The sequence below is a fragment of the Lynx canadensis genome, chromosome C2 (genome assembly GCF_007474595.2).
Source record: "Lynx canadensis isolate LIC74 chromosome C2, mLynCan4.pri.v2, whole genome shotgun sequence".
Lineage (NCBI taxonomy): Eukaryota > Metazoa > Chordata > Mammalia > Carnivora > Felidae > Lynx > Lynx canadensis.
This window is the reverse complement of record NC_044311.2, coordinates 77524245-77585192: the sequence shown is the minus strand read 5'-3', so window position 1 is coordinate 77585192 and position 60948 is coordinate 77524245. Positions and strand designations below refer to the sequence as shown.

The following is a 60948-nucleotide window of genomic DNA, read 5'->3' as shown; positions in this document are numbered from 1 at the left end:
AACTCTAACCTTGCAATTCCACTTGGCTTTAAAAAACGTGACCAACACAAGCAACTTCTTTGAAACAGTGATTGTCAAGTGCCATTTATAATAATGAAAAGTCAAACACAAATTACATGTCCAAAAACAAAGGAATGGTAAAATAAATTTTGATACATTTACTCTAAGAATATTGTGCAACTATTACAATTAATGTTTTTGAAGAAGTGTAACAAAACAGAAAAATGCATACTTTTAGTGAAAAAGCCAGATACAGAATGGTACATATAGTGTTATTTTAATTTCATTACATAAATACCCTAAAAACAACATTAGAAGAAAATGTGCCAAATCTTAACAGTTACTATCTCTGAAAAATTGCATTACGTGATCGTTATTTTCTTTCTTATAATTTTCTGAGTTGTCTGCAGTAAAGCATTTGTTATTTTTGAAATTAGAAAAAAATTAAATTTTTAGTGAGTTTGGAAATAGAACACTTCAAGAGAGGCATGAAAGATGACTTCTGTCTCCTCGGGTCATCCTCCCATCCTGCAATTTTGATTAACATCCTTCAGTCACATAAAAGATTATTTTCTGTAGATTTTTGAAGGAAAGAGATTTGTTCTATTGTGTCTCACTTTCTGAGAGAACAATGTTTCTTTTGGGATTAGACCATTTCAGCCAGACCAGAGTTGCTGACGGGAGTTTACTTTGGAGCGCGCATTCACTGAAATGATGAAGCAAACAGCCTCCTTCCGACCCGACTGGGGGAAAGGCAGACTTCCAGGGCTGGAGCTCCACCTTGTGGCCACACTCATCCTTTCCCAGAGTAGCGTGGTGCAGAAGGGCTTCCCCACTCTAGCCAGACAGTGGAGAGCATCTTCAAGTCCGACGAATAACTAAGAACGGCATTAACCATGCTGTAGAACTCCCAGCCTCTAATACCCTCAAACTTTTGGTACCAGGGAAGTTTCTGCTGCATTCTAAAACAACCTGATGTGCTAAGAATAGTCAGAGACCAGGTATACGATTGAAAGATGCTTGGAAGGTCCTGAGCCATCCAAAATAATGTCTAGCCAGTCCTCTGAGAATGAACACACACACACACACACACACACACACACACACACACATGCTTACACTCCTTCACTTTTCTCCCCTTCTCCCTTGAGGAATCCAAACCCCACAAGACAAAATGAGTATAATACCCAAATGCAAATACCCTGGGAATGGGGTCAGTCACTGAGAAGCAAATTTGTACCCAGGTACAAATAAGTGACTTGGCAGATCTTCTCAGAAGTCTTTTTTTTTTTTTTTTTTTTTTTGCATGGGTCAGGGAGTAACATATTTTCTCCACGAAACTGTGTGTGGTTTTTAGTGAGATTCCCAGACGCAGTTTTGTAGCTGGATGACAGCTGTAATAGCTCCCCACCTCAAAAAAAAAAAAAAAATGTCTTGGTCTCCTTATATTTCCAGTACCTGAGGCAGAATTGGGAATACTGATACCCCCTCAAGACTCACTTGGACCAAGAGTTACAGATAAAAACAAAACCAACCTTCTATCCCCAACTCTAGGCAACATTCTACCACAGGGATCAGCAAGCTTTTTCTTAAAGGGCTAGATATAAATATTTTAGTCTTTGTGGGCCATATGGTCTCTAAATATTCAGCTCTGGCATTGTATCATGAACACAGCCACAGGCAATACATAAACAATGGTGTGTCTGTGTTCCAATAAATCAGTATTTACAAAAGCAGCCCTGAACTCTGTAAAGAAGAAGGGACCCCCTACTCTGGAGAGACCTTGGTGCTGGATAGGACCTTAGAAATCATGAGAAAACACTCTTTTCACAGCTGGGAGAACTGCAGCCAAGAGAGGCAAAGAGCGCATTAGTTAACGCCTGCCAGCTTGAGAGAAGTCATGGGCCCTCCTTTCAGCTCTGACAGACTCTGTGTGAGGCACACACAAACACACACTTCCTTCTGAGAAACTCTGTTCTCTTTCCCTTTCCTTGGAGAAATGGCTGGTGGTGCTTAATGTTATCAGCTCCCTCTTTCCCTTTCCTTGGAGAAATGGCTGGTGGTGCTTAATGTTATCAGCTCCTCTTGCTGGTCTGTAAAAGCTCTGTGCTAGCCACACCCTCGTCCAGGCCATTCCAGCCTGATCAGCTACTGAGGGCTCACTAAATGCCAGACCCAGTGCCAGGCACCTCCCATGCATAACTCATTTCATCCGTGCAACAGTCTCAGGAGAGGGATGTGACAACCTTTTTAAACATATGAATAAACTGAGGCTGGAGAGGTTACATAACTTGCCAAAATTCCACGGATAGATGAGGGGAGAACCAGGATTTCCTTACTTCCCCCAAAGAGCCTCTGGTTCATTCATGTTGATTCTAGATTTTAGCCAGACCAGCATGTCACTCCCTCCACCCGTACACAGTCTTGCCCACCTTCAAGGACCACCTCAAGGCCACTTCTCCATGAAGCCTTCTCCTACCCTTCTTTGGTCACCTGTAGCACAGATAGTGTGGCCAACACAACCGAGCACCCATGGCATCCTGTTTTGTATTGATCATGGTGACTTCATCTGCATTAGGATTTTTACCCCACTTCTGCTGTAAATTGCTCAAAGATAGCCCCAGGACATAATAGGGACATGATACATATTTATTGCATGCCAGACACTTTTCACCTTCTTCATTGCTACCACACTGGTCCAAGCCACCATTCTCTCTGACTTGAATTATTACAGAGTTGGTCTCCTTGTTTTCACTCTTGCCTTCCATAGTCTCTTTCCCACACAAAAGTCAGAATGATTCTGTAAAAACCGAAGTCAGCTCATGTCATATCTGTCCATACTGGCAATGGTTCTCTGTGTCTCTCAGAAGAAAAACCAGTGGCTTACAGGACCAGACCAGACCCTCTGTTAGCTCTGTCCTCACCTCCTACTTCCCCCCACACTTGCTCTGTTCCAACGACACTGACTGTTCTCCTTGCCCTGAATATTCACAGAGCTCATTATTTACCTCCATCAGAAGGTGCTTAGATGCCACCTTCTTTTTTTTTAATGTTTTTTAATGTTTATTTATTTTTGAGAGAGAGAGAGACACAGAGACAGAGACAGAGTGTGAATGGGGGAGGGGCAGAGAGAGAGAGGGAGACACAGAATCTGAAGCAGGCTCCAGGCTCTGAGCTGTCAGCACAGAGCCCATTGCAGGGCTCGAACCCACAAACTGTGAGATCATGACCTGAGCTGAAGTCGGACGCTTAACCAACTGAGCCACCCAGGCACCCCTTAGATGTCACCTTCTTGAGGAGGCTTGCCAGTCGTCTTTAAACCTCACATCCCATCCTTACTGCTCTCTCTCCACAGATACTTTCCCCGCCCTGGTTTTTCTATAGCACTATCACCTTCTAATGTACAATATATTTTACTTACCTGTTTTATGTTTATTATCTGTCTCCTGCACCAGAATATGAGCTTCATGAGGGCAGCACTTTGTCTGTCTTGAACTCTTTATTGCTGATTCCCCAATGAGTGATTAGCGAATAGACCCTCAAATATTTATTGAATGAGTGAATGAATGAACGAACAGACAAACATATTGGCTGTTTTAATCCTCAAGACAACCTTGAAACACAGGAATATTAGGTACTTACCTGAGGTTACTCAGCCAGCAAGCAGCAGAAGGAGATTCACACCCTCATCTGTCACTCCAAAGCCTGTGCCCTGCTTCTGGGGTGATATGGTTTCTCATAGATTCCCAGAATCCCAGGCCAGAACCCAGCATAGACATGACCTAACGCCAGCATGCTTATTTTTTAAATGAAGAAACTAAATCTATTAACTTGCCCAATGCCTCACAGCCGGAAGGCAGCCGGCTCAGGCAAGAATCAAGGCCTCCGAATGTCATTCCAGCGTAAAAGTGACTTCAGGCTTAGCGGCCAGGGACTAAATACCGTATTTTGTCTTTTGTAACAAAATTAGCTTCCTGACTGAATATCTTACAGGCAAAACATCTGCTTATTCCTTAGATTAAATTAAATTTTCTATTTGTAAAGCCTCTCTACTTGAGGCACTCAGAGTCAAGTCTGTTCTGACTTTGAGGTTTGTTTTTACTTCAGAGTTGATGTTCTTGGGCTGAGTTTAAAAGCAGCTGTGGGACAGTGGTAAAGAATATGGCTCTGGCCTGGATGGCTCAGTTCATTAAGCATCTGGCTCTTGATTTCCACTTAGGTCATGATCTCATGGTTTCTGAGTTCAAGCCCCAGGTGGGGCTCTGCAATGACAGCACAGAGCCTGCTTGGGATTCTCTCTCTCCCTCTTTCTCTGCCTCTCTCTCTCTGCCCTTCCCCCACTTTCTCTCTCTCACTTGCTCTCTCTCTCTCAAAAATAAACAAACTTTAATAAAAATAAAAGCAGCTATATTTACAGTGGTAAAGAATATGGCTCTGGAGCCAAAGTGCCTGGGTTCAAGTCCTGGTTCTGCCTTAGTCCTGGCTCTTGGGGAAGTTACTTAGTGTATCTGTCCCTCAGTTTCCTCATCTGTAAAATGGAGGCAATTAGCACAGCGTCAGGTACCTAGTAAGTGTCATTACATTTACATTAGTAAATGTCAGTATTCCTATAGTGGAAGATGAGATTTGGGGATACCTGAGGCTGTGTTTTACAGACTTTGGGGCCCCCAATGGGACTGGGTACCATCAGAAGTTAAAGGCATCATCTTTTCACCGAGGCTCGATCTGGGAAGTGTTGCGTAAGCTGGGTTCTGAAAGCTGGTAGAGGAGGCATGGGAAGAAATGGAGGTGAAGGGATGGGCCACATTTACACATTTATCTAGTCATTTGTTGAACTATCACCTGAGTTGTCTATGGTTCAGGGAGGTGCTCCTGGCTCTAGCTCCAGTCTACTTTGCCTGCTGCTAGTTATGCCTCTGAAGTGTCCCCAGTATGTGACAAGAAAGAAAGACTGCGTTGCTGCACTGATACTACAGTGTGGTATTCTCTCTGTGCCAGAGCCACTTAGGACTGTGGACAAAGAAAATGTCTCCCAAAGGGTAGGGGGATGCTGGTCAGTGACTGGCAGCACTGGAATTACCAGGAGTCCGCATTAAACTACAGTCTTTGGGGCCCCAGCCCAGATGGATTGAATCAGGCTCTGGAGGCAGGACTGGGAACCTGTCCCTGAGGAGTCAGCATCCCTTGAGGGATTCTGACCATGGGATCCAGGTCAAGAGGAGAATGCGTTCCCTGCTGCCACAGAAGGTCAGGTGGATGAGCTAGGAGAAGAAGTCATCTTGTCCAACTTTCCCATTAGACATGAAAAACCTAAGGCTTGAGGTCACAAAGTTGACTACTTATATAAGAAGCATCAGTAAGAAGTGTAACCCCTTGTGTTTCCAGTCCAAGATCCCGTTCTCTGTGAAGTCCAGGACAACCTGGTGTCCCTCTGAAATTCACATAGAGCTAAGCACATGGAAGGCATTCAAATGACATGTGTCCACTGAAGAGAGGAAGCCGGGGAAAGAGGGAGGAGAGAAGGGGTAACTTACACTACAACCTTCCATTTGCCCAAGGTGTAGTAATCATGGGCTTCCACGTGGTGAGAAAGTTTTCAAAGAGGCTGCATGCAGATGCTGGTCGTGGGGACCAGTGTCATGGGGACACCAATGGACCAGAAATACTCCTCTACCTTTCCCTTCCCATCAATGTGTGGTATCTCCAACCTGCCACATACTCAGGCAGTTGACAATCTCCAGGCCACCGTATCACATGCTTCAGACCCAGGCATTTGGCAGCCTCTGCCATCAGCTTTCCCTAAGGGACAAAGGTAAATTTTTTATATAGAGTTGCATAGAGACAAGAGGATGGGTGCTGGGTCCTCTCCACCCCCTCTTTTTCTTACTGTTCTCCTTGGACAGGGTGCTCTCCCAGAATCAAAATATATTTAAGGTGTCATATGAGAGGCCACCAATATTAGCAAGCAGAAGCTCCACCATGTCAAAATACCGAAGCCCTCAGCCTGCTTTCACTAGGGCCATAGACTTTGGGACACTGGGAAGTGGCAGGGAGTAGAAGAGGAAAAAAGAGGGGAAGGGGCAGAGAAGAAAGCATTCCAGGGACCCATGAGAAGCTGAGAGGCAACCTGGTGGGAATAGTCAGGAAAAACTGGCCCCTCCCCCTGGGCTTTCAGTGTCTTTGTGGTACTGCCACATTTGCATATACACTGGGGTGCCTGGGTGGCTCAGCTGGTTGAGTGGTTGAGCGTCCAACTTCGGCTCAGGTCATGATCTCACAGTTCGTGGGTTTGAGCCCCACCTCGGGCTCTGTGCGGACAGCTCGGGGCCTGGAGCCTGCTTCGGAGCCCTCTCTCTCTCTGCCCTTTCCCCACTCATGCTCTGTCTCTCAGAAATAAACATTTAAAAAGAGAGAGAGAAAAGGAATGCCTAGCATATGATTCAGTTTATATAAAATGCAAAAGAAAAAACTAATCTATGGTGATAGGCATCAGAATAGTGGTTGCTTTTGGGGATAGTGATTGAAAGAAGGTTAAAAGGGGCTTCTGCAGGGCTGATAATGTTCATTGTGTGAAAATTTATCAAGCTATACACTTAAGATTTGTGTACCATGTACCTTTCTGTATATATCTTCTACTTCATTAGAAAGTTTACTTTAAAAATACGTTTTAAGGAAAAATAAGTTTAGAGTGACTGAACAGGAAAAGCTAAAATGGGCAGATACCAGCCTATAAACATTTATGCTGGCTGGAAACAAAAACCTGTGGCTTTGTAACTAAGCTAATCCCCGCCAGGGCAAGTAGTGACCCATTAAGAAGACTATGTGTGGGGTACCCGGGTGGCTCAGTTGGTTAAGCATTCGACTCTTGGTTTTGGCTCAGGTCATGACCTCACATCTTCCAAGGTTTGGGTCCTGCATTAGGCTCTGCAATGGCAGCTTGGAGCCTGCTTGGGATTTTCTCTCTCTCTCTCTCTCTCTCTCTCTCTCTCTCTCTCTCTCTCTGCCCCGCCCCTGCTCGCTCGCTCTCTCTCAAAATAAAACTTAAAAAAGAAAAGACTATGTTCTCATGGAGAGTAGTCAATGATGCCTTTTTCTTGTGGTTTGAAGGCATCCTGAGCTGATGTCAAAGCATTTATTTAGGGTTCCCTTGATGAAAGGAGCCTAGGTTTGGTTTTTGTTTTTGGTCCACCCAGTGAAGAGAATGGGCAGAGTTCTCTGTTCCTAATGTTCAACTCTACACTCTCTTGCCTATGTTTGTCTCTTACTTGCAAGTGTAATTAACTGAACCCAGTCAACTGTCAGCTAGAAGGTTCCATAACGTGATTAAAGCTGTGGACTATGACTAGGTTTAACACCCAATTCTACCCCTTCTTAACTGTGTGAGCTTAGACAAGTTTCAAAATTCCTCTATGCATTGGGGCGCCTACGTGGCTCAGTCGGTTAAGATCCAACTTTAACTCAGGTCATGATCTCACAGGTTCGTGGGTTTGAGCCCCACATCAGGCTCTGTGCTGACAGCTCAGAGCCTGGAGCCTGCTTTGGATTCTTTTTTTTTTTTTTTTGAAGTATTTTGATCCTTTATTTGTAAACTGTATGACTTTAGGCAAGTTGTTTAATTTTTCTGAGCTTTGAAGTCCTCATTTGTAAAGTGGGATTCTGTGTCTCCTTCTCTCTCTGCTCCTCCCCTGCTTGCTCTCTCTCTCTCTCTGTCTCTCTCTTTCTCTCTAAAAATAAAAAAAAATGATAAATATCTTCATCCTGGAGTTTTGGCAATCCCTTAAATTTTGTACCGAGGTGAGTACCTCACTTGCCTCACCCTGGTCAAGACACCCTCTCCAGAACCCCAAGCTTCTGTTTCCTTGGATGGTGTTATTAAGACTTGAGGAAAAGGGTAGAGTCCACTCTGCCACTCAGACTTCCAGAGAAACTGTGGTGGGGAGTGGGGAAATGGAGCCCCCAGACTGGGCTAACCGCTCAATCTTTTCCATTGGGATTGGAATGTGCTTCATACCTTTCCACCCCCAGGCAGACATATTTCCATACTTTCCTTTATGATAAGCCAATTGCTGCTCTTGGAGTGAGTATCCGTTTAGTGCAGTGGGGAAGGTGAACTGCAGTAGGGAGCAGGTTGTGGGGAAGCAACTATCCTGATGGTGAGACACCAGTTGAGAGATAAACACAGTTAATTTCTTCCGACTGTACTGCATAGATTAAGCAGCTTGATTTCATTTAATCCTCACGACACCTATATATGGCAGACACTATTATAACCCCCATTTGATAAAGGAGGACATTGAAACTTAGGGGAATTAAAAAATTTTTTTCTAATTAAAAAACTTTTTTTGGGGGGCGCCTGGGTGGCGCAGTCGGTTAAGCGTCCGACTTCAGCCAGGTCATGATCTCGCGGTCCGGGAGTTCGAGCCCCGCGTCAGGCTCTGAGCTGACGGCTCAGAGCCTGGAGCCTGTTTCCGATTCTGTGTCTCCCTCTCTCTCTGCCCCTCCCCCGTTCATGCTCTGTCTCTCTCTGTCCCAAAAATAAATAAACGCTGAAAAAAAAATTAAAAAACTTTTTTTTTAATGTTTAAAATGCACAAGTGGGGAAAGGGGCAGACAGAGAGGGAAAGAGAGAATCTTAGGCAGGCTCCGTGCTCAGTGTGGAGCCCAACATGGGGCTCGATCCCATGAACCATGAGATTACAACCTGAGCTGAAATCAAGAGTTGGACACTCAATAGACTGAGCCATCTACATGCCCCAAAGATAGATACTTTTAAAAAAAAATCCCCCAAATCCATGATGAAAATATATCAAAACGTTCAATAAAGACAGGATCCAATAAGGCCAGGATTAGGGTGAGGCAGGTGAGGCCAAATCTCCTTAGCAAGTATAGGACACCAGAGCATCTTAAATTCTCACATTTTACACAAGGCAGCCCCTGCTCTCTAGTAAAAAACACGTTTGTGTCATTTTCTTTTAAACTAGTTGATTCCCTTTGTGTAGGAGCCTGGCCTAGGATCCTTCATTCTGCAGGTTCCCTTTGGAGCAGACTAGCCTCGGTGTCCTGCATTTCCCAGACCGGCCTCGAGTGTGTGTGTGTGCGTGTGTGTGTGTGTGTGTGTGTGTGTCCTCACCCCTGACAATGGGGACAAATTCTCAGGGGAGAGAATCTGATTGGCCTAACTTGGGTAAGTATCTACTTACAGTCTACACAGCTGAGACTGTAGACATCTTTATCCAGTGCTGTCACAGATTGTATACCTACTCCATCTCAGTCACTATGTTAGGTATTAACAAAATATCTGCCCCTTACACTAGCCCTGTCATTTAGGTATTACTGCCTTCACTTTTCAGATGAGGAAAGTGAGTTTACAAAGACATTCCAGGGATTCGTCTAAATCCACAGAACTAGTAATTGGCAGAGCCAAGATTAGAATTCAGTTCTTCTTTCTGTCTAGCTGCAAAGCCCGCACTCTTTTCAATAAATACACTGCCTCCCTTTCTATATATGAAGGACATGATAGGGGCACCTGGGTGGCTCAGTCGGTTAAGCGGCCGACTTCGGCTCAGGTCATGATCTCGCGGTCCGTGAGTTCGAGCCCCGCGTCGGGCTCTGTGCTGATGGCTCAGAGCCTGGAGCCTGCTTCAGATTCTGTATCTCCCTCTCTCTCTGCCCCTCCCCTGCTCTTACTCTCTCTCTCTCTCTCTCTCTCTCTCTCAAAAGTAAATAAAATATATGTTTTTTAAAAGCAGGACATGATAGCTGTTCAAGAATTTCTCAATATTACAGTAAATTTAAGCTAAATTGCTGGACTTTTCAAAAGGGAAAAAATTACTTATCACTTGGAGAGAAGCTGGTTAAAGGGAAAAAACAAGGGAAATACTTATGAAAGGCATGGTATGCTAGTTTAGATAGGAATTAGGACTGCAGAACTGGCTACGAAAGATACTCCTGCTAAAAGAAAAAGCTTTACAAGCCCATGACTACTTTAAGCATGAAAAAGTTTAGATGAAGCTCTTTGCTTTTGTTTTTGTTTGTCAGATTTTAATGTTTTTTTCCTGTTTATCAAATAATGCATTCCCCTGAAGAGGATTTGGATAATTCTAGTAAGTATAAATTAGGAACACTTTCCCCCAACTATCACTACCTTCCTTGAGGGAGCCACATTTGACATATTTGGTTCCATATCTTTTATTCATTTTCTTCTCTATATAGTTGAGATAATTCTTTACATACAGTTTGACAGCTATTAAGGAGTAAAATAAAGATGAACAAAAATAAAAATGAATAAAATCTAATAAAAACATGTTAGTATATTCAGGATTTTATTCGTCAGGACTCTCATTTGCAAACCATAGACACTGATCATGGAAATTATTCAAAAGATATCAGTCATGGGCATTGAGGGGGGCACCTGTTGGGATGAGCACTGGGTGTTGTATGGAAACCAATTTGACAATAAATTATATTTAATAAAAAATAAAAATAAAAGATATCAGTGAATTTTAGACTCTTCAGAAACTCTGAGAACAAACTCAGAAGCTGAATGGTCAGAACATGCCTCAAAATGATGCTATAGAACTGGCAAAGATACAAGGGCTACTGTCCCTGAGCACAGCCACCATAGCTTAGAGCCACCCATACTGCTGACCCTGGATGGGGGACAATGGCAGCTCCAAGATAAAACTGTATACAAATGGGAACTTAATTTACAATGGAAGCACCACATAGGAAAGGACACATTATTTAATGTGCTTCCCCCAGTATTGGGGAAGCAGGAGGTACCTATATGGGCAAAAGTAAAATGATCTATGTCTCACACCATACACAAAAGTAGACTCTACATGGAATTTAACCTAAATGTGATAAATGAAAACAGTAAATAGAACAAAGTATAGAATATCTTTATAATTTATGATCAAGGAAAGGCTTCATAAATAAAATTTCTCAGTACACTGGTAGCCAGTTTAAGACCATAACAGGGATCATATCAAATGAAAGAGCTATAGCACCAGAATCTCCATCAGATGCTGAGGGACAAGCCATGCAGCCTAAATCAGAGCCCTGAATACCCATGGTCCTGGATAGGAGTGGTAGAGAAATGCCACAAGGAGGAAGCAAGTGACAGACACCCTCTTAGGGCCTTCTTGGACTAAATCAGGAGTGACTGGGGATGGAAGGGAAGGTTCCAGAGATTTAGCTGGAGATTTATAGTGTGTTGTAACTAATCACTCGACCTCTCACCATGCCATGCTGATGTGGTCTGGGAAGATTTGTGTTAAATTTTTTAAAAAAACTCTATCTGCTCAATTTTAATGGTATTGGCCCTATAAATATTCTGATGAGGGCGTTATTAACATTAAGACACTCATCTTCTCCACAGCAAATCAGCAAAAGAGAATCTCTCATATCAGATTTGTCTAATAGACAAACATCAGAAGACAAAGAGAGTTTTAACCCTCTCTCTCACTTCTGTCATGTTCAGAAAATTTTTCCTGCGTGCCACGCCCTGTTTTCTATATTTCATCATATGTTTTCATTTTTTTAAGGTTTATTTATTTATTTTTAGAGGGGCGGGAAGGGGCAGAGAAAGAGAATCCCAAGCAGGCTCTGTGCTGTCAGCACAAAGGATAAGATTATGACCTGAGCCAAAATCAAGATCAAACGTTTAATGGACTGAGCCACCCAGGTGCCCCTCCTCCTGTGTTTTCATAAGAAAACTACAACTGCTGTCAAATGTTTAACAGAAACCATGAGAAGAAAAACCTAGAGGGACATGTAAGGGTACATTTATCTTAGGGTGAGAAAGAATTTTCTCAGCTTAAATATAATTTAAAAAAATTCCTAACAAAGAAAATGTGTAGCTCTGATTACATGAAAATTTAGAATTTCTTGTGGTCCACACACATGGAGATAGCTGCTGAGCTAACAGTGATTTCCTATTGACCATGTTTGTTCCATTATTTCTTTTTCCAGTAACAGAGCTGTATCCCGGGAAAGGGACAAGCACATGACCCAAGCTAGCCAATCATAGCACCTCTCTCCTCTCACTTCCTATTCATTTTTTTCTCCATTCATTCCATAACTATTAATTGAGTGGGGATTCAGTAATGAGCAAAATATTCCTGTCTTCTTGAAGCTTAGCATTTTAGTCAACGCATTGATAAACTGCCTCCACTAATATATAATTACAAACAGAAATAAGTTCTCTGAAGGAGAGGAACTTGAGTCTGAGAACATATTTCAAAGAAAATAGACATATATTAGCAGCAAGAAGGAGGAGGAGGTCAGTCACTGGGAGGCGTGGTAGGGTGGAGGGAAGAACTGGGTAGGAATTAACCAGGTGAAAGGGACGGTGGGGCGGAGAAAGCGCTGTAGGCCAGGAGAACTACAGCCATCAGTCAGTGGTAAAAGCAACAGATTAGGGGCACCTGGGTCGCCCAGTGGGTTGAGCGTCCTACTTTGGTAATGATCTCACAGTTCATTAATTCAAGCCCCACATGGGGCTCTCTGCTGTCAGTGCAGAGCCTGCTTTAGATCCTCTGTCCCCCCACTCTCTGCCCCTCCCCGACTTGCACTCGCTCAAAAATAAAACGTGGAAAAAAAAAAAGCAACAGATTAGCAGAGATAATTTCTATCACTGGTTGTTAAAGAAATGCAAATTAAATTAAATGGCTTCCAGATGTCCTGTTTCACTTATTAGATTAACAGAGTTCTTCATTGGGGTTGCAATGGTATGGTGAACATTTGTAGATTGAAACTAGGAATGTAAAGTAATTCAACTCTGGAAAGCAAGTTGACGTTATGTTTCAAAAGTCCTGGAAAAGGGATCTAATGTAGAGTAAATGAATATAGACAATGATACTGTACTATTCAAAAAAAAAAAAGTCATAAAAAAGATCATACTTGTTGACAAAGTATTTCTCCTCCTAGGACTCTATCTTAAGCAAGCAAAAGAAAAAAATTTTAAATTCAGATGTAGATTTATTAACAAAACTATTCACTGAAGAATTATTTGAAATGTTGAAAAATTAGGGAAAAAACATAGAAAGTTGTTCAAAAAATTATATACAGTACAGCCATATGGTAGAATATTATACAGCCAGTAGGTATATGTGCAAGCTGTAACATCACTTTTATAATCAGAGAAAAGAATCCAATTAAAATGTTCCAACTGCCAACAAGATATTTTAGTATTCAGTGCATAATTTGTTGTTTACTTACAACTTGCTGAATAAAAATTCCTGATTGAAAACAAATATGATTTATAAATACCAGATGTATTATAAGATTTTAATGTGTGTCCAATTTGTACTATATGCAACTGCCTACTTGACAGGCTTCCACTCTGTTTCATAGCATCTCTAACATACTCAGTTCAAAATTCAACCCTTATCCCTTCTCTTCACCCCCTTTAAACTCCTTGTCTCCCAGGTTTCCTCCTCTGTCTGGAGGACCACCACCCTTCTTGAGTCCTTCTTGACATCCCTATCCCCATACCCTCCAAGGCAACTCAATTCTGTCTCCAAAATAGATCTAAAATCTGTCCATTTCTCCCATCTCCTTTGTTACCACCCTATTACAATGGTCTCTCTCCTGGACCAGCATGACAGCTCCCTAACTGGTCTAGTTTCCCCCCCCCCCCTTCTATCCCATTCTCCACCCAACAGGGAATGGGATCTTATAAAAATAAAAATTGAGTCAAGCCATTCCCCTGCAGGGTTCCACACTGCATATAAATAACATCTGACATCCTTTCTATGACCTACATAATACTTGCTAACTTACGGACTAGACAGTTGTTCTAAATGTTTTATATTTACTAACTCATGGAATCCTAACAACAAGTCTGTGAGGTAGGTATCCTTATAATTCCTAATTTATAGATGAAGCAAATGAAGTACAGAGGTTAAACTTGTCCAGGGTCTCTCAGTCAGTCATGAAGGAGACAGGATTCTACTTCATGTGGTAGATCTGCTCTGGGCACCAAGCCCTCTTCGTACTCTGACGTACTCACTGACATCCCATGGTCTGGTCTCTAGGCTCCTAGAACCTGCCAAACATTCTCACCTCAATGCCTCTGTGCCCTGGCTGATTCCTTCCTAGGAACACTGCTTTCTTGCCTCCCCCCCCCCTTTTTCTTAACGTTTATTTATTTTTTTATTTATTCATTCATTTTGAGAGAAAGACAGAGACAGAGGGAGAGAGAGAATCCCAAGTATGATCTGTGCTGCCAGCGCAGAGCCTGATGTGGATGTGGGGCTCAGTCTCACCGATGTGAGATCACAACCTGAGCTGAAATAAAAAATTGGATGCATAACCAAGTTTCTTGCTCTTTAAAGCAGCTGGCTTCTTGGGATCCCATGGTGGCTCAGTTGGTTAAGCATCCATCCAGCCCTTGATTTCTCCCCAGGTCATGATCTCGTGGCTATGGAACTGAGCCCTGCATCTGGCTCCATGCTGAGTGTGAAGTCTACTTAAGATTCTCTCTCTCTCCCTCTGTCTCTCTTCCCTATGTGCTCTCTTTCTCTCTCTCTAAAATAAAAAAAAAATAAAAACTAAAAATAAATAAACAGCTGGCTTCTCATCTTTATAAAAAGAGCATGGTATAAAGATCATGGCATATATTTACAATGGAATACTATGCAACTGTTTTTAAAATATGAGCTAAATCTATATTTACCAATGTGGAAAAATATTCAGTGTATTTTAGATTGCTAAGTGAAAAAAAAGCAAGTTGCAGAATATCATGTTAAAAGAATATGGATAGCATGATTCCATGTGTTTTGTAAAAAAAAAATCTATCAAACATCTAAATGTTTATACGCTAAATTTTTAAGTGGGAGAGAGTGAGGCGTGAAACTGGGAAAGAAAGGGGAAGGGGAAACCGGAATTTTCACTTTTTACATTGCACACTTATGATTTGTGGGTTTTTTTTTTTAATCTTCAGCCTGTATTGTTTATATAATAAGAATTCTAAGACAGAGGCGCCTGCATGGTTCAGTCAGTTAAGCATCCAACTTCCACTCAGGTCATGATCTCATGGTTCATGAGTTCGAGCTTGGGATTCTCTCTCTCCCTCTCCTTCTGTCCCTCCACTACTCACACACGTGTGCTCTCTTACTCTCTCTCAAAAATAAAAAATACACATTAAAAAAAAGAATTCTAATACAAACATTTTCTTTGTACGTTAAATGCCTGAGTTCTAAATTTTGTTATTTTGGTATTCTAATTTTTGCTACCTTTATTTCTTTCCCAGATTTCTCTATATAGCTGGAGAAGGTCTCTAATTATTTTATTTTTTAAGCTGAGTTTTTCTTTAGTGCTCAGGACACTCCAAAGTGATTGGTTACTTCACCACAGTTATTTATATTATACAGCCATAGTCATCACAGTAAGTGTTTCGTAATTACGAAACACTCAGTTCTAAACTGGTTCATGAAAATCTGCCTTAACTAAGTCTCCAAGTTTTGACTTGCACATTCATGTTTCTAAGCAACAGACAGGCGTTGAGTCATTTAATCTACTATTAGTTCTCTGAGGACATCCCCACATCACTCCTTTAAGGATCTTGCTTATTCAATGTAAGGTTTCTGTGACCATCGCTATACTGGTAATTCCAGGTCTGTATATTCTACCCAGATCTCCTCTGAGTCCCAGGTTGCTATAACCAGCACTCACTGGGCATCTTTGTTTGGATGTCCCAGCAATACCTCATTTTCTACATGTCTCAAACTGAACTCATCATTCTGCCCACTTGACCTTATTTTCCTTCCTAATGACACCATTGTCCTTCCACCTTGTCACCCAAGCTAAACCTAGAAGTTGGTGTAGCTTTTCTCTTGCCTTCACTTCCATGCCCCAGCAGAATTTTAGGGGACCACTCCTGGGAGCACTTCTGAATCAGTCAGGGTCTAATGAGGAGATATAAACCACATGGTAACATGAACAGGGAATTTTTTGTTTGTGTGTGGTTCTCAAACAACTTTTAATGACCAGAGGCACTCTCTAGTAGGTGTTCATTTCCTAGAAGGACAGGCTTTGTCCAGCAATACAGCCATGATATCCATCTGGCTACATCTGACCTTCTTCCCGATGCAAGAATAAGGCAATTTCAAATATTTCCCATGGAATTGTATGCTGTGTTTTTCTTCTTTATAGGGAATTTATCTTTTCTGATTATAAAAGCTTTTGGGTTTTGTAAACTTCCCAGTTTCAGATACATGCAAGTGAGACCAGTAAGAATTCCTGAGTCACACTCCAGGGCAGACTCTCCAGAGTTTGTGCCCCTGAGTCACGCCGAGCCCTGAATCCATGGGGTTTGAGGTAGGAAAGCAGCAAGCCTGACTGTGCCATTCTACCCAGCACTGAATTCTCCAGCAGCCACTTCCTATTTGAACTTTCTATTTGTTCGGGAAGATTCTTTTCCAGTTCTAGAGGCCACTCACATTCCTTGGCTTATGGCCCCTTCCTCCATCTACAAAGCCAGCAGGATGACATCTTCTGACACCATTTCACTCTGATCTCAAACTTTTAATATAAATAATTATTAACTATAACTGGGGATAGAGGCAATGAGAAAATAACTAGTAAGAAGTAAAGGGATCTCTGAAGAACATAGGAACAGCAGATATAAGGAGAAGCCTTACCCCTAGGTCTGTCAGAGTCCCCTCAAAAGACCCTCTTCTCCCTTAAGAGCTGAAGTCCAGACTGTTTCATAGAGAGCACAGCTGTGGCTCACTGGATGTCAGAGAAGTTGCTGAGGTGCTGTCCTGGCAGAACTTAACAGAAATTTGCCCTCTAGAATTTTTCAGAAATTGGCTCTCTGATGCCAGGGAAAGCTGTTCAGGGGACAGTGTCTCACCCACAAAACCACCTGATCGTGGTGCCAGGGCAAGCCACCAGCTTCTGGAAGCCTCTGGGTGCTGCTGTGTGCTACGTACTATGGAGGCAGGGCACTGGAGAAGCTGCAAATGCTGCAGGAGCCAGAGGCCTCTGCTACAAGACCTGCTTAGGGGTGGGAGTGGGTGCTTGGAAGGAAGCTGCTGGCTGCTACGAGCTGCTTAAAGCCATGCACTGCAGGAGCTGGGATCTGGAGACGCTGCCAACACACTGCAGAAATTCAGGGCTGAAGAGAGCTGAATGTCTGTAGGAGCTGGTCACCAGGGAAGCTTCATGTGCTGCAGAAGCCTGCGGAACACTCTAGAACATAGTAAACCCTTTCCTCCTATAATACCTGCGTAATGCCTTATACTGACAAAGCTTCAGTGCCAGCTGGCCAAAGGAATATATATATTTAAAGGGCCCATATCTATTTTCACGGGAGCAGGCAAGAAGGATGAATTTGGGGCAACTAGTACAGGAAGGCATGTCCATTCATTCTTCTCTAACACCATTGCCACCGCTTTGGTTCAGGTTTACTCACTTGCTCACTCTTTTTATTCCTCGTCTGGAACATTGGAAGAGCCTAGAAACTGGTCTCCTGGCTTGGCTGCCACTGGCCAAAATGATGATGTTGTGTGAATTTGCAAAAGTAGGGCCTTCCTTTGGGTGTACAAAGCACACTGCCTGGGTCTCAGCTTTCACAGACCCTTGCTAAGTATGCCCTGCACAGCTGACAACAGAGATCTTGTTCCTCATCTGTCCCTAGACTCCAGTCTTTCTTGACCACATCACTCCTCAAATCCATGCTCCAAACTGCCAACGTTTTTCTAGAACCTAAACATGACAATATAACTCACCTTTTAACACTTCAATACTTCCCTATTCCCTACTAAATATAATCTAAACTCCTTAAAAAGGCATACAAGGTCCTGTGTGATCTGCCCCTTGCTTTCTTCTCTAGTTTATTGAATGACTAAATGAATAAAAACAAAACAATAAATCAAAGAAAGAATGAATGCATGAATTCCAGGACAGAAGTTTAATACCAACAAGAACAAAAAAATATGTTGAGGAAGAGGGTCTAGTCTCTAAGGAGAAACAATCATCAAATTTGGGGGCAGCTTCTTGCTTTTCTCTATGCTATGAGATTAAGCCTCGGTTAAGAGGGCACCCCCAAGCAGGCACATTATTTCCTCTTGCATGTACTTCCCCTACAGAGACAAAGTTTTTATGGTCATTTTCCCCATCTCTTTGTCTTTTATCCACATATTCCCATCATCAAGACCAGTCAGGTCTACCGTCTCAGTCTACTCACTTACTGTTTCCTCTCTGTTCTTTCTGTCACTGGAGTCCAGTCCTCTCCACCTTGTATTTGCAGTACAGGAACCACATCCCACAGGGCCCCTCATTCAACAGCCTGGCCCTTTACTAGATACTGGAGATATAGACATGAATGGCACACAAGCCCTCCATTGACTGACCTCAATGTCTTTGCCAGGACAATATTCCCCACTTTCAGTAAGTCAGTCCCATGCTCAGGGACCTAAAAAGATACTCGTTGCCTTCCCAATCATTTCTAAATTCACACTTTGCTGTCTTTCATTCACTCAACAAGGGTTACTAAAGGCTTACTACATGCCAAGTGCTGGTACTAGGTATAAAGCAGGGGATAATATAGGCATAGGCCTCGTCCTCAAGGAATCTAGTCTAATGAAGAAGAGATATAAAAGCCAAAATCACAAAAGTAATTACATAATTATTGTTTAATTGCAACTGCTATGAATGATATGAGGGGTGCTTATAAGGGTATGTAAACAAGAGATCTAATCTAATCTAAACATCTAAACCAGGAAGCAAGGCAAGGTCTGAGATCTGAGTAGCAGCCCAGATTTAGGTGAGTGTTGGGAGAAAGAGCTGTTGTTGAATGTCCCAGGAAGGACATTCAAAGGTCTAAGATTGAGAATACAAAGAGTGTGAGAAACTGTGTCTACAGCATAGCAAACAAGGGGGAGAGTGGCAGATAAGGAACAGATCTTGAGAGAATTGCAACTTGTATTAAGGTTTTTGGAAGTTAAGAGAATCCATTGATAGTTCCAGAACATGTGGTTACCATGACCTGACTTACTTTTTTTCCCTCAACATTTTATTATGAAAATGTTCAAACATAGTGAAGAGAATTGTACAATGAACACATAACATTTTGCTCCTGACCTAATTTTTAAGTCACATCACAGTGACAAGTATCTAGGTGTTAAAAAAGGGAGAAAGAAATTTAACCTCTTCCTCCCAGGGAGGATACAGGAAGTTTAGAAATGGTATAGGCTAGCCAATAAAATGACTAGAAATTAATAACTGCACAAAAACACAAGGGCTATCTGCAAAATTTGAAATAATTATTGGGGGAAAATGTACTAGAATTTTTTTCTCAGGTACACCCTATACCATTTCACATTTGTGAACTATGACTCCAGCTCCAAGGTAATGGTTGGAATCTTTTTGTAACTCTTTTCTCTTATTAGAACTAGAAATAAAGTGTTTAAAGCTGTGAAAACGCCCAAACGCTAACTCACTTTTAAGATAATTAGAAATTCTCTGGGCACTTGAGTGGCTCAGTTGGTTGGGCGTCCGACTTCGGCTCAAGTCATGATCTCACGGTCTGTGAGTTTGAGCCCCGCGTCAGGCTCTGTGCTGACAGCTCAGAGCCTGGAGCCTGTTTCAGATTCTGTGTCTCCCTCTCTCTCTGCCCCTTCCCTACTCACGCTCTGTCTCTGTCTCTCTTAAAAATAAATAAACATTTAAAAAAATTAAAAAAAAAACAAATTCTCTAGCTAACTGAGTTGATGAGGCCCTGATAAATGGTGGCAAGGGACCTGGAGAAGAAAAGAAAATTTTTTAAATTATACAGGAAGTAGAATTGACAAACTATGTTAACTAAATAAGGAGGGGAAGAGAGAAGAAAGTTTTAGCAGGGACATTTAGATGGCAGAGGAGGAACAGATTACTAAAATGATTAGTTTTGGGCATGGTAATTTTTATAAGCTTCTGAAATATCCAGGTAAAAATTCAAGCAGGCAACAAGAATTTAAGCACAAGACTGAGGAGGGTGTTCAAAGGTGTAAATTTAAAATCGGAAACCATCGGGGCGCCTGGGTGGCTCAGTCGGTTAAGCGTCCGACCTCAGCTCAGGTCACGATCTCTTGGTCCGTGAGTTCGAGCCCCGCATCGGGCTCTGGGCTGATGGCTCAGAGCCTGGAGCCTGCTTCCGATTCTGTGTCTCCCTCTCTCTCTGCCCCTCCCCCGTTCATGCTCTGTCTCTCTCTGTCTCAAAAATAAATAAACATTAAAAAAAAAATTAAAAAAAAATAAATAAATAAAATCGGAAACCATCAGCATGTAGGTCGCCAATTGAAACTATGAAAGCAGATGAGGGTGGCCCTGGAGATTATGTAAAAAGAGGACAATTGTCACCTTGAGTCATCACCAAACCCCTGGGTCTCAGGTGCCTTAAATACTGATGCTGTACCAAGCAAGAATCAAATTGCCAATTCTTACAACTCAATAATAAAAATATTAATAATCCAACTAAAAAAACGGGCAAGGTATATGAATAGACATTTCTCCAGAGAAGATCTACACATGATTGATAAACACATGAAAAGATGCTTAACGGGCGCCTGGGTGGCGCAGTCGGTTAAGCGTCCGACTTCAGCCAGGTCACGATCTCGCGGTCTGTGAGTTCGAGCCCCGCGTCAGGCTCTGGGCTGATGGCTCAGAGCCTGGAGCCTGTTTCAGATTCTGTGTCTCCCTCTCTCTCTGCCCCTCCCCCATTCATGCGCTGTCTCTCTCTGTCCCAAAAATAAATAAACGTTGAAAAAAAATTAAAAAAAAAAAAAAGAAAAGATGCTTATCATTATTAGGGAAATGCGAATCAAAACCATAAAGAGATACCATTTCACACTCATTAGAGTGGCTAGAATTAAATGGCATCTTCCTCTCCACCCTCCTCCTGCATCCCTCCCAGCTCTAAGGAATCTGAAATCTACTTTGTCTCTATACTTTTGCTTATTCTGGACACTTCATATAAATAGAACCATATAATATGAAGTCTTTTGTGACTGGCTTCCTTAACTTAGTGTAATGTTTTCAAGGTTCATCCATGTTGTAGCTCAAAAAGTTAAACACAGAGTTACCATACAACCTAGCAATTCCACCCCTAGGTGTATTCCCCAAATAATTGAAAATTATGTTTGGACAAAACTTGTACATGAATATTCATAGCAGCAGCTATTACTATTCACAATGGCTAAAAAGTGGAAAAGTGCACTTTTGGGTGCAAAAGTCTATCAAATGATGAATGGATAAAAAAACATGATTATGTCTACATAATAAAATATTATTCACTAATAAAAAGGAATGAAATACTGATATGCTACAACATATCTCTCTCTCTCTGCCCCTCCCCTGTTCATGCTCTCTCTCTCTCTCTCAAAAAAGAATATTTAAAAAAATTAAAAAACAAAATCCCAGTTATGAGTGCACCCGAGCAGTTCAAACCCATGTTGTTCAAGAATTAACTGTAGGAATTAGCTGAGCACCGGGTGGCTCAGTCAGTTAATCGTAGGTCTCTTGGTCTCAACTCAGGTCATGGTCTCATGGTTTGAGAATTCAAGGCCCACATCTGACTCTTCACTAGCAGCACAGAGCCTGCTTGGGATTCTCTGTCTCTCTCTCTGCCCCTCCTCTGCTCCCTCTCTCTCAAAACAAATAAACTTAGGGTTTTTTTCTTAAAGTTTATTCATTTTGAGACAGAGAGAGCAAGTGGGGGAGGGGCAGAGAGAGAATCCCAAGCAGGCTCCACAATGTCACCATGGAGCTCAATGCCTGCTGCAACTCATGAAACATGAGCTCATGACCTGAGCTGAAACCAAGAGTCACTTAAACCATTGAGCCACCCAGGCACCCTAAGATGAATAAACTTAAAAAAAAAAAAAAAAAAAAAAAAAAAGAATCAACTGTAGATCATGCTGTTGGGAGGTAGCAGAATTAATCTTCCTTCCTGTTACATCATTATAGCAGTACATGCTTCTAGCACTTAAAATCATAGTTTATAAACGTGTTTAACGGTTCTCCCTCACTAGACCACTAACTTCTGCAGAATAGAGATTGTGCCTGATTTCATCACATCAAGATCTGATAAAGTTCTTTGGCATTTAATACGTGCTCAAATGAAAGTTTACTCAGGAAGAAAACATCTACAATTGAAGCTAAATAAATGCAAAGTAAAGCAAGGAACCTAGCATATGGATATCCACCCTCTCCAACCAAAGGAAGGCAGAATAAAAGACAAAAACTCATAAAGCAGAAGAAAAGACTCAAGGATGGGCGAAAAAGAGGGCATCTCCTCCCTCCCACCGCCACGACAGTTTCCCTGGTAGGTTCCAGCACATTCACGCGTGGCTGGCGTCACTGCGCCCCTTGGCGACCACCTCTCGGTCAGACCATCCAGCGCGCTCACTTTCCCGCCTCATTGAGACCCAAAGATAGGGGTAGGGCCGCGCGAGGTGCGGGCCTTACGTCACGTCCGGTTCCGGACGCGGCACGCTAGAAAGAGGAGCCAGAGCGCGGAGGGGCGGAGCCAAGAAAGCGCGCGTTCTGAAAGGGGGAGGGGCCGGGTTAAGGAGAGCCGCGTCACGTCCGGCAGACTTAGAGCCCGTGCGGAGGCGGTGCGGAGCGCTTCGGTACTCAGCGGCTGGGGAACTTGTGCGTTCTACGAGGCTGCGGCGGAGCCTCTATATAGAAGGCGCAAGAGGTTGGCAGCTTCGATTGAAGCGCGTCGAGCGGCGATAGCAGCTAGGAGTCATGAGCGACAGCGGCGAGCAGAATTACGGCGAGCGGGTACGTAGAGATGGTGCAGGGGGCGGCTGTGTGGTCCCAGCTTGCTTCTCTTCCAGGCCCGTCGGCCTCAGACCTGGAGACAGAGGCGATTTAGGCTCCGAAGTCTGAGGCTGGGAAGGAAGGGAGTTGGGTCTAAAAAACCCTTGCGGAGAGTGTCTTTAGTCGTGAAGGAGGCCGCCGTGGGGGGTTATGTAGTTCCCTACCCAAGACGGCGGTTTTTTTCCGTTACGAGAGGGGGAAAGCTTAAAAATGGCCGCTGCGTCCCCTCGGTGTTGGGGGAGGGGAGCGGTATCTCATTTCGCCGTTGCTCTCCTGCGAAGCCTCGCTGCCGCCATCTTGGGCTGGCGGGCCGGGCGGGCTGCCAGAGGCACAAAATGGCGGAGAAGCCGCGCGTCCAAGGCGGGCCCGCGCCTCAGTGGGCCGTGTGGGGGGGGAGAAAGAGAGGCAACCTACTCAGAGGGTTTTCGCCCGGCGTTTAGGTTAAGAAAGGATCGTCTGTGGACCCCCAAGTGATGGAATCTAGGAAGTTCTTGGGACCTCTCTTACGGTGGGGGAAACTAATCAGAGGTGGTCAAGTTCTGGGCCCGGTAGAGGTGGTTTCGCGTGCGCTTTGTGTTCGGCCTAAATGGAGTGTTTCTCTTTGATACCGAAAGTGCTTTCAAACGAAAAGTCATTATCTGGGTATCCGAATAGACTAGACCCCGAGGCCGCTGAGATTTTCTTCTTTCATGGAGTAGGTATTTTTCACGGGATTGTGTAGCAGGAACTGGCGGGCAACTTGTGGCGCCGTTATTTCCTTTTGTTTTGAGGCATTCTAAATCTGTGAACCACTACTCTGTTGGTACACTGTTTTTTTTTCTTTTTTTTTTTTTTTTAAAGCCTCCACGTCTCATGTGGAGTTGGGTGAATGTTAACTGGAGGAGTAAGACCGTTTCCGGGCTTAAAAAACGTGATGTAAAGCTGGTTGCGAGGCTGTGGGTACTAACAATGATGCAAAAATAGAAAACTTGCCAGAATCTTAACATTCGAGGTTGTGGAGAACTTTATTGAAGAAGGAAGTTGATTTTTTACTTGGTAGGAATACGTGGGGGTGCTTTTACAGTTTGGTAGGTTTTCCTTTTCTTCTAGGGCCATCGTAAGATCTCCGTAACAGTCGTCAGGTAAATCTATTCAAGTATCTTAGCAAACTCTTATAAAAAGATTTGGGGCCTTTCATTAGAAAGGCATTTTTAGAAACCTCTATCATAGCTCCTGGAACATTGTCGAAATTACTGTTTAACTTGGGAGCTAAATCTGATTGATTTTGGTCTGAGATAATCAGGCTTGACCCTGTTCAGAGGAATATTAGCTTTTCATTTTTCCCTAAGGCTTTTGATCCCAACATTACCAAAATGTGTACGATTATTTTTATACCTTTGCTTTCTTATGGTTAGAAAGTTTGGAGTGAGCGCACAAATGGTTAAAGCTGTGATTTCTGATTTCTGCCGGTTGACTACACTGTTGAACTGTATTTGGACTGGAAAGCAAATGATGACTTTTAAGTCTTTTGTTTTCTGAACAATTATTGGGTACTATTTGCACTATTGAGAGGATGCAAAATGGCCGGTTTCTGAGAAAAGCTCTCAGTTGAACATACGTTAATGTTACTTGTAATCATGTGCTTGTGAAGACGAAACTTGCCCCAAAATAATATTTGGGCATATTTTACATATGGGAGGAAACAATTGTTGGAAGTAGGTTCCTGGCTTGAGACCGTTCAAGAGAGGTTGTCATCCAAATAATTTGACATTTTTGAACATCTGTTTTCTTCCATAATCTTGTTTATGTAAATTTATTCACCAAAATCTTATGGAAGGAAAGTTACAACATAATTTCAAGCTGTATATTAGAAATTGATGTATTTCTTACGTAAGAGTCTTGGATCCTGGAAAGGTTTCTAAACTTTCAAGTTGTGGCATACTTCCACGTTGTTTTGTTTGGCATTTATTTTGTCTGTAGATTGCTTTGCAATTGGTGAATTGGAAACTGAAGAGGTTAGAATAGGCCTAAAAAAAAAAGTTTGGATTCCTAAAGAGTGCCTGGCAAAAACCCTGAAGCTTAATGGAACAGATTAGATATAATGCTGTAAAAATGATGATGTATATAGTAGGTCTGACTGGCTATAAAAAAAAAAAAAACCTTCTTTTGACAGTGCCTGAGAGCAGTGAAAAAGTTGCATTCAGGGTAATAATCTTGGACGTGTTTGGTATGAATAGCTTCTCTGAAGCCTGAAAAATTAATTCAGCTCTAGGCCCTCAAACATTTCAAACTGTTAATGTAAATCATTAAAACAAGCCTAATCTGTATTGTTAATGTAATCACTTAAAATACAAATCTCTTTAGTTTGGCTGGAACCCCACCCATCCCCAGCCTGTCCCTTCATTTGGCTATCCAGAATCCAGACACTCCCATATCCCCAGCATAATTCTGGAATTTTTTTTTCCCCCAGTCCTTTAGACTTCAGAAGTTTCTTTCCTAAACAGACTGTAGGTGTGTGATAAATTGTCCTCCATCTGGTCACCCATAGGGTTTTACTTCTTGGGTGAATGAATATACGAACAGAACTGTTGTTCAGTGTGTCCTTTTATCTTCTTTTAAATGCATAGTTAGGATAAGTTGCAGAATTTTTGTGGTGCATGTCACACTATAATGGCAGAGTGGCTTTTACCTTTATTGTGAGATTTTTTTTCATGTGATCGATTTAACTCAAAGTCTGTTTCTATCTAGAGTTAACTTATTTGGTGTAGGCAATCCCGTGCAGAATAAAATACTTTTCATCTCCCAAATTCACTTCTCTTCCAGTACTTTCCAAAAGTTGCTGGCAAATATTTTTGGGAAAAGGGTTGACCAGTCAGCCCCTTTGCAAAAAGTCTTAGCAGTTATGTCATAATATGGACAAATAAGAACATAAAAAGAGTTGTTGGTGGCTAGTTTGTAGGTGCATAGCAATATTGAGGGGGGTAATCTTTAAGGCCTGGTAATGGTCATAGTATTCTATTTAGAGTATGCGATGTTTGTGTGTTTGGTCTTGACACTGGTTTAATGCTCTGCCTTTCTAATGAATGTAATTTCTTTAGTTTCTACAAATAAGTCTATACTTAGAGAATCCAGAAACTAAATAAGGAAACCCTATTATATGAACAGGTGGTTTTAATTTCTGCCTTGCTGTCAAGATTACAATAGCAAGCAGTTCAAGAACATATTCTGGTAGAATATTGGCTATAGTTATTGTAGAAATAATGTTTGCACTGTAGGTACATTATCTAGTCTTACTCTTTATGGAGATGAGTAGTATCCGGATACCATCCCATCAAACTGCCATTCAGCTTTCTGCAGTTTTTCTCTTCTGCTTAATCTTGGGTTGTCTTTCTGTAGTCTTTGTTTTTGGCCCCTAACTCTGAATTCTGATTTCCAAAAACTGAACCATCTGAATCTATTTCTTTCTAAAGAATTGCAGCCATTGCACCACATTCCTTTAATAAAGGATTGAATTAATGTCAAGTGAAAGGAAATAGTTTGCATTGTTTCACTGTGAGTCTGGTTAGGTATGAGTCTCTTGAAAAAACCAGGTTGAAGAATATTTTTCTTGGTTTTAACTAAGAATGTTTTAATGTTGTTTGGAACTAGAAGGTGGCATTTTCAAACTGAAATTACAAGTGATAACAAGGTAAGTACTACGGTTTTTTTAAAGAGGAATTCAGATGGTGAGATGTTAATTAATAGCATTCACCTTTCCCCTTTATCTCCAACAAAGCCCAGAACCTAATTGATAAATATTAACATTTTGCCCAAGAGAAGCATTTTTAGAGCCTTCGCATTCTGTGTTATGTTCAGTTTTCATACATAATTGTATTTAATTTTTTCTAGAAGGGATAGTGATTAGTGTTTAGGAATTTTAAGTGTTTTATCCAGTTTAGTTTTTTGGGTTATGGGTTACATCGAATTTTAGATCTTGTTTTCATTTAGTCTTGTTTTTAAGCAAGCCAAAAAAAGTTCACTAGAATAGCAAATTTGAGTTTCTAAGTTCTCAAAAATCTTTTTGGATTGGGTGTGGAGGTTATTTTCAGATTGCTACTTTGATTAATATAGACTGCCCAATACTGCAGAATGCATGAGCCCCTTCTTAGAGTCAATATTACTGATGCAAGAGATGGGCTTAAAACTGATATAGGTAAGTCAGATTTTTCCCCCCCCTTCCAGAAAATATTCTGTCTTTGGAGTATTTTTCTCCACCCAACCTTCTGGTAGAGTTTACAGAAAAATAAAAACAGTCCATTAGTATGAGCATTAACCTTTATATAGCAGGATCAACCAATTTTTCTTTGTCTCATCCCAATTTTTTAAATATTACCTTGTTAGCAACCTACTGAATTTGTACATGTTTTTAATGTTATTTGAATTCAGTTCTAGTCCCTAGAGTCGTTCTAACAAAAAATTATGTTGATGATGGAAGTTTCTGCTTATTTCTTCACCAAATGGGCAATAACATTAAGCCCAGTAGTTGGTCGTCTGGTTTTATTAAAGTGGCCACTTGAGCTCAGTAGTTGAGTTAAAATAAACCTAATATTTACATTATCTAGCAACATGTTTTTTGGTCTTTGAATATAAAAGGAGGAAGATGGTTTGGAAGAGGTAATAAAATATAAAAGCAGGAAGGCATCCATATTGAAAAGTTCCAATACATAGAGCTTTGGCCTCCATTCCAGTGTTTCGTGCATCTAAAGCCCTGTTTCTGTATGTTATCTTTAGGAGGCCCCAAGAGGAAACCTGCTTGGGCATTCTGATTCCACGATTACCTTTGTGCTGCCAGCAAACATATCCCATTACATTTTAGTGATGGATATTAAAAGGAAATCAATTACTGTGATTCCCTTAAAAAGCTATTTAAAATTTTTCCTGGGTTAAACAATAATTGACTTTCAGCGACAAACGAGACTGAAAATTATGCTTACTTTCTCAGGAAAGGCATCACAACACTTGCCACTATAGCCATGGTTGTCTTCATGCCCACATAAGTTATAAAGACTTTGTTTTCTCTCTCTCTCTCTTTTTTTTTAAAGGAAGCTTTAGCCCCAATCACCCCCAAAGAAAATAAACTAGTAAATTGTTGACAAGTGAGGTACAGGTGAGGTACAGGATAACAGGGAGAACTAGAATGTTTTGTGAGGCAGTATTTGTTTAGGGTGTTGAACAGACACTATTACATTTTATTGATCTGTTAAGTGATGATTGAGTTTTGGTTTTTGGGTTTTGGTTTTTTTTTAATAATTTTAGGAGGTGAGCTATAATTTTTTCCCAATATTGCCACCTTAAAAAGTAGGATTTCTCCTTTGGACTGCATAAGATTTTAATACGTTTGTTCATTGAGGGGGAATTTACAAAAAATTCTTTGAAAACCTCACTGTTGGATTCAAGTTCGTTTGCTTTCTTTCATAACTACTTGGATATAGTAGTTGGTTGATCTGATTTTGTCTTTTTATGGTTCTAGTGCTAAATTTAGTAGTCGGACCATTCATATTTACAATTTCACTAGAGCAGCTTTCTAGGGGTGGGTTTTGAGCACTTTAGTCCAAATTTTCTGATTCCCTGACATTGTCTTCTACGGAGCTCTTTAAATATGCAGTACAAAAATGTGTGACATTACATATCTTTATCTTATCTATTATCTAGACAAGTCACAATTTGTAAACCTGTCCAGCCCTGAGCTTTGTCATCATTGTACAAATGAATTGTCCGTGCTTTCCTTTCTTGCACTTTCGTATTAATGTGTCACTTTTTGACTAGAGTTGTGCTTTTGACACTTAACATTTTCTTGATGAATACAATAAGTAAGAAGTGTGAAATGTAATTAAAGTTCTTAAATGTTAGATGAACAGCAAATGTTCAGTTGCGCACTTCGCATTCAACTTAAGCATGATAAATCTATTTGAAGTAGACAATGAGAATGAGGTTGGTTACCTAGTATATTTTAGAACCAACAGGAAGCTAGTTTCAGTTTTTTGAGCTGCATATTCTAGGGTTTTTTTGTTTTTGTTTTTTTTAATCCAAAAAGAGGGATTTTTTTTTCTAGTTTCAGTTTTGGCACTGGATTTTATCCTGGAGTTTTAAAATATTCTTCATCCTGTTCTTTTTCTATTAAGGTTAATGTTGAAGAAGGAAAATGCGGAAGTCGTCATTTGACAAGTTTTATAAATGAGTATTTGAAGCTCAGGAATAAGTGAAGCTGAAATTTGAAAAAATAAAAGAAAGAATGCATGCTAATTATCAGACCAGAAGTCCCACTTGTAGAATATTGAGCAATTTGTGTGAAGTGGGGAAGATGAAAGAAGTCAGAATTTGAAACGGAAGAATGAAGAAAAGAAATAAAAATGAAGTTAAGATAAGAAGTAATCTGGAATCAGAAAGCACTACGCTAAGTAATTACTAGTCTGTTTATGTGTCCCTGTATATTTTGCTAAACATGCATGCATTATTTGTTTAATAGAAGAAAATATATACAGGGCAAAGAAGTGCCTTCCAGGGGAAACGTTTAAATTAGGTAATTCTAATTTTAACTTCTTAGTCAAATGATTGAAATGCAATTTTAAAAAATAACCCTTTGTAGTCAAATATGAGGCAGGAATGAGCTCTCCAGCATGGGTAACAGTTGGCTTCATGTTGTCTCTCTAGATTTTTTTGTATAATGCTGCTGGTCCTGGGCCATGAGTGAGTACCTCCAGAATTGGGATTGGTGGTCTGTGCCACCTCCATGGACTCTTAAGATTCATTGACCCCTATCGTATAGTACTGAGCAATATATAGTAGAATGTTTTCTAAGTTTGTCGTAGTTTTCCCAAAGAATGTCACCAGGATGGTTATAGAAGCAAACCAGTGAAGAGGATAGTTCCTTTTGGCATTTATGAAAATTCTTTCTAAATGGCATAGGGGAAACCTATGACCAATTAGGCCCTAACTTTAAGATGCAGGTTCTAAATTCACAAGGATGATTCTTTTCTTCTGTTTAATGCCTGTTCCAGTTGAATGACTAGGATTACTGCTGAAAATATATTAGCTTCCCTTACAATGAGGTGGGTCACATAAGTGAACAGGATCTCTAACTCAAAGTGGCAATAGTTGTAGTTGTTCAGAAAACTGCTCTATTCCCTTTTTCTCATTTGCTGCTGTTAAAATTTAACTGTTACAATGACGTGGGAGGTATAGATTATAAAGTAACTTAGTTTTGGTTCCTCACTCCGACCACTTACTGTGAAAAATAAACCCTAAAGGTCTGTCCTTTCCCCTTCCGCGTGTTTTGTTTTAGTTGAATAAAAGAATACGATGGTTAGCGAAATGTTACTTTCTGTTGGATAGGACAAGTGAACTGTCAAAATAATACCCAGAGGTAGCTAACCAGTAGTTGTTCTCTGTTGGGAAAGCCAAGGGTATCACTTCTTCCTGAAATGAAAACAACCTAAAAAAACAAGAGTTGTCAGGTCTTCTAGCTCTTGGAAAAAGTGGTTTAAATTACGTATCTAAAAGGATCTATCTTCTAGCATTTTAGGGCCAGTTGTCAATATGAAATTTGTGCTTTTTATAATTATTTCTGCCTTGCAAGGAGAAGAAAATTATTCTCAATTCATAGTAGTTTCCAGCATTTGCTTTGCCCCAATTACTAGTTTGTAAATTTTGCCACGTATAAACTAATAACGTTAATTTTGCGCTCTGAATTACTTACAGATTAGGCAGAGAGCTGAGGTAAAAAAAAAAAAAAAAAGAGGTGAATTGATACTTTCTGTTCAAGTCCATGAATTCCTGAAAGGCCCTTGGGGTCTAAAAGAGGAAAAACCTATTAATCCTCTAAATGGAAAGAAAGCACTTTGGAATTTGATTATATGGCCTAAGCTTGGATAGATGTATGGCAAAAATAAACGCTGATGCCCATAGACCATTGCATCCATTCAGGGTTTTCTTCTCTTCCCACCCCACCCCCCTTGACCAAGGCATCTTTGAGTCTGACAGTGCCTCCTCTCAGCCCTGCTCTGCCTATTGGGGAAGTAAGAGGGAGACAGGCCTCTTGTCCTGGGGCAGGTGGAGCAGAGAAAACTAGAGAAACAAGGTTCCACGAAGATACTTTCACCAAGAGAAATCAGTAGGTAGGAAGCCTAAAATTTCTGAAATTGAGTAAATCAATGAGACTTAGTTAGCATTATAAACATGTATGGTGCTTTTAACAAATGTAGAAGATGAACTCCAGAGTTATTAGAATAAGCTCTAGTTTAGGGACTTGTATTTTTAAATGCTGTGTAGGTTTACTGTATGCCTCTAAGAGCCACTGTTCAAAATCTAATTTACTGCATCCAGTTTCTAATACAGGAGAAACCTAATGATTTGATGGTTCCAGATCTTTTGGTTTCCTTCATCTCTTTCAGAAGGTTTTTCTAAGATACTGTCATGCTCAGAATAGGAAGATGCAGAAAAAGGTATTTTGTTGAAAGGCTGAGTTAGTTTTTGTGACATGTTCCCTTTAAGTTGTATATTAGAATATGACTAAGATCCAGTCTATAGAAATGATTCCCTGAGCAGAAATTCAGGGAATTTTTTGGCTTTGTTATTTATGCTAATTGTAAGTTCATGATCCTTTTTCTTGAGGTATTGATGTCCAGAGAAGTGTTTTTGGTACGGTTTTAATGTGCTGACACATAAAACTTTTTAGCCCTAAGAGTGGACTTCAAGTTTTCCTTGTGTGGAGGTTTTCCCAGCTGGGTTTGCAGATTTGCCTGTGGATTAAGGTTTAAAGTTAACTTTGTTTTTAGATTTGGCTAATAATTTTAGGTCTCATTTTTTTTTTCTCGAGCTAAATTTCCTTGAACGTGTATTTCCAAAATAGCTAATGGCTAACATAACCATAAAGGGGTTTAAATTCTTTAAGAAATATTCCTGACCAGAAAAGGGAGGAGGAGGCATTATTTAGGTGTTAGCCTAACCAAATGTGTAGAAGGGGAAATTTTTGCATTCTGGCTGGTGTTTCCCCTATTCCTGGTCTAAGAAACGATTGCTTACAAAATATGTCTGCAGATAGTTAATTTTAGAGGTTGAGAGAAAAAGCTCATAATTTCGTAAATACTGTATCTTTGACCCTAGAGATTACTAGAAATTCATGAGAAGCTTCATAAGGCTTATGACCTAGGCTAAAAGTGCTGTCTCTTCTCTCAGTGGAGGGACTGGTAATGCAGGTTAGAATAAGGCTTTTCTGCTTAATGAAGCCAGAGGCTTAAGAGATCTTGACTTTCTACCCTTTTTTCCTTTGTACTTTGATTCCTAGGCTGATGGATTTAACTACTTGATTGATAATCTTTTAACTGTTACTGTGAGTTATTTGAGCACTCTGCTCTCCTTTCCAGGGTAAATTGTTTTCTTTTGGTTTCCACGAAAAGCTATATAATCATTCCATGAAGTAATTTTTCTAGCATTGAGATAAACAAAGACAGTTAATTTAGGGGGTCTCAATTTATCTCTTTGCTTCTAGGTTAGTTTTTGCCTGTGGTAAAGATGTCAGAAACCACACCATTATTTTTTGAGAACTTTGTCCAAGAAGAGGAGGGAGGTGGAGTGTGCTTTTAAATGTCTCTGTGCAGAGTATTAAATGTCTCTCTGCCGGAGAACCCCAAGAGATTAATTGGGGTCCCCTAAGATGCAGTGCACCCTTTAACCATTCCTTGTTAAAGGCAGCTGTTCTCATTAATAACAGTATCCTCTTTTTCCTTGAATCTCTTAATAGTCACTCCAGGGGAAGGAGAGGAGGCTGTCACATTCCATGTCCCTTCCATGTTTTATAATGACTAAAATCTTACTGGGGAAGTTTCTAGAGTTGTTTCAGGCCTAACGACCAGAACTCCTTTTACTGGCAGAGTTACTCTCTTTCCTGTTCAAAACTTCAAACTCAGTTTCTTCTGTATTGCATATAAATTTTTTCCCATTATGCTGTAGACCACATATGTGGAATATGTTCTATATTCCAAAAAGGTTTGATGAACTGTAATTTAAAATAGTCCTATTCTATCCTTTCAAGAATGGCCAGAATATTCTGAAAGTCTACCACACAGGGAGGTCTCCTGTGATCATTTTTATCCAGTAGCTTTGACATAGATTATTACCCCTATAGTAATGTTGGGTCCTCTTGAATCTGGCCATTTCTGCTCTGTCTTGGGTGGAAAGACTCACCAGACTTTATGCCTTTTAATTTGCATTAAATTGGATAACCTAAAATGAGGGTTGTCTTGCTAGCTGCTGATACCTTAGTTAGCCATCAGACTGAGTGGCTTTGTTCTCTCTCCTCTGAATCCACTGGGTTTTTTTGTCTGTTTTGGTGCGTTGGCAGAACATCTCCTTGGTTCAGTTACTTTAAATGTATGCTTTTTATACTGATAAGTTGGCTGTGCTTTTGCTCGTTGATGAGCTAGTCAACCCTTTTTATCCATTCTCTTTGCTGGTTTCTTTAGAGATCTTCCTTACTGTGTCACTTAACTATCAGCTAGTCTAGTTTTGATTGGGAACACTATGGCTATACAGTATATACTTACTTAGACTTTGGTTTTTTCACATACAATTCTGAACTCTCCCTTCCTTAGCCTAGATAGGAGCCCCTGATTTAATCTGTTAACTTTCCTAGCTACTTACTCCCTAATCCCCATCAGTTTGCCATGGTTCATCTCCATTTAGCTGAGGAGGCTCTAGATCTCTGGCACTGTCTACTCTTCTTCTGCACAGTTCACTGCCTTTTCAGCTGTGGCTCCATCTGGTTGCTTTATTTGAGATTCTTAAGGGTATCCTACCATGGTTAGGTGGAATTAGGGTCTAGTATCCTTCAAGCTGGTCCTTTCTACTAGGTTTCTACCTTTTGCTAGGACTTGAAACTGATCGTCCTTGCCTCTTTTCCCACTCAATAAATATAACTTGAGAAGTGAGGTCTTCTGAAAAAAATCAAAAGCATTTTAAAGTAAGTTTTATGATTTTCATAGGGTTTTGTTTTATTGATGGCAACTTGATTGAAAATAGGTATAAGATATAGGTGTCATAGTTAATAAGATTCTTTCTTACCCTAGTCTTTATGGAGTAACAATCCCAAAACACAATCCTTGGACAGTTCCCTTAACTGCTTGGCTTTGGCACCCCTTTCTGAGGAGAGTGGGGTCAGTTAATTCTTATCCCTGCTCCAGGAAAGGTGGAAGTTCAAATAAATTGGCTTATGTCAGTTGGAGCAATGTAAATATATGAGGTATATTCAGTTCCTGCCCTTACCTATGTTTTCTTATCTTGGAAGGGGATTGCTTTCCCTCACCATTTATCTCACAGCAGCTTATTTGTTTTTAAAGTTGCCCAGAAAGTATACAAATTAAACTTTTGACATCTACGTGTAGGAATCCCGTTCTGCTTCCAGAAGTGGAAGTGCTCATGGATCTGGGAAATCTGCAAGGCATACCCCTGCAAGGTCTCGCTCCAAGGAAGATTCCAGGCGTTCCAGATCAAAGTCCAGGTCCAGATCTGAATCTAGGTAAGAAAGACTGTCTTGGGATTTTCTTCTGTTACTCTTAGCTTTGAAATTGGTGTGTGCTTTGTAAATTAGGAAGATAGAGAGGGTTGGATCATTTGTTGGCTTATTTAATATTGGTACTAGTAATGAACTTAATCATAAGTTCTGGGATAGAAGACTAAGTGGTTAAGAACCTGGGCTTTTGGCGTTAGGGTTCAAATCTTACCTCTATTTTTTCTGGCTTGGGCAGATTACTTAACCTTTTTCCACCTTAGCTTCCTTATCTTTAAAAGGCAAGTTAGTAATACTAGTTCTTGAGAATTGTGAGGATTCACTAGGAGTTTAAGTATGACAGACTGCAGGACATTGGCTTTCATAACTAATTCTTCATAAGTAGGTGTAGTCTAATATTATATACATGTGTATAAAAAAATAATACCTTAACACAGTGCACTTTTTTTTTTTTTAATGTTGGTCAAGAGTAGGCTATACATCCTTGTTTGCCCAGGACAGCCCCAGTTTATGCCTATTGTCAGGCATAATTAACTGCACCTCTTTTCTCTCTTACAATGTGTCCTGTCTGGTTTAGATGACAGTTCATATGATCACTCCAGTTAGGAGCAATTGATTGGTTTTAAAACACTGCTGGAGAAAATTTACGGTGATGGTGATTTTATCTTAAGTGAATGGTGGGCATAAGTGGGAGAAGCTGAAAAAAAACAGGGTGGTATTCTGAGGAGGGAGGTGGGCACAAATTAAGCTAGTGTGAAGTGCTGCATGTTTTATGATTATCAAGGGTTTTTTTGAGTGTGTTAATCTTGAGTATGTAATTTTGATCTCCTTTATCTTAATTATTTTAAGAAATGGAAGAGAGCAAGTAGTGGTTTTGGAGCTCTTCCTAGTAGAGTGGAGATGACTGTAGATTCAGCAGAAAAGTCTTGATCACATGTCTGGATTATGTTTCGCCTTTTGGACTTTAACCCTAGAATAGATTATTAGAAGAATTGGAAACTGTATCTTATTGTCAGCTAATTAGTTATACTCTTGAAACCTTTGTCTTAACAGGTCTAGATCCAGAAGAAGTTCACGAAGGCATTACACAAGATCAAGATCTCGGTCCCGCTCCCATAGACGATCCCGTAGCAGGTCTTATAGTCGAGATTATCGAAGACGGCATAGCCACAGTCACTCTCCCATGTCTACTCGCAGGCGTCATGTTGGGAATCGGGTAAGATGACAAAATTGTTGTTAAAGCAGTGGACTTTGTCTCTTCTGTTTTGAAATCAGAACTGATTATATTTGACCCTGGACTTTTAGCAGTGAACACATGAGTTCCTTAGAGGTCTCCTTGTGTTCTGAGTAATGTCTTTTTAAAAGGTATTTTCTATGTTAGGGCTGTCAGTCACATGTAAGCAAAATACTGGGACAGTGTAACTCACCTCATCAAAACACTCTCTTGGTTATTCCATTTAATTTTAGGTGAGTTTATTTCGGGTACTAAGGCTTATCTTCCCTGACTTTTTTTTTCCTCTGGCTTATAGAGATAATGCTATTTTAATTATTCTTATGTGTAGAATAAATCTTAGGTGACTCCCTTGGGCTACTTGCCCTTTAATATGCCCTCACAAAACTGCCAGTTTGGTATTCACAAGTAGAAGTCACTGTTCCCGTCCCCCCTTGTTTAATTCTGAGGTTGAAGTTGTTTTTGGAGTCTTTTTCTGCCCATTCTTAATGCTTGTGGCTATTGCTATAATATACTAGTTATTAATTTCAATTACTTATTCCCTACTTTCACTGTTGGTGACATTTCTTAGCTTCGGTTTATGATAAGTTTTAAAGTTTAAAATTCATCTTTCCATTTCTAGGCAAATCCTGATCCCAACTGTTGTCTTGGAGTGTTTGGATTGAGCTTGTACACTACAGAAAGAGATCTAAGAGAAGTGTTCTCAAAATATGGCCCCATTGCAGATGTGTCTATTGTATATGACCAGCAGTCTAGACGGTCAAGAGGATTTGCCTTTGTGTATTTTGAAAATGTAGATGATGCCAAGGAAGTAAGTAAAAATTTACCTGTATCCTTGTAAAATAAGTCCTGTTGTTAACTTCCAACTACCAATGAACTTGAATAAGGATAATTTTTGCTTTTAAATTGTAAATAGGGTATATTTATAGTTCTTTATAAGTCTTATTTCTAAGTATTCATAAAAGTATATCTTAACTGTTATTGGACAGTTTGTGGTTTTGTCCAGGGTGTATATAATAACTTTCAATATATCTTTCGAAGGCAAAGGAGCGTGCCAATGGAATGGAGCTTGATGGACGTAGGATCAGAGTTGATTTCTCTATAACAAAAAGACCACATACCCCAACACCAGGAATTTACATGGGAAGACCTACCTAGTAAGTTTAAGATTGATAGCTGAGTTCATTTCCTCTAACAACTACATGTACTGGGGGGAATCTTTGGCATTTCATCCAGTCCTGACACAGTATAAATCATTTTCCCTGTGTTTTTAAGTTTATATCTTGAGAGAGTGGGGGGAGAGAGAATCCCAAGCAGCCTCCATGCTGTCAGCACAGAGCCTGCCCCACAAATGGTGAAATCATGACCTGAGCCAAAATCAGCATATGCTTAACTGAGTCACCCAGGCACCCCATCTTGTGTGTTTTGTTTTGTTTTAACTAGCTAAAAGTGTATTCAATAGAACATATTCAGTGGGAACATTGTGTTTGTGCTGCAGACTGAGAGAGGACATCCCACCATATCATACAGAAATGCCATGTATCTGGCTTTGCTTGGTAATTAATGTTCTTGATTAGACCATTTTTCCCATAAGGAAATCTTAAGTATTCTATGTAAAGTCAGGTATGGAACAAATCCTACTCAAGTGCATTTTTTAGCTTTGTTTAAACAGTGGAAAACAGGGGACTTCAGTTTATGCATTGGACTATGATAGGCTGCTTCTCTCTTGTCCTCCTCGGTGTTTAAATTGACAAAAATCTGTGTTGGTCTCCCCCCCCCCTTTTATTTATTTTAAATTTCCCCCTCAAATCACATTCTCCAAATAATGATTTTACTTTCCCTTCCTCTAGGGAAATATATGGGCTTTATTAGCAAATGACTTTTAGTTGGAAGCAAGTTAGCAGAATGTGTATTCCTTAATCAAAAGATTTTTAAAATACATTTATGTATATTGTAAGGGCAGAGAAAGGACAGTGTTTATCCAATATCCGCGAAAATTTAAACAGGAATAATGCTACTTGCCTAGTTAACTTCTCTGTTAGAAAAGGCCTGTCTGTGAATTAATAATTAGGGAATGAGTAGATACCTTCATTTTTGCCCAATAGACGAGAGTAAAGAGGTTATAACTCGAAGCATTTGCCCAGTTATGTCCTTAGAGCTCAGCTGTGTGGCTCACAAGACCCAAATAAGCCATGCTGCTGCTATTGTCTGAACAGTTTAAACAATAAAAGTCATATGTACGAAGATAAGACCACATGGTATTTTATGAAGCTATATTATTTATTCATAGTGGAAGTTCACGCCGTCGGGATTACTATGACCGAGGATACGATCGAGGCTATGATGACCGAGACTACTATAGCAGATCATACAGGTAAGTTTACCACAATACGAGGTTTAAGTTGTTAAAATTTTGAAGGAAATACGTAGTCTCTCCTCTCCTGAATCAGTTGCAACATAATTTAAGGCAGCACTATATGTAAATTTTAGTCTTTGATAAAATCACTTTTTATACTAAGAAATCTAGAACTAGAGTTTAAACTAGATTTTAAGGTTACGTGTCTTGTTAATTTAACTTAACATGTATATTTCTTTTTAATTTTTTTTTTTTTTTTTTTCTTTCAACGTTTATTTTTGGGACAGAGAGAGACAGAGCATGAACGGGGGAGGGGCAGAGAGAGAGGGAGACACAGAATCGGAAACAGGCTCCAGGCTCCGAGCCATCAGCCCAGAGCCTGACGCGGGGCTCGAACTCACGGACCGCGAGATCGTGACCTGGCTGAAGTCGGACGCTTAACCGACTGCGCCACCCAGGCGCCCCGTATATTTCTTTTTAAACGTCAAGTTGTAAACCAACAGAAATCCCTGGTTTGAACATGACAATAGAATCAAAATTTTAGACCATAGTTTAGGTTTTCCACTTTTGTGTACTTGTTTTGTTTTTAAGACAAGTTCCATATCCTACATTTTTTTTTTAAATTTTTTTTTTAATGTTTTATTTATTTTTGAGACAGAGCATGAACAGGGGAGGGGCAGAGAGAGAGGGAAACACAGAATCCGAAGCAGGCTCCAGGCTCTGAGCTGTCAGCACAGAGCCCGATGCAGGGCTCGAACTCACGAACCGTAAGATCATGACCTGAGCCGAAGTCGGACACTTTAACCGACTGAGCCACCCAGGCGCCCCCATATGCTACATTTTTAAAGTTACTGCTTTAGAAAGTGGTTTTTTTCTTTGGGTTTTTGTTTTTTTTTGTTTTTTGTTTGGTTTTTTTGGTGTCTATAATGTGTGATGCACTAGGGAGACAGGGAAAACTAAGTCTTAGAAGAATCCAAAGAAGTAACTACTGAAGGACAATAGTGTAACAATGGTTGGTGTGTGTGTGCAAGTTTTATTTATTTTGAGAGAGCCTGCACAAACTGGGGAGAGGTAGAAGAGGGATTCTCTGATAGTGTGGAGCCTGACGCAGAGCTCCAACTCAAAAACTGTGAGATCATGATGACCTTAGTGGAAACCAAGATGCTTAACTGACTGAGCCACCCAGGCACCCCTAGATAGGTGGTGGTGGGTTTTGTTTTTAAGTTTGAGAGTGAGTGAGCACAAGGAGAGGCGAGGCAGAAAGAAAATCCCAAGCAGGCTCTGCACTGTCAGCCCAGAGTCCAGTGTGGGGCTTGATCCCAGGAACGGTGAGATCCCAACCTGAGCTAAGATCAGGGAATCACATGCATAACTGACTGAGCCACACAGGAACCCCCCTGGAGTTTATTATTAAATATTGGTGACTTTTTTTAGGGGGTTAGGGAAATACCTATCATACTGAGAATACTTTTGAGGACAAAAATGAAGTAAAATTCTTCGGTTTAGCAGCACCAGGTAATTTAGACCCTGTATTGCTTGTGAAAATGGAAATTGTGCAATAAGTATTGACCACAACAGTTAACCATGATTCCTTAACCTTATTTTGGGGTGTGGTATTGAGATGTAAATGTCTTTTTTGTATGCTGTTTGGAATATTTAAAGAAGTTGAATGTGGAAGTGAGTCCTAAAGTGTGCAATTGTCCGGCATTTTATCCCTGGCAAAATCTCTTTTGGAAAGAACATATTTTTAGTTTATTTTGAGAGAGAGTGCAAGGCAAGGAGGGGCAGAGAGAGTCTCAAGCATGCTCCACATTGTCAGTGCAGTACCAGACACGGGGCTTGAACCCACAAAATGAGGTCATCACCTGAGCCAAAGTCCAATGCTTAACTGACTCGGCCACCTAGGCGCCCAATTATATGGGACTTTAAGAGATTGCAGAGGATGGGAAGATTAAGGTCTTAGGTTTGATTTTTTATTCAGATGAGCATTTACTTTAGAAATGTTGTTTGTTCCGATACTCAGTTTAGCCACCAGAGAGAGCTCTATGTTAGTTTGTTAGAAGGGTGGCAAATGTAGCCCCTTTATTACTTCCAGAAAACTACCTTTTACTTCTCTGTGGGAGTTCTAACTTTACTACATTAGTAATACATTGTTTTTAAAACTTAAAAAATGCGTATGTGTTACTTTTCTGCCTTCACAGAGGAGGAGGTGGAGGAGGAGGAGGATGGAGAGCTGCTCAAGACAGGGATCAGATTTACAGGTATGGCAGGAGAGGATTTTAAATCTACACAACAGTAAGATGGCTCACATAAAAGATTTAGTTACAAGTATTTTGATGGTTAATTATAAGTTGCATCACACAAATTAGATTGTATGAAATACAAAAATACTGTAACTGAAACCAGTGACTGTGTATATGACTCCATGTGTGTGTTTACAGATGTGAATTAGGCTTACACTAGGTAATGAACTCAGTGGTACCTTTTTGTACCTTACTGAGAGCTTAAGGTCACTTACAAGGGTCCATAGTATCTTTCATCTCTCTTTATTACTGTATCTTCTTGTACTGTTGAGGTTTTGTTAGCTTTTTTTTTTTTTTTTTTTTTTAAATTTTTTTTCCAACATTTTTATTTATTTTTGGGACAGAGAGAGACAGAGCATGAACAGGGGAGGGGCAGAGAGAGAGGGAGACACAGAATCGGAAACAGGCTCCAGGCCCCGAGCCATCAGCCCAGAGCCTGACGCGGGGCTCGAACTCACGGACCGCGAGATCGTGACCTGGCTGAAGTCGGACGCTTAACCGACTGCGCCACCCAGGCGCCCCAAGGTTTTGTTAGCTTTTAATGACCATCTCAGGATAAGCAAGTGAATATTCAAGTCACTCTGTCTTTGACAAAACAAAACCACTTTGAAGTACTAGTAAAATTTATTTGGGTGTTGGTTCATGATGGTGTGGTTAGGAATAGTGGTTTTATTAATCAGGACTAAAACGGACTTTGAAATACCATGACTGTTGAAAGTTGTATATGTCATCTAGTCTTTGTGGAGTGAGTCTTAGACGGTCTTGACATTTGTTTACAGAAGGCGGTCACCTTCTCCTTACTATAGTCGTGGAGGATACAGATCACGTTCTAGGTCTCGATCATACTCACCTCGTAAGTATTTAACTTGATTTTTTGTTTATCAAACCGCAGCAGATAATGGGTTAATTCAAGTAGTTTTATCTGTATTTATAGTTTCTACTGCCCCTCAGTTGTGTGAGAGTTCAAGAAAGTATATGCAAACAATCCTTGGAATCTCTCATTCTTGTTACTAATTGAAATATAAACATATATTCTCGTCACCATTTGTAGCTTTTCTTTCTAGGAGTGCTTGCAAGTTTTGTATAGCGAGGAAAATTTGAGTGACTTTAAAACCTTAGCTCTTGAGTTAGACTTCCCAGCTATTTCTATTGTTTAACATTTGTTCTTTGATTTCTAATGTAACACTTGTGTGAAGGGGTCTTTCTCTAGTTTCCCTGTAGAGAATCTGGTGCATAGAATTTTCTAATGGTAGAATAGTCTAAAAGTCTCAACATTAAAATATGTTTGATAAATGTACTTCATTACTGAAACACTATTATTTCTTTCTAGGTCGCTATTAAAGCATGAAGTTGAAGACTTTCTGAAATTTACCCTAGAGTTGGGATATTGTTTGTGGACAATATTTTTATTGTCTCCTGTTTAAAAAGTGAACAGTGCCTAGTGAAGTTAGGTGACTTTTACACCTTTTATGATGACTACTTTTGGTGGAGTTGAAATGCTGTTTTCATTCTGCATTTGTGTAGTTCGGTGCTTTGTTCAAAGTTAAGTGTTTTCAGAAAAGTATGTTTTGCATGTATTTTTTTACAGTCTAAATTTTGACTGCTGAGAAGTTTCTATTGTACAAAACTTCATTTAAAAGGTTTTTCTACTGAATCCAGGGTATTCTGAAGATCGAAGCCTGTGTGTAAAATGCTACCATATGGTAAAAAGCAACAATAAAGTTTGGTTTTTACTTTTCTTTCTAACATTAATGCTTAGCAGAACTGTTCAGATTAGGTTGTCAGTAGCAAATTTCAAGACAAAAATACCCATTTTCCTCCAATCCATGAAACATACTATACTTAATATACCTGCAACTAAGTGTTAAAAATTATGCTCTGTAACCCTGTACTGCTAGTATTAGAACTAAGGAACTTTCAATACAGCAAATGCTTAATGCTTATATAAATGTGGATTTGTCAGCCTTTATGTAATCTGTATTATATAAAGCAGGGAATAAGAAAAGAGGTACATAATGTATGCCTTTAAAAGGCTATTTCTTAAAGCTGTTACAAGGGGATAATGGTATTTCAACTAGTTATCAGCAAGTGACAATACATTCCACCACAAATGTACTCTTGTTCTTCTAGCTTTTAGACTATGGAAAAAACTGAGTGCTTCAGAGTTCTGGAAAAGAGAAGGGAACACTACACCTGTGTTGTGGATGAACTGAAGACTGCCTGTTCATTTTTTAAATATTATTTTCAGGTCCTTTGCTTACCAAAGGAAGTCCAATTTCACTCAAATGTTTTGAGAACTGTGTTTAAATAAATGCAAATGAAAAGAGTAAAAGGCTGGTACAACTCAGTTTACAGAAAACATTTTATTTTAACCTTGTTACTTATAGAGGGTTTTTTTAAAGAATTATTTTTAGTCCCTTGTACAGTATCCTTTGGGCTAAAATGTATTCTTCACTGTTTTTTTTGATTTTTTGGTGTTTTTTTTTAATAGTTGTACATTTCCTGGGAAACCAGTTTAAGAGGGGAGTAGGTACATGGGTGGTCATCTTCATTTGGATGGTGTTTATATTAGTCTAGTCTCCATACTTACCCTGAGGGTGACAAATTCAAGGGAAATTGTTACAGGTAATTTATTGAAATTAGTATGTCCCAGATACTTTGTAAAGCACTTTACATATATCAGTTCCTTTAGTCTGTAGCAGTCATCAGATAGAACTTAACAGCTATTAAAATGGCAATGCCAAGAACTGAATGTGGGCAGATTGCAATCCTCAGTCTGTACTCAGTCATGATGCCATTCTGCTGCCAGCTGGGGTAACCAGATGATTCAAGATACTGGTAATGGTGATAAGGGTGCCTGGCTGGCTCAGTTGGTAGAACATGTGACTCAATCTCAGGGTTGTAAGTTCAAGCTCCATGTTGGGCATAGAGCCTGCTTAAAAACTATAGCTAATGTGCACAGGCAGTATTTGCAGGCCTTAATTTGTTACACAGGGTGCTGTCACACCTGCATGCCTCTCTCATACTTTGGAAACTGTCAAATGCATAGAATATTACTCCTGCATGTTTGTGGGGTTTTTGTCGGTGGGTTTTTTTGTTTTTTTGTTTTTTTTTTTTTTTTTTAGAGAGAGGACAGTGTGTGAGCAGGGAAGGGGCAGAGAGAGAGGGAGACACAAAATCTGAAGCAAGCTCCAGCCTCTGAGCTGACAGCACAGAGCCCAGTGTGGGGCTTAAACTCACGAACCCCACAAGATCATGACCCTGAGCTGAAGTCGGATGCTACCAACTGAGCCACCAAAGCACCCTTCATGCTTGTGTTTCTCATAAGCATCTGGCACTGACTTTATACCTCCTACATTGTTTCAAATCTATTCTCAACCAGTTTTAGACTAACAGTTGGTCCCTGAGATGTAGAATGTGGTCCAGAAAGGGTTGGATTATATAGTTTTGTAGTGATAGAATGTATATGAAGGAACATGCATAGTACCACTTCCAGCTGTCTTCCTAGGTGGAAGGGTAGGTAGGCCAGCACCAAAACGGTGTGAGAATAGTGGGTATCTAGTGCAGGGCTCACTGACTGAGCTGCCCTACTCAAACTCTTAAGTCTTGTACTCTTACCTCTTGTTACAGAATGTGGGGTAAGAAATAAAAAGGTTTCCCAGCTCTCTAGCCCCAGGTCTAGAGCAACTTTGGAATGCAACCAGGCCTAATTGATGCATCCCAGAAGGTGTTGCCTTGCAATTAATTCATCTAAACCACCCATTATCCTGCCAATAAGGTGTTTTTTTAAACATGATCAGTTGGACCTTTGGATCTGGAAGCATTTTGACTATAATAAATTGCTACCAGCAGGCAGCAGAACTTGAAAATTTAGAACTTACCAGGTTTGATGGGCTGAAGAGTGGAGACTCCTTTTGTATTCTGGGATACAAAACACATCTGTTCATCATGTGCTGTGATGGTGGTCATCTGGTCAGTCCTTTGGGTTAACTGTTGCCATACACCAATTTAAAGACCAAATCTAGAACCATAGGAGAGACATTGGATAATTTAGGGATAGGATAAGTCAATGTCTTGAAATTCTTGCCTTTAAGCAAAAATAACCCAGGTTTTTATATGCCAGTACTAATAATATATTGTTTACAGCTGTAGGCCTGAGATGATTGAAACCAAATGTAAAGTCAATTTGGAGGACTGCTGGATTAAAACAGTTAAAGTTCATAATCCTGCTAGGGTCTTGTGAAAGCAAACATTACTCAGGAAGTAAGTCAGATCCCAACAATTGGCATAAGTTTTTGGGTTTTGTTGTGTTTATTTGGAGGCCTTTGAGAACCTCCAAGCCCTCCAAAATGTTAAGTTGATTCCCTTACATAAGGAAAGTATGCCTCAGGGGGTGCCTGGGCTTCTCAATTAAGCCTCCCAACTTTGGCCCAGGTCAGGATCTTGCCATTTGTGAGTTCAAGCCCTGCATCAGGCTCTGTGCTGACATTTCTAAACCTGGAGCCTGCTTTGGATTCTGTGTCTCCCTCACGGTCTCTGCCCTTCCCCCGCTCACGTTCTATCTCTCTCAAAATAAACATTTTTTGAGTATGCTTCAGGATTAAACTAACAATTCTCAACCTTCATTTCCTGCTGAGTATTTCAACTCTGCAAAGGCTCAAGGGGAGAAACCGTGAATTAGACTAGGAAAAAAATTTTCACCCAGGATTTTATTTACAGTATCAGGATTTGACAAATTTTACAGAGATTGTTTGCTATAAGAGTATGGACACTAGCAGTTTTGCTTCAGACTGAGGTCTTAGGTAAGACACTAAACTCTTTGATTAAGAGGCCAGAAATCTGAAATAACCACCTGTGCATATGAACCTTCTCAGTTTGGCCAAGGGGTTGTACAATCTTTTGTACACTGTACTGGAAAAAAACCAAACTTACCAGAAATATTGGATACTGGTTTGCAGTTAAACTACTTGGGAACCAAGGATAGACACTACTGTGATCAAAAGTCAAAACGGGCTTGCAGCTAGGTGAGGAATAGGATTCTGTTTGTTTTTGTGGGGATTTACTAGGAGGGATCCTCTTTGGGATAAAGGCCAAATGGAAGCCATTTAGGACTGCATAATAAAAGTCATACCTGTCTCAGGATTGCAGAGGAGTAGTTGCTCTGGAAATAGAGAATGCAGACATGATTTTCTGTCACTTACTCAATTCTGCCAGTGTGGAGACATGAGCATGTTAAGTGGTGGTTTTAAACATGCATGCTAATTAGGCACTTTGTACCTGAAATTTAAAAAGGTTTTATTATTACAGTGAACATTTTTGAAGCAATCTTCCTATGCGTGCATCTTAACAGTTTTTGAATTCCTAAAGGTGGGCAAGCTACACCACCTCTGGACTAAATCCGGCCAGTGTCCTATTTCTGGTTTTTACAGCGTTGACCATTCATTTATGCATCGTATAGGACTGCCTTCCTATTTTAATAGCAGCATCAAGTATTTGTGACAGGCTACATGACCCACAAAATTTACAAATAATTACTGAGCTCTTCTAAGAAAAGCTTGCTGATAACTAATTTTAGCCCACAGGTACCCATCACCTCCCCATCCTACTGAGCCTGGTTTGTAGAGGTGGCTCCCTCACTTCTATACCAGAATCAGACTAATATTCAAGACCCACTCAGGTGACGCTGATGAACAGCAGTTTTCCCAGTGAGACCTAAGAGTAGTGTGTATCTCGACTGTGTTGGTCTAAAACAGTTTGTGGGTGACTGCTTGCTTTGCAGTAGCGGAATAGGAGGGTTAGTAATAAAGCAAATGCTTTATCAAATTATCAAATTTGAGTATCTATTCATGTAGGCTAAACATCACTTCACTTCCAAGAGCCTGTCTTGCCGGTAATAATCCAACTCGGCTCCAATGTGAATAACTTGGAGAGGAAAAGAGTCCTTTGTGCCTTTTTAATTCTTTCACTGCCTCTAAGGACAAGTTGGGAGGCTTGTCCCATTGGGAATAGAGCACAAGGGTCTTCCATTATTCATTCCATTCGTTGCTGCTTAATTCCCCACTGTGAGATGTGATGATGGAATTAACACCCTAAATCTTGGCGTTTCGTAGGAAAAGGATTGTTGGGCTAGAATGAGTTTAGAGCCCTAAGCAGTGATCACAGGTGCCGTCTTTTTTAACCTATTCAGTTTATGTGTTCAATTTTATAAAGGTCAGGGAAGACCACATTTAATATGACATTTGAGTAGAGAGATGAAAGTCATGGATGTTTGGGGAAGGAATATTGGTGGACTAGTAAGTTCCTTGGCTTGTTCAAATCTAACACCAGGGAGGCCAGTGTGGATAAAAAAAGGAATAAGATCACATGGATAAGCAAAGAGCCATATCAATTAATGATTTTTGTAGACAATGAGGAAAATTTGGCTTTTACTTGTGATGGCATGGGGAAACATTAGGTGTTCACTGGAAGAGTGAGATGTTCACAAAAGCTCAACTATGGAGTGCCAAGAAATGTGTAATGAACAAAATCAGCTCTCCATTTGGAAGGGCCAGCATATGCAGAGGTGATTTTCATTATAAAATGGAAGAACTGTTAGACTTGGGGTGCTATTGAAATCCTAGTGGAGGGGCCCTGGGCAAGACTTGGGTCAAATGACCACAGTACTCGGGGGTTAATGATCATGTTTGCAAAAGTGCTTTATAAGCCATAGAACCATATAAATGAGAATTTTGAAAACCATCCATACATATGGAGGCTGAATGGTCACTCAGCAGACTTTAGTACAGACAGGTCTCTTAACTAACCCACAATCTCTAACATTTCTTGTTCCCATAATTAAAGCTTTTTTATTTGCCAACCTTTTCAACCTTATAGAGCTCCTCCAGATACTTCCAAGGGAAATTGGTCAACTCAAAAACTCAGAGGCATACAGTAAGTATTTAGCTGCTGATGTCAACTAGGCTCGCATCTGCAGGACAGGTGGTGTCTTAACCTAGACTGCACTGGCAGACCAGTTGACTTCACACTGCAGGTGTGTGGGTCTGCTCTCCATGTCTCAGCCTCCTTGGAAGAGTGGTCAGGCCAGCACATGTTCTTTTATCATGGTGGCAGAAACACTCAATTGCCCAAGTACATTTCAAGCTTCTGCTTGTCTATTAACATTCCATAGGTAAAAGCAAGTCACGTGGCCAAGGGAAAAAAAAGAAACACAGGGTGAGGAAATACACTACTTGTAGTTAGTTGGGGAGATCACAGATTACATGGCAAAGAGCATAGACACAGAGAAAGGTCAGTAAAATCAGTACCAGGTTTCCCACTGCTGGTACTGAATGTCATTTTCTCACCTTCTTAGTGTGCAGACCTGTCAGATACTCCCCAGTGAGTTTTGCTGGAGGCCTACCTAACACCAAAGATGGAGAAAATCCTAGATACTCTTTACCCCAGCCTCTTGATTCTAAAGCCTGTGTGTGTGACCTAGGCTTGGTCAATCAGGTGTATCCAAATTTCAAATCAGTAACCAATAGCCCCAAGAAGTAGGGACACTAGAAAATCTATTCAAGTGGGTAGGAGTTCCTCACAGAGGTAGGAAGGAGGAGGAGGAGTGAAGCTGGGGGTGAGGTGCTTCTAGCTTTAATAGCCAGACTGCTTGTCTGTCAGCAGTGGGGCAAGCTGTAGTGACCAGGGTTTTGCAGTGGTGGTGACCACACTTAACTAAATGGTCTAACTTTGGCTGTTAAACTTCCTTCCAAGACTGGTTCTCCCCTCTCCCTGCAGAGTCCACAAACGACCAAATGGTCTTATTTAAATATATATATATATATATATATATTTCTATATATAGAAATATATTCTATATATATATTCTATATATATATTTCTATATATAGATATATATTTATATAGAAATATATTCTATATATATTCTATATATATATTTCTATATATAGAAATAGAAAATGATTATATATATATAAATGATTATATATATAAAATGATTATATATATAACCTTTTCTGCTTAATTCAACTGGCATCATTTTCTATTTTTTACAGCCAAGAATTTTCACTGATAATACTCCATTGTGACACCTAATTGGTAGCCATCTCTAGTCTTCATTCCTGGCCCTTCTAATCCATTCTTCACTTAGCAGTGAAGATCTTAAAATATAAATGTAAATCAGATCATAACACTCCTTTACTTTGAGACATGCTCCTCTCTCAAACCTTGTTACGAACTCAGTACATTGCCTGTCTGATGTAAAAAGAAAAAAAATAATGAAAGAAAATCCTTTAATGGCTTCCTGTTGCATTTAGACATAAATCCAAACTCTTAGAAGCCTGCAAGAACATTATTTAGCCAACCCCCTAACCAACCAGGTCTCCAACCTCATCTTGCAACTGTCTTTTGAATACTAGAAGCCGAAACTTCCTCAGTTCTAGTAACATGGAGCCAAGCCACTTGGGAAGAGGAGAGAAAAATAAGGTAAGATGGAGACCTCTCGGAACTGGGTGCCTCACAATGGTACTTCGGCTTGAAACTATTACTTCCTAATGCTTATTTTGCTTACCACCTGCTTGGCCTTTGCAATTAACTTAATTTTCCCAAGCAGTAAAGGCCTATGGTCTTCTTGATCATGTTTACTTGTTTTTTAGAACACTAGCAGGGGAGATGGGCAGAGTGACAGAGAATCTTAAAAGCAGGCACCATGCTCCCTGCAGAGAGCCCTATGCAGGGCTCAATCCCAGGACCTTGGGAGCATGGCCTGAGCCAAAATCAAGAGTTGGCTGCTCAACTGACTCAGCCACCCAGGCACCCCAAGGATTATCTTGTTTAAATTATTATCTCAATGTAGTGGATATATTTTCTATTAAATCCAAAATGTTAATGGACTCATAATCAAATACTATCTTCTCCCTCCACCAAAGAACATCATCTCATTAAATAATATAAAGAGAATTGCAACAGTGTTTGTGTTATTATGAAAATTCTCTGCTTTAGTCTGTGTGTTATTTGAATGAAAAATTATCAAAGGACTTAGGGTTTCCAGACCAGGTATACAGGAGCTTGGAAGCCACCACTCCATCCTAACAAGTAAAAAGCTGAACAAACTGAAAAATTAGCCTATTTTAGATCCCTTAAGAGGTAAGGTCACAGGGCAAACCACTGCTCCCAAAATTGAGAACAGGCAAGCAGATACAGAGAATCACAACTTAGATGGAGAAGCCCACAAGTAGAAATCTCCAAAAGAGCCAGTGTCAGGGTAGGAAACCCTAGACTGTAAGTGCTGGATTGCTGGAGGCTTGATGCAAACAAAGTCTAAGATTCAAAAACTCTTAAGGGGACCGGACCATAGGGGAATCCTCACAGTTCTGTTGAGTTTTGCCTCCAAACGCTCAACTAGTTTTTTCACAGTGAATGTTAGAAGTCCCTTTGTGCTTCTGTCAGTGGGGAGGGGAAAAGAAACCACTATGAAGTTTGCCAGAGCATTCGGTACTTCTTAACAAGGTTTGCCCCCAGGAAAAACTAACCAGACCTTAACCTGCTGGGGTTTTATCAGAGCGTAATGACCTGGGTAAGGGAAATAACCCAACTCCAGCCCCCTCTAACCATCCTAGCCCACCCTAAAGGGTCTCAGGTAGTGGGGGAGAGGCTTGTGGGGAATGGGGACACAAGCATTTGTGAAACTTACGGTGCAGAGGCACAGACATGCTAAAAGACTGAAACCTGGTCACAGGACTAGAGACCACTTTTCCTCCACCCGCATCTTACCACCAAATTACTAAAGGCCTACAGCAATCCTTTTACCCAGTACATCATGTCTATCAAGGAAAAATTACAAGGCCAAATGCACAGTTTAAAGAGATAGTAAGCATTAGAACCAGATTCAGATATGGCAGGTATGTAGAATGAACAGATTGAACTAAAACAATTATGATTAATATACTAAGAGCTATAATGGACAAAATAGATCGCATATAGGAAGAGATAGGCAATGTAAAGAGAGACGGAACGTCTAAGAATCAAAAAGAAATGCTAGATTCTTCACAGAGCCAGAACAAACAATCCTAAAATCTGTATGGAACCAGGAAAGACCCCAAATAGCTAAAGCAAGCCTGAAAAAGAAAACCAAAGCTGGAGGCATCACAATCCTGTACTTCAAGCTGTAATACAAAGCTGTAATCATCAAGACAGTATGGTACTGGCACAAAAACAGACACTTAGATCGATGGAACAGAATAGAGAACCCAGAACTGGACCGACAGATGTATGGCCAACTAATATTTCAAAGCAGAAAAGAATATGTAATGGAATAAAGACAGTCTTTTCAGCAAATGGTGTTGGGAAAACTGGACAGCGACATGCAGAAGATTGAACCTGGAGCACTTTCTTATACCATACACAAAAATAAACTCAAAATGGATGAAAGACCTAAACACAAGATAGGCAAGGCAAAGGAAACAAGCAAAACAACTATTGCGACCTCATCAAGACTCAAAGCTTCTGAACAGCAAAGGAAACAACAAAACTAAAAGGCAAATGACAGAATGGGAGAAGATATTTGCAAATCACGTATCAGATAAAGGGCTAGTATCCAAAAATAAACAACTTAGCAAACTCAACACCCAAAAAAAAAAAACATAATCCAGTAAAGAAATGGGCATAGGACATGAAGAGACACTTTTCCAAAAAGACATCCAGATGGCTAACAGACACATAAAAGATGCTCATCATCACTCATCAGGGAAATACAAATCAAAACCACAGTGATGTAATGCAAGTTGGTGCAGCCACTCTGGAAAACAGTATGGAGGTTCCTCAAAAAACAAAATAGAACTACCCTACGACCCAGCAGTTGCACTACTAGGCATTTATCCTAGGGATACAGGTGTGCTGATTTGAAGGGACACATGCACCCCCATGTTTATAGCATCACTATCAAGAATAGCCAAAGTATGGAAAGAGCCAAAATGTCCATCAATGGATGAATGGATAAAGAGGGTGTGGTATATATATATAATGCAGTATTACTCGGCAATCAAAAAGAATGAAATCTTGCCATTTGCAACTACGTGGATGGAACTGGAGGGTATTATGCTAAGTGAAATTAGAGAAAGACAAAAATCATGTGACTTCACTCATATGAGGACTTTAAGAAACAAAACAGATGAACATAAGGGAAGGGAAACAAAAATAATATAAAAACAGGGAGGGGGACAAAACAGAAGAGACTCATAAATATGGAGAACAAACAGGGTTACAGGAGGGGGATGGGCTAAATGGGTAAGGGGCACAAAGGAATCTACTCCTGAAATCTTTGCTGCACTTTATGCTAATTTAGGTGTAAATTTAAAAAAATAAAAAAAAATTTTAAAGTTAAAATTATTTTAAAAAACAGTGAGATACAACCTCACACCAGTCAGAATGGCTAAAATTAACTCAGGCAACAACAGAAGTTAACAAGGATGCAAAGAAAGAGGAACCCCTTTGCACTGCTGGTGGGAATGCAAACTGGTGCAGTCACTCTGGAAAACGGTACGGAGTTTCCTCAAAAAACAACTGCCCTATTACCCAGCAATTGCACTACTAGGTATTAATCCAAAGGATATAGCTGTGCTGTTTCAAAGGTGCACATGCACCCCAATGTTTATAGCAGCGTTATTGGCATTAAATAGCCAAATTATAGAAAAGACCGAAATGTCCATTCACAGATGAATGAATAAAGATGTGGTATATATACACAATGGAGTATTACTCGGCAATCAAAAGGAATGAAATCTTGCCATTTGTAACAACATGGATGGAACTAGAGTATTCTGCTAAGTGAAATTAGTCAGGAAAAGACAAATATATGACTTCACTCATATGTGGAGTTTAAGATAAAAAACATACATAAGGGAAAGCAAGCAAAAATAATATAAAAACAGGAAGTGGGACAAAACATGAGACTCTTAAATATAGAGAACAAAGTGAGGGTTGCTGGAGGGGTTGTGGGTGGGGGATGGGCTAAATGGGCAAGGGGCATTAAGGGAGACACTTGTTGGGATGAGCACTGGGTGTTATATGTAGGGGCTGAGTCACTGGATTCTACTCCTGAAGTCATTATTGCACTTGGATGTAAATTTTTAAAAATTAAAAAAGAATTTTTTTTTTAAGGAAAAAATGCTAGAGATCAAAAACACCAACAGAAATGAATTTCTTTAATGAACTTATTCATAGGACATAGCTGAGGAAAGAACCTCTGAGCTTAAGAAATGCTCAAGTCGACGGAGATAAAAGAAGTAAAGACTAGTCAGGATGAAATAAAAAATTCTATAACTGAGCTGCAAACACGAATGGATGCCGCAACGGCAAGGATGGATGAGGCAGAACAGAGAATCAGCGATATAGAGGACAAACTTACAGAGGATAATGAAGTAGAAAAAAAAGAGGGAGATGAAGGCAAAAGAGCACGATATAAGAATTAGAGAAATCAGTGACTCATTAAAAAGGAACAACATCAGAATCTTAGGGGTCCCAGAAGAGGAAAAGAGAGAAATAGGGGTAGAAGGGTTATGTGAGCAAATCATAGCAGAAAACTTTCCTAACCTGGGGAAAGACACAGACATCAAAATCCAGGAAGCACAGAGGACTCCCATTAGATTCAACAAAACCCGACCATCAACAAGGCATATTGTAGTCAAATTCACAAAATACTCAGGCAAGGAGAGAATCATGAAAGCAACAGGGAAAAAAGTCCTTAACCTACAAGGGAAGACAGATCAGATTTGCAGCAGACCTATCCACAGAAACTTGGCAGGACAGAAAAGAGTGGCAGGATATATTCAATGTGCTGAATCAGAAAAATATGCAGCCAAGAATTCTTTATCCAGCAAGGCTGCCATTCAAAATGGAGAGATAAAAAAAGTTTCCCAAACAAAACTTAAAGGAGTTTGTGACCACTAAACCAGGCCTGCAAGAAATTTTAAGGGAGACTCTCTGAAGGGAGAAAAGATGAAAACATACATACATACATACATACATACATACATACATACATACATACCAAAAGCAACAAAGACTAGAAAGGACCAGAAAACACCACCAGAAACTTCAACTCTACAAGCAACATAATGGCAATAAATTCATATCTTTCAGTACTCACTCTAAACGTCAATGGACTCAATGCTCCAATCAAAAGACATAGGGTAACAGAATGGATAAGAAAATAAGATCTATCTATATGCTGTTTACAAAAGACCCACTTTAGACCTAAAGACACTTTCAGATTGAAAGTAAGCGGATGGAGAACCATCTATCATGCTAATGGTCAACAAAAGAAAGCCTGAGTAGCCATACTTATATCAGACAATCTAGACTTTAATAAAGTCTGTATTAAGAGATGCAGAAGGGCATTCTATCACAAGGGGTCTATCCACCAAGAAAACTTAACAATTGTAAATATTTATGCTCGAATTGTGGAAGCACCCAAATATATAACTCAATAAAAGAAACTCATTGATAATAATACCATAAGAGTAGGGGACTTCAACACCCCACTTACAGCAATGGACAGATCATCTAAACAAAATCAACAAGGAAACAATGACTTTGGATGACACACTGGACCAGACGGACCTAACAGATATATTCAGAACATTTCATCCTAAAGCAGTGGATTATACATTCTTCTCCTATGCACATGGAATGTTCTTCAGAAAAGATCACATACTGGGACACAAATCAGCCCTCAACAAATACAAAAAGATCAAGATCATATCATGCATATTTTCAGACCACAACACTATGAAACTCGAAATCAACCACACGAAAAAATTTGGAAAGGTAACAAATACTTGGAGACTGAAGAACATCCTACTAAAGAATGAATGGGCTAACCAAGAAGTTAAAGAGGAAATTAAAAAGTATATGGAAGCCAATGAAAATGATAACACCACAATCCAAAACCTCTGGGATGCAGCAAAGGCACTCATAAGAGTAAATTATACAGCAATCCAGGCCTTCCTAAAGAAGGAAGAAAGATCTCAGATACACAACCTAACCTTACGCCTTAAAGAGCTGGAAAAAGAACAGCAAATAAAACCCCAAACCAGCAGAAGACAGGAAATAACAAAGATTAGAGCCGAAATTAATGCTATTGAAACAAAAAAAAAAAACAGTAGAACAGATCAATGAAACCAGAAGCTGGTTCTTTGAAAGAATTAACAAAGTTGACAAACCACTAGCCAGTTTGATCAAAAAGAAAAAGGAAAGGACCCAAATAAATAAAATCAAGAATGAAAGAGGAGAGATCACAACTAATATAGTAGAAATAAAAACAATAATAAGAGAATATTATGAGCAATTATATGCCAACAAAATGGGCAATCTGGAAGAAATGGACAAATTCCTAGAAACATACACTACCAAAACCAAAACAGGAAGAAATAGATTTGAACAGACGCATAACCAGTAAGGAAATCGAATTAGTAATAAAAAATCTCCCAAAAAACAAGAATCCAGGGTCAGATGACTTTCCAGAGGAATTCTACCAAACATTTAAGGAAGAGTTAACACCTAGTCTCTTGAAGCTGTTCCAAAAAATAGAAATGGAAGGAAAACTTCCAAACTCTTTCTATGAAGCCAGCATTACCTTGATTCCAAAACCAGAGACCCCACTAAAAAAGAGAACTATAGACAAATTTCCCTGATGAACATGGATGCAAAAGTCCTCAACAAGATATTAGCCAACAATACATTAAAAAAATTATTCACCATGACCAAGAGGGATTTATACCTGAGACGCAAGGCTGGTTCAATATCCGCAAAACAATCAATGTGATTCATCACGTCAATAAAAGGACAAGAACCAAATGATCCTCTCAATAGTTGCAGAGAGGGGCGCCTGGGTGGCGCAGTCGGTTAAGCGTCCGACTTCAGCCAGGTCACGATCTCGCAGTCCGTGAGTTCGAGCCCCGCGTCAGGCTCTGGGCTGATGGCTCGGAGCCTGGAGCCTGTTTCCGATTCTGTGTCTCCCTCTCTCTCTGCCCCTCCCCCGTTCATGCTCTGTCTCTCTCTGTCCCAAAAATAAATAAACGTTAAAAAAAAAAATAGTTGCAGAGAAAGCATTTGACAAAATACAGCATCTTTCTTGATAAAAACGCTCAAGAACATAGGGATAGACGGATCATACCTTGAGATCATAAAAACCATATATGAAAGACCCAACGCCAATATCATCCTCAATAGGGAAAAACTGAGAGCTTTCCCCCTAAGGTCAGGAACAAGACAGGGATGTCCACTCTCGCCACTGTTATTCGACATAGTATTGGAAGTCTTAGCCTAAGCAATCAGACAACACAAAGAAATAAAAGGCATCCAAATAGTCCAGGAGGATGTCAAACTTTCACTCTTCACAGATGACATGATACTCTATATGGAAAACCCTAAAGATTCCACCAAAAAACTGCTAGAACTGATTCATGAATTCAACAAAGTTGTAGGATATAAAATCAACACACAGAAATCGGTTGCATTCCTATACACCAACAATGAAGCAACAGAAAGAGAAATCAAAGAATCGATGCCATTTACAATTGCACCAAAAACCATAAAACACCTGGGAATTAATCTCACCAAAGACGTGAAAAATCTATACACTGAAAACTACAGAAAGTTTATGAAAGAAATTGAAGAAGACACCAAAAAATGGAAAAAGATTCCATGATCCTGGATAAGAACAAATATTGTTAAAATGTCGATACCCACCCAAAGCAATCAACATATTCAATGCAATCCCTATCAAAATAACACCAGCATTCTTCAAAGAGCTAGAACAAATAATCCTAAAATTTGTATGGAACCAGAAAAGATCCAGAATAGCCTAAGCAATCCTGAAAAAGAAAACCAAAGCAGGTGGCATCACAATCCCAGACTTCAAGCTATACTACAAAGCTGTAATCATTAAGACAGTATGATACTGGCACAAGAACAGACACTCAGAACAATGGAACAGAATAGAGAACCCAGAAATGGACCCACAAACATATGGCCAACTAATCTTTGACAAAGCAGGAAAGAATATCCAATGGAATAAGACAGTCTTTTCAGCAAGTGGTGCTGGGAAAACTGGACAGCGACATGGAGAAGAATGAACCTGGATCTCTTTCTTACACCATACACAAAAATTAACTCAAAATGGGTGAAAGACCTAAATATAAGACAGGAAGCCATCAAAATCCTTGAGGAGAAAGCAGGCAAAAACCTCTTTGACCTTGGCCACAGCAACTTCTTACTCAACATGTCTCCAGAGGCAAGGGAAACAAAAGTAAAAAAGAACTATTGGAACCTCATCAAAATAAAAATCTTCTGCACAGTGAAGGAAACAATCAGCAAAATTAAAAGGCAACCAACAGAATGGGAGAAGATATTTGCAAATGACGTATCAGATAAAGGGTTAGTATCCAAAATCTATAAAGAACTTATCAAACAACACCCAAAAAAACAAATAATCCAGTGAAGAAATGGGCAAAAGACATGAATAGACACTTCTCCAAAGAAGACATTCAGATGGCCGACACATGAAAAAATGCTCAACATCACTCATCATCAGAAACACAAATCAAAACCACAATGAGATACCACCTCACACCTGTCAGAATGGCTAACATTAACAACTCAGGCAGCAACAGATGTTGGCGAGGATGCGGAGAAAGAGGATCTCTTTAGCATTGTTGGTGGGAATGCAAGCTGATGCAGCCACTCTGGAAAACAGTATGGAGTTTCCTCAAAAAATTAAAAATAGATCTACCTACAACCCAGCAATTGCACTACTACTTATTTATCCAAGGGATACAGGTATGCTATTTCGAAGGGACACATGCACCCCAATGTTTATAGCAGCACTATCAACAATAGCCAAAATATAGAAAGAGCCCAAATGTCCATCGATGGATGAATGGATAAAATATGTAAATATCCATATATATCCATATATATAGATACATAGATATAGATATATAGAGAGAGATATAGACATAGATATAGATACACACATACACAATGGAGTATTACTTGGCAATCAAAAAGAATGAAATCTTGCCATTTGCAACTATGTGGATGGAACTAGAGGGTATTATGCTAAGTGAAATTAGTCAGAGAAAGACAAATATCATGACTTCACTCATATGAGGACTTTAAGACACAGAACAGATGAACATAAGGGAAGTAAAACAGGGTGGGGGACAAAACATAAAAGACTCTTAAATATGGAGAACAAACAAGGTTATTGGAGGGATTGTGGGAGGGGGGACAGGCTACATGGGTATAGGGCATTAAGGAATCTACTCCTGAAATCATTGTTGCACTATATGCTAACTGCTTTGGATGTAAATTTAAAAAATAAAATAAAAAAATAAAAATAGAATACAAAACTATAAAACCCCTAGAAGATAACATAGGAGAAAATCTAGATGATCTTAGATATGGTGATGATTATTTAGAATTAACACCCCAGGAGCAATCCATGACAAAACTAACTGATAAGGTAGATTTCATTATATTTAAAAGCTTCTACTTGATTAAAGACAATGTCAAGAGAATGAGAAGACAAGCTACAGACTGGGAGAAAATATTTGTAAAAGACATATGATAAAGGATTGCTATTCAAACTATACAAAGAACTCCTTTTTAAAAATTATTTATTTATTTTTAGAGAGAAAGAGAGAGAGCGAGGGCAAGGAGAGGGAGAGGGAAAGTCCTAGCAAGCCCAGCGCTGTCAGCGCAGAGCCCAATGCAGGGCTCACACTCAAGAACCATGAGATGATGACCTGACCCGAAACCAAGAGTCAGACGCTCAGCCGACTGAACCAGCCAAGTACCCCTGCAAAGAACTAGTAAAACTCAGCAATACAAAAATTAACAACCCAATTAAAACATGAGCCAAAGACTTCAGCAGACACTTTCACCAAAGAGATAAACAGCAGGTAAGTGGGTGTATGAAAAAAAGGCATATGAAAAGATTTCCACATCATATGTCATCAGGATATGCAAATCGAAACAAAAATGAGATTACCTATTAGACTGTGCAAAATCCAGAACACTGACAATATCAAAAACTGATGAGAATGTGAAGCAACAGAAAGTATCCTTCACTGCTGGTGATAATGAAAAATGGAACAGCCACTTTGTAAAACAGTTTGGCAGCTTCTTAGAAAAGTAGACATATTCTTACCATATGATCTAGCAATCACAATCCTTGGTCTTTATCCAAAGAAGGTGAAAACTTATGTCCATACAAAAGCCTGCACACAGATGTTTATGGCAGCTTTATTCATAATTGCCAAAACTTAGAATCAACCAAGATGTTCCTCATTGGGTGAATGGATAAACCAGGGTACATGCAGAAAATGGAATATTACTTAGCACTAAAATAGCCAAGGTATCAAGCCTTGAAAAGGTATGAAAGAAACTTAAATGGATATTTCTAAGTGAAAGAAGCCAATTTGAAAAGGCTAGATACTGCACTATGTCAACTATATGACATTCTGGGAAAGGTAAACTGTGGAGACAGTAAAAATGTCAGTGATTGTCAGGGTTTGGGGATGGGGGAGAGGGATGAATAGGCTGAGTACGGAGGAGTTTTAGGCCAGAGGAAGTATGCTATATGACAGATAATGAATACATGACTTTATACATTTTTCTAAACCTACAGAGTGTATAAGACCAACAGTGAACCCTAATGTAAACTAAGGACTTTGGGTGATAATAATGTCTCAATGTAGATTTATCAATTGTAACAAATATACTACTCTGGTAGGTAAGGGATGTTAATAATGGGAGAGGCTATGCATGTGTGAAGACATCGTGTATATAGGAAATCTTGGTACTTTCCTCTCGATTTTGCTGTGAACCTAAAACTGCTCTTAAAAAAAAAAAAAGAAGAAGAAGAAGGTCTTGGAGCACCTGGATGGCTCAGTAGGTTGAGCATTCCACTCTTGATTTCAGCTCAGGTCATGCATGATCTTATGATTTGTGTGTTCAAGCCCTGCATCAGGCTCTGGGCTGACAGCGTGGAGCCTGCTTGGGATTCTCCTTCTCCCTCTCTGCCCCTGCCCCATTTATGATCTCTCTATCTCTGTCTCAAAGTATATAAATAAACATTTAAAAAATAAGGTCTTAAAATAAAAAGATAGAGTTATACAAAACCCAACAATTCCACTTCTATTTACCCAAGGTAACCGAAAACATAGATTTATACAAAAACTTATACATGAATGTTGATAGTAGCACTATCCAACAACCCAAATGACCCTTCAACTCTTGAATGGATAAATGTGATATTATTGTTCATATAACAGAATATTTTTGACAATAAAAAAGAATAAAATACTATCATATGCTACATATGTATAAACTTACTATACATTTTGCTAAGTGAAATAAGCCAGTCAAAAAAAGAACATATGTTGTACGATTTAATTTACATGAAATATGCAGGACAGGCAATTTTATATACAGAAAAAGTAGATCAGTGGTTGTCTAGGGCTGGGAGTTTGCAGAAGGAATCTGGTAATAGGTGTCCTTTGAGGATGATGAAAAAAATTCTAAAACTGATTGTGGTGATGGCTGTATAACTTTGTGAATATACTAAAGGTATTGAATTGCAATTTAAGTGGACAGATTTTATCTTAATAAAACTGTTAAATTCTAGTCACCAAAAGGCAGTATTAAGAGAGTGAAAAGGCAAGTCACTGTGACAGAGTTGCCACATCTGATAGAGAACTTCTAACCAGAATATGTAGAAAGGGCAGACAACCTGTGGAAGCCAGCTCCCCAAACAGTTCCCTTTGGTCTTTGCATCAGGAAGCAAAACACCCTTGTTTAGTTTGTCCTCTTCCATATTGAACTAGAAAGAATGCTGCAAGCAGGAGTGTTACAGACATGACAAAATGTAGCCTCAAATGATAGGTCAAAAAAGACATGGAAGCTTCTGCCTTGCTCTCACCTGGGTCACTTGCTCTGGGCAAGGTCAGCAACAATGTTGTGAGAAAATTCAAGCCATGCCATGAAGAGTCCACATGCCAAGGAACTGTGGTCTCCTGCCAACCGCCAGCACCAACTTGCCAGCCATGTAAGTAAGCCATCTTGGAAGTGGATCCTCCATACCTACTCAAGCCTGGAGATGACTGCAGCCCTAGTTAACCTCTTTGGCTTTTTAAAAAATGTTTATTTTTGAGAGAGAGAGAGAGACAGCGAGCGCATGAGTGGGGGAGGGGCAAAGAGAGAGGGCTCTGAAGTGGGCTCTGCACTGACAGCAGTGAGCCCAATGTAGGGCTCAAACTCATGAACCATGAGATCATGACCTGAACCGAAGTTGGATGCTCAACTGACTGTGCCACCTAGGTGCCCAGTCCTAGTTAACCTCTTGACCGCAACTTCTAAGAAACCCTAGCCAGAAGCATCCATCTAAGCTACTCCAGAATTCCTGACCCACAGAAACCAAGATAATAAATGTTCGCTGGGGTTTTAAGCCAGTATGTCTTGAGGCAATTTATTACTCAGAATAGATAATATACAACACAAATTTTGGGGCGCCTGGGTGGCGCAGTCGGTTAAGCGTCCGACTTCAGCCAGGTCACGATCTCGCGGTCCGTGAGTTCGAGCCCCGCGTCGGGCTCTGGGCTGATGGCTCAGAGCCTGGAGCCTGTTTCCGATTCTGTGTCTCCCTCTCTCTCTGCCCCTCCCC

General features: G+C 40.0%; 1 protein-coding gene across 4 annotated transcripts; it reads left to right on the top strand.

The window, feature by feature from the left end:
• Positions 1 to 22581: 22581 nt before the first annotated feature.
• On the top strand, positions 22582 to 42558 carry TRA2B (transformer 2 beta homolog). 4 transcript variants are annotated; one of them, XM_032594725.1, is made up of 10 exons: positions 22583 to 22776; positions 28956 to 29231; positions 34212 to 34345; positions 35390 to 35552; positions 36190 to 36378; positions 36609 to 36724; positions 37858 to 37941; positions 40125 to 40184; positions 41006 to 41079; positions 41557 to 42558. In XM_032594725.1, the coding sequence occupies exons 4-10, from the start codon at positions 35520 to 35522 to the stop codon at positions 41565 to 41567; spliced, it is 567 nt and encodes a 188-aa protein (XP_032450616.1). In that variant the 5' UTR covers positions 22583 to 22776; positions 28956 to 29231; positions 34212 to 34345; positions 35390 to 35519; the 3' UTR covers positions 41568 to 42558. The 4 variants fall into 4 exon arrangements, with proteins under 4 accessions (XP_030185005.1, XP_032450616.1, XP_030185004.1 ...); XM_030329145.1 differs by lacking the exon at positions 28956 to 29231 and having other exon boundaries at positions 22582 to 22776; positions 41009 to 41079; XM_030329144.1 differs by lacking the exon at positions 28956 to 29231.
• Positions 42559 to 60948: the final 18390 nt, after the last annotated feature.

Coding starts and splice junctions, on each gene's coding strand:
- TRA2B (XM_030329144.1), top strand. CDS start 22,741: ATGAGCGACAGCGGCGAGCAGAATTACGGCGAGCGG. Junction 34,346..35,389: donor AGGTCCAGATCTGAATCTAG/GTAAGAAAGACT, acceptor TTGTCTTAACAG/GTCTAGATCCAGAAGAAGTT. Junction 37,942..40,124: donor TACTATAGCAGATCATACAG/GTAAGTTTACCA, acceptor CTGCCTTCACAG/AGGAGGAGGTGGAGGAGGAG.